A 72,089-nucleotide genomic window follows, 5' to 3' on the forward strand; every position below is an offset into this window, starting at 1 on the left:
CCTTGTTAAGTTTTAGTTAGGATTAGTTTAACAACTAATTAAACCCTGTTTAGCTAATTGGGTCACTGATGCATGGGCCCAACCCCATTAACTAAACCAGTTTAGGTTTATTTTAAATCAGGATTAGCCACAGACACTAACGTGTGGACCCCACACGTCAGGTTTGACCTGGTCAGCCGCCTTTGACCTGCTGACGTAAGCATGACGCTGTGCTGACGCAATATATCATTTTCTGGTATTAAATTAAATTAGGAAATTCCAGAAAATGATATAAACTTCAAAAATTCATGGAAATTCAACCGTAGCTCAGATTGGAATAATTTATATATGAAAAATGATCAGAAAAATTCAATCTATCCATCTATACCATTTTCATGCATGGCAAACCAACTTATACATACTGTTTATGAGGAAACATATAAATGGCATATTCGAGAGCTTAATTTGGAGTTGCATTTGAACCCTTGGTTCAAATTGACTTCAACCAAATAAATGCTAGTTGCATTAGCTCAAACAACATCACTTACTCATGCCATGTTCATGCATCATATTGTTGCATATGCTTGTGTTTGATTTTCAACGCCGTTCCTTCTCGATAGGTCCTGCTCCGGAGAGTGTTCGAGAGTACCTATCCGAGGAGCAGTGCCCCCCTGTTGATCTACCAGGCAAGCAAAACCCCTTGTTCATTCCGATACAATCCTACTCTCTCTCTCATGCTCACATTTATTCCATTAGGACAACAACGATTCAACTGCTACTTTATGCTGCGGTAGTTGAACCCATTCCTCTCCATGACCTGTCATTGCCACAGTAAATAGTTAAAACCCACTAGCATGTGTAGGAGTTGATTGAGCCATGTTGTGTTCCTACCATGCTTTGCCTGCTATTGCTTAGGGTATGTCAGGTCTGATTCATCGGGAATGAATTGGAGTGTTACGATATGTTCCGGTGCTGAGAGTTAAGCGTGTGAACATGATTTGGTAAAGGTAGCGGTGAGAGGCCATGTAGGAGTACATGGTGGGTTGTCTCATTGGGACCGTCCTTAAGAACTGAGTTCTATGTAAGTTGTCCAATGACTAGCTACTACCACACATTGGGCTTCGGGCGCTCCAAGCTCTCTCGACTTATTAACCGCCTTCATCTCTGTCCAGGAGTTGCAAATAGTTTCTAGTGTTTGTAGGTAGTGCTATTTTTCTACCGAGTGGCATCCGGCAGGGTGGACTTGGGACAGACTAGGCACACGTGGCCCGATGTACCGAGTGGCACCCGGATGGTGGGCTCGGGAACCCTATACACATCGTTTGGGGCCGTGAGCGAAACCCTGGCCGGATCTCCTTATGGATGGAACCTGAATAGGCGATAGACCTGGACTAAAGTCTTGTGTGGTTAGTTAGGTCGTGGCCGACACCCTCGCCAGGCTTCCGCTTGAAGGTTGCCGAGATACATGACGTCTATATGGTGATAAGTGGTGAGAGCGTGTGTGAAGAAGTACACCCGTGCAGGGTTATCATGATCTATTCGAATAGCCGTGTCCTCGGTTATGGACTTCTTGGATGCTTATGTGGTACATAGACAACTTAAAGTGGATACTCTAAATTGCTCAAGACAAGTGTGAGTGCTATGGATGGCTTCTCGTAAGGAGACGGGGATGAATCCATAGTAGTGTATTGATGTGGTGATTAGTGGAGTCATGTGCGCTGCCTCATCTCAAAGAAGTTTCTCGTTATCGTAGAACAGGATAGCCACTGAGTCAAAGCTGGCTTGCTGCAACTAAACCCCACATTACCTTCTTGATACAAATGCATGTATGATAGGATCTGATGTAAGTCTTGCTGAGTACCTTTCTACTCACGTTTGCTTTATTTATGTTTTGCAGGTGAGACATCTGTCTCACTAGTAGTACCGCTTGTACTTCGACGAGTAGCTTGTTACCTCAGCTACGATCTTGTGCCCTTGGGAGGGACTTGTAGATAGTCAGGCTTCTGAGCCTTTTTTCCTTTTGTAGTTGTCTCTACTCAGACATGTAATGCTTCCGTTGCTTGTATGCTCTGAATGATGGGTCATGTGACCCCTGTTTGTATTTAATGCTATGTGGCTCTTCTAAGCTTTTATCTATATGAGTTTGTGTTATGTTGTGATGCCATGTTGTACAGCACATACTTGCATGTTATGTGTACGTGTGACGTGTACTGCTATGTGTGGGATCCGACAATCTAGTTGTTTATCCTTGGCAGCCTCTCTTATGGGGAAATGTAGTCTAGTGCTTCCTTGAGCCATAGTAGTCCGCTACAGCCCAGTTCATCGGAGTCCTGCTAGCCCAGCACTACTGCTCAGAACACTTGACTGGCCGACATGTGTTCCACTTCGTTCCTATGTCTGTCCCTTCGGGGAAATGTCACGCGGTGACTTCCGGAGTCCTGCTAGCCTGCTACAGCCCAGGTTCCCCGAAGTCCTGTTAGCCCAATGCTACAGCCCGGATTCATACGCTGTTGACCGACATGCTCGATGTGATTCATGCATGCCTGTCTCCATAGGTCTGTGCCGCTTTGGGTTCACGACTAGCCATGTCGGCCCGGGTTCTCTGTCATATGGATGCTAGCGACACTATCATATACGTGAGCCAAAAGGCGCAAACGGTCCTGGGCCATGGTAAGGCGACACCCGTGGGGATACCGTGCGTGAGGCTGCAAAGTGATATGAGGTGTTACCGGCTAGATCGGTGTGACTTGGAATCGGGGTCCCGACACCATCCTAGCATTCTCAGCATTAAACTCCTCCTTGGCTTGAGCTATCTCATCTCGCGGTCTTGCAACATCCACCTTATGTTGTGTCTGATTTTCGGGTGTCACCTCTCCAGCCAATAAGGTCGCTAATGCCTCCAAAAGCTTGGATAACACTTGAGCCAGTGGGTGCGCAGAGCCGCTCGCCCCGGCCGTCGTCGTAACCGTTGAACCGGAGGTCATAGCCACGGCAATCGTCGAACCGAGCATGGGTTGTCTGCCAGCCATGAAGATCGCAACCCTGTTCGGCGGCTCATAGGGGTCCGGAATACCGTCACCATCAGGACAGCCCCCAAGCCTACCATCTTGCAATTTATATATGGAATTGGTCTCGCCGGTTGAGGATTCATCACCAGAATAGACGGCCATCTCTCCACCGGAAATAGACCCTTCCTCAAGATCCACTCCATGAGTAAAACCCACAAAAGCGTGCTTCACGGCGGCTTGAACCTTGGCAGGTCGTGCACGCTGAGCCGACTCGACGATATCGGTGCAGGTGTCCGGCTCAGGCTCTGACTCACCGGTCTTGCCAATGAAGACATGGATTCCGCCGAAGGGGACCCGGTACCCATACTCTATTGAGCCGGCCTCGGGGCCCCAGCCAGCATCGTCGATGTAGAGCTTGTCGGGGCGGCTTTTAGTCATCCGAACGACGGCGTATCCCTTGATCCCTGCGAAGCTGCCCTTCAAGAACTCGAAACCACCATATGATGGCCCCACGATGGTCGCCAACTCTTGTGGACTTAACACAACAGATGCCCTAGCAAAAGGACTTAGGTGTGGAGCCATTGCATCTAGGTTAGCTTAAAGGGGTTAAACGGGACAAAGGACACAGAGAGTTTACCCAGGTTCGGACCCTCTCAACGAGGTAAAAGCCTACCACTATAAAAAATACACTTCCGTGATGAAACGTGTTTGTCACAGTAGCTCGCATTTTTGTCATGCATGTACATCCATGACGATTTTATGACAGAATCAAGATAGTCATACATGTGTTGTCGTAGAAGTGTTCCATGACATTACCAAAATTATCATCACGGAAGTGTGCACTTCCATGACGATAAATCGCGCATCACAGAAGTGCTTTCATCAAGGGTGACCGACACGTGGCATCCACCGTAACGGAACGCCGTTAAGCTATCGGGTCGGGTTTTGGATCTGATAACCCATTAACAGCCCCAACCAATAGGGATTTTCCACGTGTAAAATCATCATTGGCTGGAGGAAACACGTGTCGGCTCATCGTTGGGACAGATGTCATCCACTCATTGGACAGAAGGCACCTATGATACGTCAACACATGGCATGGCCCAACAGAGGCCCATTCCTGTGATAAGGTCGGCCCATTTGACTTGGTCAAAAGGTGGCAGGCCGGCCCATGGAAAGCCTGTTAACAGCCTGTTCGCATATAGCCCATTTACAGCCCGCTAACCCAAGGCCCATTACGCCCTATCCGAATTAGGCCCGGTAGCGTCATCTGGGCCATCCAATATGATTCCAGCCCGTTTTCACTTCTGGCTCATGTATGGCCCATGACGTCTTTCGGCCCATATGAGGCCCTATGTAACTCTTGGCCTATTAACGGCCCGTGGTGAAACTGGCCCGTAATGAACAGTGTATCATTTTACACCCATTAACAGCCCGTGGTGAAACTGGCCCGTAATGAACAGTGTATCACTTTATACCCATTAACGGCCTGTTATTCCGTTGGGCCGTTTCCAGTCCATTTTATCTTTTGGCCTTCTCAGAGCCCATTTATTCTTGGGCTCATTTCCAGCATTTGTTTACTTATGGCCTGTTACTGTCATTTTCTACTTGTGGGCCAAATTCAGCCCGTGGTTACAGTCGGCCCGTTTGTGGTCCGTTGATACGTTGGGACATTTTCATAGCGTCATCAAATATGGCCTATTAACGATGGCCCGTTATGCTCGGCCCATGAACGGACGATTCCAACTCTAGCCCGTTTACAGCCATAATGCGGCCTGTTATTGGCCCATGTTTGGCCAATCGATCATACGGCCCGTATAAGGCCCATTGATGATACGGACCATAGAAGGCCCATTGTTTCTACGGCCCGTAGAAGGCCCATTGTTTCTATGGCCCGTAGAAGGCCTACTGTTTCTACGACCCGTAGAAGGCCCACTGCTTCTACAGCCCGTAGGAGGCCCAGTGTCACTACAGTAAATATTAGCCCATGGTTATTGTGGCCTAGTTTTAAAAAATAGGTTATTGCGGACACTAGCAAACCGCGGAAAAAGAACTGCACTGACTACAAGCAAACAAATAAACAAGACAACAAGGAAATAAATAAGCAAGCAACTTATGCTAGGCTATCACGGCTATTACACATATTATATCCACTGGGCATCAAAGTTCGCCACTAGTGCAAATATAGGGAACAAAGCAGCATATAAACGCCGCGGCAAAACAAGTCCAGAACTGAAACCACTTCAGAAGAGTTCAAGAAACAATATCCTGGGTACCCATAATGCTGGCAAGATGCTTAGCAAGCTTATTAACTTTCTCTTGTTTGGCGCTTAAATCCTCCAGCGCTTGTTGTTGCACAAGAAAGTACGCATCTGAATTCCGCAGGGACTTCCTCAGTCCTTCGGCTTCTTGCCGCAGCACAGCTGACTGATGCCTTTCAGCTTGTAGCTGAGACTGAAGAAGCCGAAGTGATTCGGGCAGCGAGTTCGAAGAGCTTGTGCCAGCGGTACCGGCCAGTAACTCGAACACTACATCAACGCAGGACTGTGGGGTTTACTCACTGTCTACAAGATCGTTTTTATCACCTTTCTTGGAAACCAACAGGGTTGTCTCACTATCTTGAACCTTATCTGCATTAATTTCTCTATCATTGCATAGTGGGGTGCTCTTCTCCAATATTCTGTTTGCATACTACAAGAGAAACAAGAAGACACATCACAGGTTTAGCTTGTAGTATACGAAACTCATTTTGATAAACCGGTTCAGTAGTAAGGTGGACAAGATAACAGCATGAAACAAGCATATATCTATGTACTATGGTCACTGTATTGTCCGTATCATTCTAGTTTATGTTCCCTAATCAAGATAGAGACACAGTTCAACTCATATATTTTTAAGACACAACAACATAGACAGAATATAAGTGTGAGAAACTACACAGCATTGGCAGCACTTGTAATGTGCATCACATGAGAACATAACTTTTATACAACTTAAATTGAAATCAACATAGAGCAAGAAGTTAGAACGGCAATCCAGTTAAAGAAATAGGTTTAAAACATATCTGTTGCGCCATTGGAGTTTCAATTGGATCCTTCAAATTTGAAAGTAGTTGGTATGAGTAAATACAGTGATGCAACAGCAAAGGGGTATGGACCATAGCTACGGAATCTAACCTGAGAACAGTTGCTCTTCTGCTTTAAACGTGGAGTTTGGGTTAGCTGTGGTGGTCTTCGTGCTCTGGGCACTGTAGTAGCTTTACAAACTGCTCGTGTGGGGGTACTCTGTGGTGGACATGGTGCTTTGTCAACTATAAGTGGGTTACTATCCGCTGGGGTTGCGGTTAGATGGGTTGTAGTTGGTTCTCTGCCCAACAGTGTAAGTGTGCAATTTGGAAGAGTCTCGATTATGTGTGGTGGGGCTAGTTTCTGGGCCAGTACAACCATGGTTCTATCTGCATCGACGGGTAGCACTGTCTTTTGTGAAGAACGGGTTTTTGCTCCCTTAGATACTGCCATCACCCCCTCCAATTCAAATGGCTGATAAACAAGAAAAGAAATTGAACGTATAGACATTGTATGATAGACAGATGTGGTAATTCACATATATGTTGTCTAACCAAACAGGACAGCATGACACAATTTCACATATATGATGCCTAACTAAACAGGATAGCATGACACAGTTTCAGATATATGATGGATAACTTAACATGATATAATGGCATAATTCAACATATGATGAGTATCTAAATAGGATGACATGACAAAACTATATGATGTCTTTCTAAAATAGGTTGGGATGAAATAATTCACATACATGTTGTCTAAGTATATAGGATGGCATGGTATAATTGACATAATTGATTCATATATACTAAGCAGTTGGCACTCGCATGTATGATCTCTAAACTAAGCAGATAGAATTCAATATTGTGCATATGATGTCTAAACTAAGCAACGCAAGACACCATATGCATCATATGAGAAATATAAACATTGCAACTTAGAGCATACACCTCAGGTGGGATATAGGACTGGTCATCTGTCTCTAAATCCTCCTCTGAGGAGCTCCCTGTAACCATCAAGATATATGCTTCAACAGGTACCATTGCCTGCTCTGAAGACCTTGTTTTCACTCCAGATTTTTCCATAACCGGCTCAAATGGCTGATACACATGAAGAGTAGTTCAATATACACAGATTGTCGACAAATGGAATACGTAATGAAAAAAATATGGCATGAGATAATTCACATATATGATGCCTGGCTCCATGGCAGTGCATAATTCACATATATGATAACTGGCTGAAAAACATGGCATTGCATAATTCACATATCTGATATAGAAAGCAAACGGGAGGCATTCACACAAAGCATGTCTAATCTAAGCAGATGGCATGGAAATGCAAGACACCATATGCATGATATGAGCAATATAACCCAGCCAAGTTAGAACATGCACCTCGAGGGGGGGAATACGACTGGTCATCTCTCTTTGAATCCTCCTCTGAGGAGCTATCTGTAACCAGCAAGAAATCTGCATCGACAGGTAGCATTGACTGCTCAGAAGACCTTGTTTTCACTCCAGATTTTCCCATGACCGACTCAAATGGCTGATGCACAGGAAGAGTATGATATAGAAACCAAACAGGTGGCATTCACACAATGCAAATCTAAACTAACATGATGACATATATGATGTATAATGTAAGCAATGCAAGGCGCCATATGCATGATATGACCAACATCAGCATGCCAGGTTAGAGCAAACACCTCAGGTGGTAAACAGGCGTGGTCGGCTCCTTCTAAATCTCCATCTGAACAGGTATCTTCCTCTAGAATACAATCTAGAAATGCAGGAGGGGGGGCACTTCACCCACCATGGAGCAGCGTCTGCATGACATTATATTCGCACGCAACGGTCTTCTCTTTTTCTCTACATGTTCAGTACGATTGTGTACAATATCTGACATGCATAATAAAAAATAGTTAGATTTTGTAAGGCCTAAGGGGTGCATGCAAAAATCAAGACTTATGGTAGAAAACGAGTGGATGGATCCAAAACTAATGATAGCAGGTAGATTATAGCTTCAGTTTAAAAAGATAGACAATGGATCATCTATTGTTTGTTGCCCACCCAACATGAACCACATAGAAGACCCCAGATGAACCAGATAGTAGACAGATACTATTCGTTGTTGGCTCGATATGAGACCCATGGGAAATTCAAAACTCAAGATTGAATGATAAAGTAGCAGGTAATAATAACCTATGTATGAAGTAAGCAAACACGAAAGACCATGACCTCTCTTCCGGAACTGTGTAGTCCTCAGGTTCATCTGCTCAGTCGATGATGGTAATGCAGTTGGCGTGGCTGCCGGCAACGGCGAAGATGATCTGAGGCGGTGAAAGGAAGTCTACAAGGGGGATCTCTGCTGCAGTGAACGCTTCTGTCGATGGTGCACCTCAGGAGGGGTGGATGACGGCACGGCAGGAGCAGGACATAACACACAGAGTTTTCTTTGACGCCTATCTTAAAATGAAGTAAATCTGTAAGGGCTCCTTAGAATTGGAGGATTCTATAAATGTAGGGACAGGAAAAACACAGGAATAGGATAGGGAATGCACGTGCAAAACAGGGCATTTGGAAACATAGGATTTCAGTCAACCTAGGTGTTTGGCTCACATGAATTGGAAGAACAGAGGAATGGAGAAACAAAGTGATGCAACGAGTGTACAACCTCTTTGGCATATCCTTGGGGACCTCAGCATCATTGGGTTGGACGTGGAGGATGGTGATGATGCTGGTGTGACTGTCGGAGGCGGGGAAGAAGATCCGAGGCCTCTGGAAACGGCGCCGAGGGTACTGCTCTGCTGTGATGGACGGTTCCGTCGTTGGAGCAGCTCCGCTAAGGTGTACGACGATGAGGATGGAGCATGACAAGACAGACAACGTTAACCTGAAGTGGGACCCTAATATCATCTACAATAGATGATGTAAAATACATCACCAAAAAGTGCTAGATGTAAAACGCATCAGCCGCGCCACGGCCGCTCCGACAGATGCTGTAAGTACTGTTCACTCTGAACTTAACTGAAGAAAATGAACTTCACAGTCGAAACTGAATTTTACTATCGAAACTGATTGAACTAGTAACAGAGCATTGCAATAGATGTTTAGGGCGTTCGAGCACTAGTAGCAGAGAAGCAGTGATCTAAATCAGCAGATGCTCGAGCAGGGAACGCACTAGCAGAGAGCAAGTTGTGCAGTAGCACCGCGAGCGAGTGTTAAAGCAGCAACTCCTGTAGCTGCCGGAGGTCGTGCAGCAGTAGCAGCAGCGCAAGCGAGAGCAAGAGCAGAGCAGTAGCACGAACGAAAGCAGGAGCAGTGCAGCAGCGCGACCAACAGCAAGAACAGAGCCGCAGCGCGAGCGAGAGCCGAAGCAGCTGCAGCTAGTGCGGTTGTGGACGTCGCCGCCGGAGAAGCAACGACATGGGGAGAGACGTCGTGGATGATGTGGCCGGCGACGGCGCCGTCGATGGAGACACGCCATGTCTGCTCGGTATCAAGCACCAGTAGCCCCGTGAGATTGAATAAAAGATAAAATGTAGCGGTGAGTGCAGAACCTCCTTGGTGGCGCCGAGTTGTCCTCGGCTTCATCGGAGGAATTGGTGAGGGTGCTGCAGTTCCGGTGGGGCAGGTCGAGACGGTGTTGTGGGGATTGAGGTGGCGCGATGGACGAGGCGAACATGGGGGCAGATCCTTGGAGGTGGAGGACGGGGCGGCCAATCCGGCGGGACGATGAGATAGACAACGGATCCTCATCCGGTGCGGTGGATGTGGGACGGCGAGCTGTTGCGGTGGACGACGTAGTCGGGGAAGAGTCTCCGGCTGGGCGGCGGTCGGGAGGCCGATGGAGGAGCATGGGGTTTCGCGGGTTTTGGCGGCCTCGGTGTATGAATGGGGGCGAAGGGGGAGGGGGGAGCCAAGCTTAGGGACACGCTTGTCCGAAATGTAGGGTAAGTTACCAGCGTACCCCCACCGGTTTTGACACCGCGACGTGGAGCTTCATTTCTGGCTGAGGGGTAGAAGGGGGATTTCGCGTGTCTGGGCTGCGGGAACGATTTCGGATGAGGAGGGAGTTCTCGCGCGCGTCCAAATTTCGGGATAACAAGGCGCGGTGCGGGTTGAAGAAGCGGGAGTTTCAAAGCAGGTGAGACAAAAGATACTCGAGCTTGAAAATTTCGGGATAACAAGGTGCGGATTCCTTGTTCGGCAGAACAAACTTAACGTGTAAAAAAACAATTCATACAAGACACAAGAGAGTCATGTCCCCTTTTACTATATTGCTATAGATGCCATTGAAAAAACTACAAGAAAAATGTAAAAATAAATCGGGAGAACAAGATTACCCTGCACAGTACCAAATCGATTCGCACTTCCCTCAGCAACAACAAAAAACAAATCAATTCCCACCAAAGAAAGACTAATGTCCCTTTTTATATGATTACAGATGCCATGATCTTGAATTTCAATTTTTGAATCCACGTTATGTTGAATTCGAATATATCGTTAGGTGACCTTGCGGTTTATAATTAATGTAGTCGTACATTTTGATCTTCCATCATATATGAACATTTTACTCCACCATGTGAACATATATATTGTCGTCTACCATATGGACTAAATTTGAATCAATTTTCCTTATTTGAATACGATTGTTGTCAAGTTATACAATAATTTAAATATTATCTTGATAACAAAAAACATACATATAGCAGTAATCATATTTCACTATGAACTACATGTACCATACGCTCTCCAATTCAAATATTTGTATCCATTTTATGTTGAATTCAAATCATAGTACATTATTGGTCTAGGTAGCAAGATGTTTGAGATAATCTAAACCCTGTTTTCATATGTATAATTTTTGGCTGAATTGGGACAAGTTTTGGTAGCCTCTTGCAAAACCGGAGATTCTCTCAACAAGCCTCATGGTTCCGAGAGGGAACGTGTCACCTTTGTGTGTGAAACGATATACGCTGCCTCCCCCCTGATTTTATTTACAGAGGCAACATAGAACTATATGAGTGCCCTGTTAAATTTTGGAATTATTCCGGGTTCATTTGGCCTTTTTATACATTAATTGAGTTTCTGGACTTTAATGTGCATAATCTAAATATGAATTGCATGCACATGCTCCGGTGCACCAAAGTGGGTTGAAAAATCACATGTGTGTCCTTGGTCGAATTTCTAGGTCCCATGGAAGAAATGAGAATGAAATTCAAACATCTGGGCGTCATGAATCGGTCGAGAACATCGAGAAACTTTGATTTTAAATTCATGTAAATCCAAAACTCGCCTGGAAATCATGAAACTTGGCATGGTGTCATGTCATGGCACTAACATGTTGTGGTAAAAAATTGGGCCGATTTGGAAGCTCGTGGTTCTAAGAGGGAACGTGCCACATTTGAGTGTGAAACGATATACGCTGCCCCCCCTTGAGTTTCTTAACAAAGGCAACATAGAACTACATTAGTGCCCTGTTAAATTTTGGAATTATTCTGGGTTCATTTGTCGTTTTTTATACATTAATTGAGTTTCTGGTCATTTAATGTGCATAAGTCAAATTTGAACTACAAGCACATGCTCTCGTGCACCAAAGTTGGTTGAAAAATCACATTTGTGTCCTCGGGTGAATTTCTAGGTCCCATGCAAGAAATGAGAATAAAATTAAAACATCTGGGCATCGTGGCTCGACCGAGAACATTGAGAAACTTGGTTTTTAAATTCTTGTAAATCCAAAACATGTCTGAAAATCATGAAACTTGGCATGGATGTCATGTCATGTCATGGTACTACCATGTTGGGGTAAAAAAAATTGGTCGAATAGGAGCAGATTTTGGTATAAGCTTCTTGCAAACCAAAGCTTCTCTCAAGAAGGCTCGTGGTTCTGAGAGGGAACGTGCCACCTTTGAGTGCGAAACAATATACGTTGTCCCCCTTGAGTTTATTTACAAAGGCAACATAGAACTACATGAGTGCACTGTTAAATTTTGGAATTATTCCGGCTTCGTTTGGCCTTATTTACACATTAATTGAGTTTTTGGTCATTTAATGTGCATAATTCAAATTTGAACTACAAGCACATGCTCCCGTGCACCAAAGTTGGTTGAAAAATCACATTTGTGTCCTTGGGTCAATTTCTACTCCCTCCTTCCATCTATATAGGTCCTACTGCATTTTTCGAGGCTAACTTTGACCAAACGTTAGAGCAATAATATATGGCATGCAACTTACACAAAGCATACCTTCAAATTTGTATGTCAAAGGAGCTTCCAATAATATAATTTTCATAGTATACATCTCATGTGCTATTAATCTTGTCAATTGTCAAAGGCTGTCTTGAAAAACACATTAGGCCCTATATAGATGGAAGGAGGGAGTAGGTCCCATGCAAAAAATGAGAATAAAATTCAAACATCTAGGCATCGTGGCTCGGTCGAGAACATTGAGAAACTTGGTTTTAAAATCATGAAACTTGGCATGGTGTCATGTCATGGTAGTACCATGCCGTGGTAAAAAAAATTGGCCGAATAGGAACAAATTTTGGTATAAGCTTCTTGCAAATCGGAGCTTCTCTCAAGAAGGCTCGTGGTTCTGGGAGGGAACGTGTCACCTTTGTGTGCATAGTTCAAATTTGAAATACAAGCACATGTTCCAGTGCACCAAAGTTGGTTGAATAATCACATGTGTGTCCTTGGGTAAATTTCTAGGTTCCATGCAAGAAATGGGAATGAAATTCAAAATTCTGGGCGTCGTGGCTGGGTTGGAAACATTGAGAAACTGAGTTTTTTAATTCCTGTAAATCCAAAACACGCATGAAAATAATGAAACTTGGCTTGGTGCCATGACATGGCACCAACATGCTGTGGTAAATTTGCAGTCCGGTTTGCGAAGGCGCGCACATTAACAATCAACAAAGTCATTTTGGAACAAGTGTTGTCACGTTACAATCGGAAACACAAGTATTATTGAAACCGTGGGGGTTCTACTTACTAGTACCATTTACGTGCCGCCACGCGTCCCCATTTTTAATTAGCTAGGAGGCGCCATGCAGGGTAGCTATTTGAGTACGAGAGGCATGCGATCAGACCCCGGCGCGTGCTTATCGGGAGGAGAGCCCTTTGACCTCCATCTGTCGTCCACCTCTCTCCCAAGGTCTCCATTAATGGCGCCTGAGCCTCTGTTTAATGGCGTGGCTATGTCTCACTCGACTGAGATTCAAGAGAGAAAAAAAGAAAATCTGAAAGCATGGATCTTGATGTAAGATCCGACGGACCTATATAGCATCTACTGCGACTTATAGCAAGACTGATGTATATATAAGGACGATTAATTTTTTATCAAAGAAGGGCTTGCCCCTTCCGATTTTCATTACTGAAAACCACCACAATTCACAAGAAGTTCAGCACAACTCCAGCCTAACACGAAGGATTAAAAGCTACCAGATTGAAATCGCAACATCCCAAGAGGCCAACAAGGCCAAACATCTGCTCTAGAACCCAACATTTCACAACCGACGACACAATCCACATCCTAAACCGATTATTACATCAAAAGAAACCAGGAAACTAGTCTCCACGGCGAGCGGCGATGAGCTCTTTCGTGTCCTTAAGACGCTGCTTGAGAACATCCACGGATTCCTCCACCAGCCTTTGGCGCTCATTGCGGAGCATGTCATGCTCGTCCATAAGTTTCTTGACGATGACGCCGGTCCTCTCCAACAAGGCACTGGTCTTCTCTTGCTAGTCTGCACTTCGGACGATCTTCTCCCTCAGCAGGTCGTGCTCGGCCCGAAGCCTCTCATTGCCCTCCCTTAGTTGCCGGATGACGTCAGTAGCCTGTTCAAACGAGGCTATCATGTCATCCTGCAACCTCGCCGAGCCGGAGATCTGATCCATCTGGCTATGGAATATCGCATGCATGCGCCTGTAACAGTCGTTTCCTACCCGCGAGAAATTTTCCCAGGCTGCCGCGGCGCGGCGGGACATCTTTGCTGGATTCGTGGCGCGGCGGGACATCTATGCTGCTTCCATGACGCGGCCGGACCAGTCTGCTACATCGACGGCGCGGCGAGACCTTTGTGTTGCTTCAGCGACGCGACGGGACCTCTGTGCTTCTACTTCCGTGCGGCTGGACATGTCGGCTGCTCTCGCAGCGAGGCGGGACATCTCTCGTGCTTCCACTTCCATGCTCGCCTCTCCCTGGTGGCAATCTCTCGACCCAGAACTCACGCTGGCCATGGCAGACGCAAGGGAAGGATGTTGAATGACTTGTTTGTTTTTGTGGATGAGGAGTTGAGGAGGAATGTGCAGTCATCTTGGCATACTAGTATTTACAACCGAGTACTAATACGCTCCTAAGTGGGAAACCGTTTAGGTTGTGATCGGTGTGAACGGGTTTGCAATTTAATATACTCCCCTTTTGTAAGGCCCCGCTTTGCAAAGGTGCATGCATGCAACCATTTCATTGGTTGCATTGAAAGCCATTGTTGTTGGTGCCATGGCTGAAAAATTAATATACTTCATGCGTGCTTTTTCATTGGCTGCATGCATGTGAGAGAGTGCATTGGGAGTGAAATGAAAGAATTAATGTGAGCAAATTACTATGTGTCTTGGTCTAAGAGAAATTTTCTTTAGGCCTAATAAACCCGAAAGAAGGGAGTAGCGTGGTACTAATACGCTCCTAAGTGGGAAACCGTTTAAGTTGTGATCGGTGTGAACAGGTTTGCAATTCAATATAGCGTGGTACTAATACGCTCCTAAGTGGGAAACCGTTTAGGTTGTGATCGGTGTGAACAGGTTTGCAATTCAATATAGCGTGGAGTAATTTGCAACTTAAATTTTAGTTTTTCCATTTTATAAGGCTCAATTTGGTTGTTCCCCAACACATGTTCATATTCCAAGGTGCATTAAATCATTGCATGCAAGTATTAAGAGAAAATTGACCAATGCATGTACATTATGCATGCATGCATTGCAATTAATGCATTAATAAACATAACTTTTTGAGAAAAACAAGAGCATTAATTAGGTGCTTTGCAAACTACAAAAAATATTCCACCACTCACCATCTTGGTTGGTGAGATTTTTGAATTAAGCCCTATAAACCGGAAAGGAGGGAGTACTGCTGTGTACGTGCAATAACTGACACCGTTGTATACATATATTACGGTTAATGGGGCGTTTGACAGGAATAGCCGCGTGGCAAGCTCTAGGCTAGTCTTTTTTCAGACGCATTAAACCTATCTCTCGGGACTTCTCGCACGCACCATCGTGCCACCCACAAAAACTTGTACTCCGAGTTTAGTAGTACGTTATACAGTAAGAGAAGAGGTGCACGCACGCACTCATCCTCTCACACACGCATCTGTTTTTTCTCGAAAAGGAGGATGATGACCCCTGGCCTCTGCATCTGGGAGTCACACACGCATCTGTAGCTACGAATTGTAGTGTTCTCAACCATCTAATTGGCTCTATCATGGATGTACCTATATACTAAAACATGCTAGATACATCTATATTTTCACAAATGGAAGGCATGTATTGTGGAACGGAGGGAGTGCTTGTCATCAAAATGGATAAAAAGGGACGTATCTAGAACTAAAATACGTCTACATACATCTCCTTTTATCCATTTTGATGACAAGTAGTACTTCTTACCCAAAGGAACTTTATATCCAACAGACACAAAAATATCCGTTCGACTGTTGGAAATTACTGATCTGATGTCGAAGTAATTGCTACATCACCACCAAAACCCACCATTTCTTAAGCTAAAGTAGACCAAGGTAATCCCTATATTAGCATATTGCTAAGATAAACAGAAGGCACTGTAGAAACATTTAGGACGTGAGCTTGTCAATCTGAATGTGGAGGGACACAAGCTTAGCCCCGGCCAGCAGCTTGGGCGGAACTGTCAAGAAGGTCAGCTCCTGCACGTCGACGTCGCCGGGATCCTTGCTGCTTGTCACCTCCATTTCCACCATGACGGCGTCGGTCGTGCCTTTGGGCTCCCCCGGCGGGCCGTTCGCCCACAGCTTGGCCACGTAGTGCGGCAGTGGGGATGCCCCCGCTCTGATGCAGACGACCGACACGGCGATAGGCACGCCGATGTCGAGCATGCCGCCGACCAAGAAAAACATGCGGCGGTCCTCCTCCACGAACAGCAAGAGCCATGGCTCCGACAGTGGCACTTGCAGCTGGAGCACCTTGCCGTATTGGATCCTGTGCACGGGCATGGGATGCGCGGTGTTGATGTGGTGGTAGAGCGCCGGCGGCGGGCCTTCGTAGCCGCAGACGGGCACGGGGCATTTGCAGGGCGCGAGCGGACACACGCTCTGGTGATCGGCGAGCTTGTGGTAAGTGACGTAGAGCCCACAGCCTTCGTGTGGGCACTCCACCCTCACCGACGAAAGGACGGAGTCCACCGCCGTGTTCCGCACGTTGAAGCCACTGCCGCGCTCACACTTCTGGCACTGCCGCTGGTTCCCGGGGCGCTCGACGCGGCAGTCCGCGCAGGCCAGGTGCCCTCCCTTGCGCTGCAGAAATCAATCGAACAGCACATCAATCAAGAAACCTGCACCTTGCTCAATCAGCCGAACGGACGAGGTGTATTTGAACCTCATACACTAGAGGCGTCAAGGGGCAGAGGCACAAGGGGCAGTGGAGCACGGTGAGGTCCATTGAGACCTTAGAGAGCTCCATTATCGGGTCCTGTTCGGTCTGCATGATCTCGCCCTCCTCGTGCACAGCCACCTCTCGACTTGGGCCGGGGTATTACAAAGCTTTACCGTCACATATTTTATACTACTTCAAGGTGCATTAAATCAACACATGCAAGTACTCCCTCCGGTCCTTTTTACTCCACACATTAGCTTTGTCTGAAATCAAAGTTTGCTAAGTTTGACCAAATTTATATTAAAAAATATTAACATCTATAACATCTAATAAATATAATATGAAAATATATTTCGAGATGGATCTAATAATAAATATGTTGTTATGTGAATGTTAATAATTTTTTGTATAGATTTGGTCAAAGTTGGATGAGATTGACTTCAGGCAAACCTAATATGCAGAGTAAAAAGGACCGGAGGGAGTATCAAAAGGAGAGCCACGGCATGCATGCATGCGTTGTAATTAATGCATCGGTAAACGCAAATTATTGAAATATATCGAGTGCAGTGCTTTGATGTGTCGCGTCAACTCGTACATCAACGAGAAGTTTGATTATCCTCTCCCTTATGGACTTAACTACACCTGCCTTTGGCTGTATGACAGGTTGGCCACACACCTATCGGGCCCACCTGTCATACACGCAAAGGCAGGAGCGTCCCTCCCTCGCCCATGAGCATGGTGGCTGGCAAGACTAGGAGAAGCTTTCGCTACACGCTCTCCCTCCCGCACGCGGTGGACATGCAGCAGTTCAATCGGTGTCAGATGGCCAGAAGCGTACTGTAGTACTCCTCCAGTGCAGTAGTACTCCATCATTGTTCGACTTCCCGAAGAGGCGAAGAGCCAAGCGCAGCCCGGACGCTCGTGTGGCAGTTTCATGTGTAGAGTAGTCTAGGATAGCGTGTACCATGAATGTAAGCTTAAAATCGTTGGGGTCGGCTCCATGCTATGTGGTCGTCTCGAAGTTTTTAAAAAAAAATTAAAATAGTCTTCTGGCCCCACCTGACACCCTGGTGATTGTAGTTTGCACGCTCATCTGGTCAAGACAGAAATATATTTTTTAATTTTTTTTTGAAAAGGGGGGACTCCCCGGCCTCTGCATCAGAACGATGCATATGGCCACATATATTTTAATTTGTGGTGGGTAAATGTTAGAGGTTGCAGCAAATATATTGTACATTGCGGGTCTTTCAACCAAGTTTAGAGGCAAGCATGTGGGGCCAGTGCTATGATGTGTCGCATCAACTCGTACAACGAGGAGAAGCTTGATTTTACTACACGCCTTCTCCCTCACCAATGCGCGCGGTTGCTCGCAAACGAGGACATGCTTTTGCTTAGTAGTACTTCTACAACAAGCTATCCGTCCCGCTCACGGTGGACGGACATGCAGCAGTGGATTCGACACTGTAGAAGCAGTAGTAGTAACATCATTGTTCGTCTTCTCGAAGAGGCGAAGAGCCAAGCGCAAACCGAATGTTGCAGTTGCGAACATTGGAGCACGCATATAGCCAGGCTCTTGCATGAGACAAAATTGCTATGTGAGCCCACTATTGTACTAGTACGTACAACTGCTTGCTAGTATAGCCCCACCACTCCAATCCATCTACTCCCAAGTCTCTGCGCAACACTGCTCACTCCAATCCAAGACCAAGTGACCAGAAGCCACAAGCACCTATGGAGGCGATGGACGCGAGCGGCAGTCGGTTGTGCCAAATCATCCAAGGCGCCGGCCTGTGGCCCCGCACCGTGCAGTGTTTCTAGACGGTGCTGGCGACCGCAGGCATCATTCACGCGGTCATCACCGCCGAGGGAGGAAACCCACAGCTGCCGGAGGGGCCCGATCCTCTGCCCGTGTCATTCTATCCGACACAGCACCGGCTCGGGAGGTCCTCCGACCCTTCTTCCTCCCTGTCGTATTGTCCGCAGATCCGACCTGCTGTCGCCGACATCCCGGCGACCCTCAGGTATAAGTTCTTCGAAAGCGGCCTTGCTCTACTGCCCCAGCTCCCCCACGTGTCTGCATGTGCATCTTTTTCTACTCCCATTAGCTCTTCCAAAGCCACCTAAATTTTTAGTATTATTAGAGGTAAAACTACTTCATGAATTTGAATCTAGGGCTTTGTTCAAACAACGAAGAAAGGGGGGAAAGTTGTAGCATGAATCTAGGACTTGATTCAAAGAGGAAATAATATGGTGAAAGTAGTAGAGACCAGATACCCAACCGGTCTCTTGGTTGAAAAGGGAAATAATGGGAAAATGCAGTACAAACTGGATAAGGAACAGATCTATTATTGGTTGAAAAAAGGATAGAAAGTGGCAGCTGGTGGACAAGTCAACAGAGTATGTCCAGGATTAGATTTGCTGCCATCACATAGTAAAAGGTCTCCAGGATTAGATTTGCTGCCCTCACATAGTAAAAGGTCTCAGGATTACATTTGCTGCCCTCACATAGTAAAAGGTCTCAGGATTAGATTTGCTGCCCTCACATAGTAAAAGGTCTCCAGGATTAGATTTGCTGCCCTCACATAGTAAAAGGTCTCCAGGATTAGATTTGCTGCCCTCACATAGTAAAAGGTCTCCAGGATTAGATTTGCTGCCCTCACATAGTACAAGGTCTCCAGGATTAGGTTTGCTGCCCTCACATAGCATGAACAAACTCGGCATCACCACTTTATGCCTCCTTGTAGGTACATTGTGTTGATGCGTCCACTGTCGCATGTCCTTATACAAACCTTTTGTTGTTGTTAATGTAAGGGCGCATGTAAAATGAAGCGATCACGTTGTTACCTTAGGGACATGTCTAACTAGTGTTATTGTTAATCTAATGCCTCCAGTGATAAGATGCAATTAAACTGTGTTACAAATGGCACTCCTGCTGTTTTCCCCAGTATGAAAAGTAAGTTGCTCCTTTACGCTGCTGAGTGTCCTGGTGTCCCCACGGTCCCATGCCCTTAAACCAACTCTTTAGCTGTTGTTGATTTACTGTGTCTGGTAAACAAGCAATGCCACCATTAAAGTAATCCCATATTTGAGGAATCTCATTGTTGATTGTAATGCTTCTAGTAACATGAAGCATTGCTCACGTTTTAAAATTTCTACTGTCCTTGCGTGATTGTCATGAACATAATTAAGATGCTTCTTTTCATTTTGTATATGTTTCATATATTCTTATTGACCAGCAACTGTTTACTTTCTATCTTTTTGTGCAGATAGGGATATCCATTTCATCTTGTTGCTATTGTGACCTTTTGGTGAACTGCACAAAACACTTTTTTTTGGAATGAGTGTCTTGTGCAGTTCAACTAAAATGTCACGTGGGCAACATCTCTCAATTTTGGTGGAACTGCACAAAATGGTGATTGGAGTTTCCAAAATCTTCGTCAAGTTCTGCTGGTAATCTCGTGCAACATTTTATTAGCCTTTGCAAGATGGAGTCATCACTGTCACCACAATGGCACTTTATTTTAGTGGAACTGCACAAAAGGATAAGAAAATTATAGTTGCACCTTACATGAGCCGGACAGCCAACCTTAATGTTCCTCAATTTTAGTGCAACTACTAAAGAAGAACCTACCAGCTCACAAGAGCAAGTACTTCTTGCTAACTGAATGATGCAATCTTTGCTTCATTTCAGGTGAACTGCAGAAAAAGGTGCATGAATTGAATCATGGAACTCCAGGCAGACCTCATCCAAGTAGAGCTGGAGGTTGAGTTCAAGAAGGCCGCTATTAAAGAGAAATCATGCTCTCCTGTCTCCTTGTTTGTGCTGTGCAAACATGTTGTGCAAACAGGAATACTCAACTACAGATGTTGTGACGGTCAAGAGCATTCGCCAAGTTCTTCAATTGTATGACATGGCTAGCCAAGATGGATTTAAACCCGATATTCACTTTATCAAAAGGCTCTAATGGGTTGGTTCTGAATCTTGCAAGCTGGGAATCAGTGAGATGTGTAGGCATCTTTGTTGTACTTATTATTTGAATCTTATTTGTTGGTTCTGAATCTTGCAAGCTGGGAATCAATGAGATATGTAGGCATGTTTGTTGTACTTATTATTTGGATCTTATTTATTGGTTCTGAATCTTGCAAGCTGGGAATCAATGAGATGTGTAGGCATATTTGTTGTACTTATTATTTGGATCTTATTTGTTGGTTCTGAATCTTGCAAGCTGGGAAACACGGCATGATGATGCAGAGGACAACAACCATAACAAACAGTTCAAACTTGGTAGTATTATCTTTGTGAAAGTGCGACAAATGTGCAGATCGTGTGCGTCCTGAGAATAATAATTCTAATTGTTGTGCATGTTGATCCTGTGGCACTGATAAAACGAGCGAATGCATTGCTTGTTTTAAGTATAAATTTCTATTAAAGCTAATTAAATTTAAGTAAAGTGACCACTAACTCCTGTTATTACAGTACCAATACAGACCCGCTCGTGAACCGACGTATGGCCTTGGGTGCATCTTCTGCCGGGCGTGCAGTGGATGAGGGAGGGGTAGTAACTGTTGTCGCCTGTACACACTCAGCTTACTGTTCAATCCAGTTCCCCAAGAGTTGAAAAACGAACTGCTGCCGCCTACACACTCGTTCACTCGAAGAGACTCCAATGGTGATCCGAGGGGTGAGCCTGCTGGATATGGACTTCAGCAAGGAGTTCCCCTTTGAGTTCGCCGTTCAGTCCTATGGCTGCACCAAGTTGAATGTGATGTACACCAACGATACGGACTTGGTGAAGCTCTACCTCGCCTCAGTCCTATGGCTGCACCAGGTTCTGGAGCATTCGCCCGTTTCATCGGCAACGCCGACTGCACCTTCGCTACGGTGGAGAGAAGGAAGAACGCGACGATGCGGCCATCTGGTGCAACAAGCTTGTCGACATCCAGAAGCAATACAAGATCATCAGCAACGGGCAGGAGAAGGACTCCGTGGTTGACCTCGCTGAGACCATCATCGACCCCTGACACGCCAACATGAAAGAAGACGACCTGAACACGTGGGAGGTACCTCTGAATCTAGCCTACATAACCTACACGGCCAAGGACGCATACGCATGCTATGACATGTACAGGCAGATCTTGGACATGAGGGCGTGTCTGCTTCCCGTAACCGACGAGTACATGGACAGCCGCAGCATCATGATCAAGCGTGCCAGGAAGGTCTAGATGTTGTACTTTATCTGTTTATAAGCACCTTTATCATCTGAGTGTTTCATGCATTAGCCTATGTGTCGTAATTATCTGTTTTGTCCAAAATATTTCTTTTAAGAACGCATTAACCTGATTGCTTTTTTAGTGGCTATTTGCTTATGTATGTAAACTAGTTCACTTGTCCGTAAAAAAAACTAGTTCACTCGGCTGTCGTGCTTTGAATCTCCTTCCTCCCAACATATTCCCCTCCTCAGGTGGACCCATCAGGTCTCTGAATTTTCTCCCACTTTCTTTTTCGATGTAAACTGATTTTTCTCCCAGTACTTTCCCCTAGAACCAACTCAACTGTCCCACGTCTAGCCTAAAAATAATAATACCCCACGTACTATTAACTCATCAAATTAAAATGATACTTTATTTCGTAAGTTTAAAGTTCTTACAAAATAATAATTATTATTATTTATATATAACTTGGCAAGTTAACTCCTAGTGATTGCGTACATAAGCTTGCAAAGATTTTACTGACGTGCAATCATGTGTTTATGTTTTTATAACATTTCTCCGTCTAGCCCAACATGATATTTTCACCCAGCCCAGCAAGTCCGCGGATTTAAACGGGCTACATAGATGCTACATCATTGTTTCACCCAGCCCACCAAATGGACTAAAAAGAAATAGACTGGTTGACATGTGGGCCAGTAGGTCGAAGCCTAAGAAGGTGTTGGATTTACATCCAACGCCGGCATTCTTGTTCAATCTCTCGTCTTCTTGCTCCAGCCGCCCAAAGCAGCGCCAGTCGTGCCGCATGCTCCTGCCTCTCGTGGCCGGCTGTGATGTCGCGGAGGCCTCACCGCCCCCTACTACTCCCACCGCTAGCCCAGGGTATCCCTCTACTCACCCACACCCCCTGTTATTCTGCGGCGACGGCAGCCTCACGCCGCAGCCGAACCAGTGAACCCTCGTACTCCTCTCCGCGTGGGCATCCACTGACGCGTCTTCCCCGGCTCCGCGTCGTCCCCTTCCTAGGCCTCGCCGTCGTCCACCGCCTTGGTGCTCTCGGTGCGGCGTGGTCAATGTGGTCAACGACCGACTTCCATCGGAAGAGTACTGTACGTGGAGAGGCTGACAGCTGGGTCCACGACCACAGCCCAGTTTTTTGTGATTTGCCAAGTAAGTCGCTTTGTCAGGCCTGTTGGGCTCCAAATCTTTCAAGATGAGGAGAGCTTCATTCGGCTGGCCGAGAAAATGGCCTATCAGTAATGAGAAATGGGTTGTACATTTTTAAAACACATCAAACCGGCAATTAGTTTCAAATATCTTTTTTTCATTTCGAGATTTTAAATTACATTAATTTTTATGCATGGAGAATTTGTTGGATTTTATATTGATATACATTTATTTTTAAAATCAGTTTGAATGTGAGTCAAAATTTCGGGATTAAAAACAGTTCGGACCGCACCGAAATATGCAAAATTTCGTATAATTTTTTAACCGTGGCCACAATATGGGCTGTAATGCTAACAAAAAAATATGGGCTCTAAAAAAACCTTAAGAATTAGCAAATGGGCTGTAAATTATTAGAAATAATGGCAGATGGGTTGTATGTTGTTTTCCACAGATTTGAGGCTTTCCTAAAAAAGGTTGACACCCAAGCAGTGACTGTTGGATGTCCATCGAACGGCCGTCGTCCTTCTTCAATCTCTGCTCTTCCTGCTCCAGCCGGTCAAACAAGCACCGGCGGGACTGCCTGCTCCCTCCTTCCCGCGGCCGGCTGTGCTGCCGCGCAGGCCTCACTGCCCCACCGTACTCCCATCACTGGCCTAGCCATCCCTCTACTCACCCACACCTGCTGTTATTCTCCGGCAATGACAGACGAACAAGCAAACCCTCGTACAATCGTACTCCCCTCCGTGTGGGAAACAACTGCTGAGTCTTCCCTGCCTCCGTGTCGTTCCCTTCCTAGGCCTCGCCGTCGTCCACCATCCTGGTGCTCTCGGCGCGGCCTTGTCAACATGGTCAACGACCGACATGCATCTGAAGTGGACTGTACGTGAAGAGGCCGACAGCTGGGTCCACGGCCGCACGCAAGGAAATGCCTCCTTATTATGCACAAAATAATGATTCCTCCACCTGACATCAGGGACCCACCAAAAGGGCCTCTGTATTTTGCAAAAAAAATGTTACCGCCGCTGACAGCTCGGACCCACCAGCTATATCTTTGCACGCAAGGAAGTGCCTCCTTATTACGCACAAAAAAATGAATACTCCCCATGTTAGCTGGGACCCAGTATAGTGGCAGGCTGACTTGTGGGCCTACTAAGTTGACGGGGACGGAGGGCTTTGTCAACTTAGTCAATATGCACGATTCTAGCTCCAGTGACCGTACAATGTCCATCCAACGGCCGTAGTGCTTCTTCAACCTCTGGTCTTCTTGCTCCAGCCGCCCAAACCAGCGCCGTTCGTGCCTCGTGCTCCTGCCTCCCGTGGCCGGCTGCAATGCGGCGGAGGCCTCACCGCCCCCTACTACTCCCACCACTGGCCAGGCCATCCCTCTACTCACCCACACCCCCTGTTATTCTACGGCGACGGCAGCCTCACACCGCAGCGAACCAGTGAACCCTCGTACTCCTCTACGCGTGGGCATCCACTGACGCGTCTTCCCCAGCTCCGCGTTGTCCCCTTCCTAGGCCTCACCGTTGTCCACCGCCCTGGTGCTCTCGGCGCGGCGTGGTCAACGTGGTCAAGGAACAGCTTCCATCGGACGTGGACTGTACGTGGAGAGGCTGACAGCTGGGTCCACGGCCGCACCAAGGAAGTGCCTCAGTATTACGTGCAAAATAATTATTCCTCCACCTGACAGCGGGGACCCACCGGACGGGCCACCGTATTTCACAAAAAAACGCTTTCCCCTGACTGCTGGGACCCACCAGCTACATCTTCGCACGCAAGGAAGTGCGTCCGGGCAAAAAAACAATTCGCCCCCCTGACTGTTGGGACCCACCAGCTACATCTTCGCAGGCAAGGAAGTGCCTGACAGGCGGGACCCACCTGGTCGAAGCATATGTAGCGTTGTCGTTCTGGTCGTGGACGTGTACGTACATATATACTGGTGGATGTAGAGGCGCGCACGTGTCGTAGTAGAGGCGCGTACGTGTCGTAGTAGAGGCGCGTACGTGTCGTAGTAGAGGCGCGTACGTGTCGTAGTAGAGGCGCGCACGTAGCATGTACACGTAAGTACAGCGGCCAGGGTGCAAGAAAGAAAATACGGACACGGGATACTATACGGCCAGGGCTCGTATACATGGCTGGGCCGGAACGGAGAAATAGCGTCGTCGTCGTGTTCATGGGGAGGCAACGGAATGTGTCGTGTTCATGGGGAGGCAACGGAATGCGTCGTGTTCATCGGGAGGCAACGGAACGCATGGGAGCCAACCGGCTGGGTCGGAACGGAATGCATGGTCGTGTTCATCAGGAGGGCTTGGACGGAACAGGCGATGGAAACGAGACCTGGCGTACCGCACAACAGAGGAAATGGACCTCCTACGTTCGGAACGGGGTCCTGTTGATCGGGAGGGGTCTGGCGTACCGCAAAACAGAGGAAACGGACCTCCTACGATCGAAATGGGGGTCCTGTTGATCGGGAGGGGTGTGGCGTACCGCAAAACGGAGGAAACGGACCTCCTACGGTCGAAACGGGGGTCCTGTTGATCGGGAGGGGTGTGGCGTACCGCAAAACGGACGAAACGGACTTTTGTTGGAGCGCTACGGTCGAAACGGGGGTCCTGTTCATCGGGAGGGGTGTGGCGTACCGCAAAACGGGACTCCACGGGATACTGTTCATCTCCACCGTCGACCTCCTCCAGCCTCCACGGGCTACCGTCGACCTCCTCCAGCCTCCACGGGCTCCTGTTCATCCAGCCTCCACCGCGCGCTACTCCACCAGCTACTGTTCAACCACCCCTCCACCATCTACTGTTCATCCAGCCCTCCACACCACGGGGTCCTGTTCAACCACCCCTCCACGGGCACCCCTCCACCATCTACTGTTCATCCAGCCCTCCACCACACCACGGGGTCCTGTTCATCTAGAGGCAACGCCACCGCTCACTGTTCATCCAAACCCCCCGGCAACGCTCACTGTTCATCCCAGAGGCAGCATCGATCGGCTTCAGTTAGCAGCAGTAGCGAAGGAATCGCTCGATCGGGTTCAGTTAACAGCCATCGATCGATCACTCAGGTTCAGTAACGCGTAGCCTGTAGTGTAATCGCTCGGGTTCAGTTAGAGCCCAACGCCTCGCTCGGGTTTAGTTAGAGCCAACGCCTCGCACACACGCGGGTACGTGTACGAGAGAAACGCGCATCGCTCGGCCCCCGACCTCCCACCGTAACCGGGAACTCCCTAAATTTTCCTCCCCCTCGCTTCTACCACGGTTTTTTCCGTCATGGACGGACCAAAGAATGTCATGCAACTGCGTCTCCGGCCCGCCCAGGATGAAAAGCCCATTTTCTGTCATGATTTTTTGTCATAGAAGTAGGATCCCACCACATCTATGATGATACTGGGTTTTGTCACAATTATCGTCATAGAAGTGTCATATGTATGACAGAAAAAAAATTCGTTCGGCCCAGAATGTCATGGATGTGTCTTTTTTTGTAGTGTACTCCTGCTTTAGGTTGTATTTCTTGGGTTTCGATTACCAGGGAGTGAATATGCTTGGCCTAGTTCTCAATGAGTTGTCTCTTGTGTTAACCCGCCGCCGGGTCACCCCTTTATATACAGGTTGATGCCCGGCGACTTACAAAGTACCTGTTGGATTACACAAAACGTAACTGGCTCGGTTTCTACTAAGCTTGCCTTATAGTACAATTTAAACATATGGCGGCTCATCCCTTTGGGCCTTAAGTCGCCTCTGGGTCTTGGGTCATTAATAAGCCTGCTTCATGAACCGCCATCTTCATATCTTCTTGGGCCTCGTCGGGCTTCTTCATCTTTAAGCTGCCAGCGGCGTGACCCGGCCCCTCCTGGGCGGGTTATATCCAATAGTTATATCCCCAACAGGTCCGTAGGCAGTAGCTAGATGGTGTCTCTCTCTTTTTGATCTTCAATACAATGTTTTCCTTGATGTTCTTGGAGGTCTATTTGATGTAATGACTCTCGGTGGTGTGTTTGTTGGGATCTGATGAATTGTGAGTTTATGATCAGTTCTATCCGTGAATATTGTTTGAGTTGTTGTTGAACTCTCTTATGCATGATTGTTATAGCCTCATATTTCTTCTCCGAAAGTTTGGTTTGGATTGGCCAACTAGATTGATTTTTCTTGCCATGGGAAGAGGTGCTTTGTGATGGGTCGATCTTGCGGTGCTCAATCTCAGTGACAGAAAGCGACATGACACGCATGTATCATTGCTATTAAGGATAAAAATATGGGGTCTATTCCTACATGAATAGATCTTGTCTACATCATGACATCGTTCTTATTGCATTACTCCGTTTTTCCATGAACTTAATACACTAGATCCATGCTGGATAGCAGTCGATGTGTGGAGTAATAGTAGTAGATGCAGGCAGGAGTCGGTCTACTAATTTTGGACGTGATGCCTATATACATGATCATTGCCTTAGATATCGTCATAATTATTTGCTCTTCTATCAATTGCCCAACAGTAATTTGTTTACCCACCGTATGCTATTTTCTCGAGAGAAGCCTCTAGTGAAATGTATGGCCCCCAGGTCTATTTCCTATCATGTTATTTTCAGATCTATTAATCCAAAAATACCTTATTACACTTTTTCTTTACTTATTTTATTTTGTGTTTTTTCTAGATCTATTTATCCAATCTCATACAATTTAATCTATCTCAATACCGAGGGGGGATTGACAACACCTCTTACGCGTTGGATTGCAAGTTTTTGTGGTTTGTGTGTAGGTGATGTTTTCATAGTGTTGCTTGGTTCTCCTACTAGATTGATAACCTTGGTTTCATAACTAAGGGAAATACTTACCGTTGTTGTGCTGCATCATCCTCTCTTCTTCGTGGAAATACCAATGCAGATACAAGCAATCAGGAAGAATTTATAGTGCCGTTGCCGGGGAGACATCATCAACAACTATCAGCTTCCTACGCACAAACTCTCATCTCCTTGCAATTACTTTATTTGCCATCCACCTCTCGTTTTCATCTCCCCCACTTCTAAAACATTTTTGCAAAAATACAAAAATATTTTTTGTTTGCCTTTTTCTCGTTCGATCTCTTTTTTGCTTGAGTTCTTATTTGTGTAGTTATGATGTCTCAAGAAAATACCAAGTTGTGTGACTTTTCCAATACTTAAAATAATGATTTTATTAGTTCTCTGATTGCTCCTCCTGCCGCTAGTGCGGAGTTTTTGATATTAATGCCGCTTTGTTGAATCTTGATATGAAAGAGCAATTTCCTGGTACTCCTAATGAGGATGTCGCGTCCCATCTAAACACTTCCTTATAATTGTGTGATATGCAAAATAAAAAAGATGTGGACAATGATATTGTGAAATTAAAATTATTTCCTTTTTATTTGTGAGATCGTGCAAAAATTTGGTATTCATCTTTGCCTCGTAATAGTATTGATTCATGGATAAGTGCAAGGATGCTTTTATTACTAAGTATTTTCCGCCCGCAAAAATTATTTCCCTTCGAAATCAAATCATGAATTTTAAACAACGTGAGCATGAACATGTTGTGCAATCTTGGGAAAGAATGAAATTAATGCTAATGGATGAATCCTCACGGTTGCTTTGCAACTTCTTTTCCCCTATACCCAATTACTGCGACCAAATGACGGATCCCAAGAGCCAGATGCCACCACCGATGACTACTACTACCTCGAGGATGCCTACTACTATGTGGAGGCTGCCGCCAACCAGGAGTAGTTTAGGAGGCTCCTACGAAGGAGGCCTTGCCTTTTCGATCCATGTTGATGTTTGTGTTAGCCTTCTTAAGGTAGACTTGTTTACTTACATCTGTACACAGATAATGTTGCTTCCACTGACTCTTGTGAACTTGAGCTTATATATTCAAGCCCTCGAGGCCCTGGCTTGTAATATAAAGCATGTATTGTTTCATTCGTGTCTAGAGTTGTGCTATGATATCTTCCTGTGAGTCTCTGACCTTGATCGTGCGCATTTGCGTGTATGATTAGTGCATGATTTGAAGGAAATATGCCCTAGAGGCAATAGTAAAGTTGTTATTTATATTTCCTTATATCATGATAAATGTTTATTATTTATGCTAGAATTGTATTAACCGGAAACTTAGTACATGAGTGAATACATAGACAAACAGAGTGTCACCAGTATGCCTCTACTTGACTAGCTCGTTGATCAAAGATGGTTAAGTTTCCCAGCCATAGACAAAGAGTTGTCATTTGATAAATGGGATCACATCATTAGAGAATGATGTGATTGACTTGACCCATCCGTTAGCTTAGCACGATGATCATTTAGTTTACTGCTATTGCTTTCTCCATAACTTATACATGTTCCTATGACTATGAGATCATGCAACTCCCGAATACCAGAGGAACACTTAGTGTGCTATCAAACGTCACAACGTAAGTGGGTGACTATAAAGATGCTCTACAGGTGTCTCTGATGGTGTTTGTTGATTTGGCATAGATCGAGATTAGGATTTGTCACTCCGAGTATCGAAGAGGTATCTCTGGGCCCTCTCGGTAATGTACATCACTATAAGCCTTGCAAGAAATGTAACTAATGAGTTAGTTATGCGATGTAGCATTACGGAATGAGTAAAGAGACTTGCCGGAAACGAGATTGAACTAGGTATGATGATACCAATGATCGAATCTTGGGCAAATAACATACAGATGACAAAGGGAACAACGTATGTTGTTATGCGGTTCGACCAATAAAGATCTTCATAGAATATGTAGGAACCAATATGAGCATCAAGGTTCCGCTATTGGTTATTGACCGGAGATGAGTCTCGGTCATGTCTACATAGTTCTCGAACCCGTAGGATCCGCACGCTTAACGTTCGGTGACAATCGGTATTATGAGTTTATGTGTTTTGATGTACCGAAGGTAGTACGGAGTCCCAGACATGATCACGGACATGACGAGGAGTCTCGAAATGGTCGAGACATAAAGATTGATATATTTGATGACTATGTTTGGACATCGGAATGGTTCCGGGAGAGTTCAGGCATTTACCGGAGTACTAGGAGGTTACCGGAACCACCCGGGGAGTGTATGGGCCTTATTGGGCCTTAGTGGGAGAGAGGAGGAGGCGGCCTAGGATGGGGGCGCCCCCCCCCCCAAGCCCATGGGAAGGGGGGCCGGCCCCCGTTTCCTTCCTCCCTCTCCCCTCCTTCCTTCCTCTCCTACTCCTACTTGGAAGGGGGTAATCCTACTCCCGGTGGGAGTAGGACTCCCCTAGGGCGCGCCATAGAGGGCCGGCCCTCCCCCCTCCTCCACTCCTTTATATACGGGGGTGTGGGCACCCCATAGACACACAAGTTGATCATTGTCTTAGCCGTGTGCGGTGCCCCCTCCACCATAATCTACCTCGGTCATATCGTAGAGGTGCTTAGGCGAAGCCATGTTCCGATAGCTTCATCATCACCATCATCACGCCATCGTGCTGACGAAACTCTCCCTCGACACTCAGCTGGATATAGAGTTCGCGGGACGTCACCGAGCTGAACGTGTGCAGATCGCGGAGGGATCGTATCTTCGGTGCTAGGATCGGTCGAATCGTGAAGACGTTCGACTACATCAATCGTGTTGTCATAATGCTTCCGCTTACGGTCTACGAAGGTACGTGGACAACACTCTTCCCCTCTTGTTGCTATGCATCACCTAGATAGATCTTGCGTGTACGTAGGAATTTTTTTGAAATTACTGCATTCCCCAACAGTGGCATCCGAGCCAGGTCTATGCGTAGATGTTATATGCACGAGTAGAACACAAAGGAGTTGTGGGTGTGGGTATATACATATTGTTTGCCGTCACTAGTTGATTCTTGATTCAGCGGTATTGTTGGATGAAGCGACTCAGACCGACATTACGCGTACGCTTACGCGAGACTGGTTCTACCGACGTGCTTCGCACACAGGTGGCTAGTGGGTGTCAGTTTCTCCAACTTTAGTTGAATCGGATTCAATGAACAGGGTTCTTTCTAAAGATCAAAAAGCAATCAATATACCGCGTTGTGGTTTTTGATGCGTAGGTAAGAACGGTTCTTGCTCAGCCCGTAGCAGCCACGTAAAACTTGCAACAACAAAGTAGAGGACGTCTAACTTTTTTTGCAGGGCATTTTGTGATGTGATATGGTCAAGACATGATGCTAAATTTTATTGTATGAAATGATCATGTTTTGTAACAGAGTTATCGGCAACTGGCAGGAGCCATATGGTTGTCGCTTTATTGTATGAAATGCAATCGCCATGTAATTTATTTACTTTATCACTAAGCGGTAGCGATAGTCATAGAAGCAATAGTTGGCGAGACGACAACGATACTTCGATGGAGATCAAGGTGTCAAGCCGGCGATGATGGTAATCATGACGGTGCTTTGGAGATGGAGATCAAAGGCACAAGATGATGATGGCCATATCATATCACTTATATTGATTGCATGTGATGTTTATCCTTTATGCATCTTATTTTGCTTAGTTCGGCAGTAGCATTATAAGATGATCTCTCACTAAATTTCAAGGTACAAGTATTCTCCCTGAGTATGCACCGTTGCTATAGTTCGTCGTGCCGAGACACCACGTGATGATCGGGTGTGATAAGTTCTACGTTCACATAAAACGGGTGCAAGCCAGTTTTGCACACGCGGAATACACGGGTTAAACTTGACGAGCCTAGCATATGCAGATATGGCCTCGGAACACTGAGACCGAAAGGTCGAGCGTGAATCATATAGTAGATATGATCAACATAGTGATGTTCACCATTGAAAACTACTCCATCTCACGTGATGATCGGACATGGTTTAGTTGATATGGATCACGTGATCACTTAGATGATTAGAGGGATGTCTATCTAAGTGGGAGTTCTTAAGTAATTTGATTAATTGAACTTTAATTTATCATGGACTTAGTACCCGATAGTATTTTGCATGTCTATGTTGTTGTAGATAGATGGCCCGTGTTGTTGTTCCGTTGAATTTTAATGCGCTCCTAGAGAAAGCTAAGTTGAAAGATGATGGTAGCAATTACACGGACTGGGTCCATAACTTGAGGATTATCCTCATTGCTGCATAGAAGAATTACGTCCTGGAAGCACCGCTGGGTGAAAAACCCGTTGCAGGAGCAACGCCAGATGTTGTGAACACCTGGCAGAGCAAAGTTGATGACTACTCGATAGTTCAGTGTGCCATGCTTTACGGCTTAGAACCGGGACTTCAACGATGTTTTGAACGTCATGGAGCATATGAGATGTTCCAGGAGTTGAAGTTAATATTTCAAGCAAATGTCCGGATTGAGAGATATGAAGTCTCCAATAAGTTCTATAGATGCAAAATGGAGGATAATAGTTATGTTAGTGAACATATACTTAGAATGTCTGGGTACCACAACCACTTGACTCAACTGGGAGTAAATCTTCCTGATGATAGTGTCATTGACAGAGTTCTTCAAATCACTGCCGCCAAGCTACAAGAGCTTCGTGATGAACTATAATATGCAAGGGATGGATAAGACGATTCCCGAGCTCTTTGCAATGCTAAAGGCTGCGGAGGTAGAAATCAAGAAGGGGCATCAAGTGTTGATGGTCAACAAGACCACCAGTTTCAAGAAAAAGGGTAAAGGGAAGAAGGGGAACTTCAAGAAGAACAGCAAGCAAGTTGCTGCTCAAGTGAAGAAGCCAAGTCTGGACCTAAGCTTGAGACTGAGTGCTTCTACTACAAGGGACTAGTCACTGGAAGCGGAACTACCCCAGGTATTTGGCGGAGAAGAAGGATGGCAAAGTGAAAGGTATATTTGATATACATGTTATTGATGTGTACCTTACTAATGCTCGCAGTAGCGCCTGGGTATTTGATACTGGTTCTGTTGCTAATATTTGCAACTCGAAACAAGGGCTACGGATTAAGCGAAGATTGGCTAAGGACAAGGTGACGATGTGTGTGGGAAATGGTTCCAAAGTCGATGTGATCACTGTCGGCACGCTACCTCTACATCTACCTTCGGGATTAGTTTTAGACCTAAATAATTGTTATTTGGTGCCAGCGTTGAGCATGAACATTATATCTGGATCTTGTTTGATGCGAGATGGTTATTCATTTAAATCAGAGAATAATGGTTGTTCTATTTATATGAATAATATCTTTTATGGTCTTGCACCCTTGACGAGTGGTCTGTTTTTACTAAATCTTGGTAGTAGTGATACACATGTTCATAGTAAGGCAAAAGATATAAGTTTAATAATGATAGTGCAACTTATTTGTGGCACTGCCGTTTAGGTCATATTGGTGTAAAGCGCATGAAGAAACTCCATGCTGATGGGTTTTTGGAATCACTTGATTATGAATCACTTGATGCTTGCGAACCATGCCTCATGGGCAAGATGACAAAAACTCCGTTCTCCGAAACAATGGAGCGAGCAACAGATTTGTTGGAAATTATGCATACTGATGTATGCGGTCCGATGAGTGTTGATGCTCGCGGCGGGTATCGTTATTTTCTTACCTTCACTGATAATTTGAGCAGATATGGGTATATCTACTTAATGAAACATAAGTCTGAAACATTTGAAAAGTTCAATGAATTTCAGAGTGAAGTGGAAAATCATCGTAACAAGAAAATTAAGTTTCTATGATCTGATCGTGGAGGTGAATATTTGAGTTATGAGTTTGGTCTTCATTTGAAACAATGCGGAATAGTTTCGCAACTCACGCCACCTGGAACACCATAGTGTAATGGTGTGTCCGGACGTCGTAACCACACTTTATTAGATATGATGCAATCTATGATGTTTCTCACTGATTTACCACTATCATTTTGGGGTTATGCTTTAGAGACAGTTGCATTCACGTTAAATAGGGCACCATCAAAATCCGTTGAGACGACACCTTATAAACTGTGGTTTGGCAAGAAACCCAAGTTGTCATTTCTTAAAGTTTGGGGCTGTAATGCTTATGTGAAAAAGCTTCAACCTAATAAGCTTGAACCCAAATCGGAGAAATGTGTCTTCATAGGATACCCAAAGGAAACTGTTGGGTACACCTTCTATCACAGATCTGAAGGCAAGATATTCGTTGCTAAGAATGGATCCTTTCTAGAGAAGGAGTTTCTCTCGAAAGAAGTGAGTGGGAGGAAAGTAGAACTTGACAAGGTAATTGTGCCTACTCCCTTATTGGAAAGTAGTTCATCACTGAAATCAGTTCAAGTGATTCCTACACCAGTAAGTGAGGAAGCTAATGATGATGATCATGAAACTTCTGATCAAGTTACTACCTAACCTCGTAGGTCAACCAAAGCAAGATCTGCACCAGAGTGACATGGTAATCCTATTCTAGAGGTCATGTTACTTGACCATGATGAACCTACGAACTATGAGGAAGCGATGATGAGCCCAGATTCCGCAAAATGGCTTGAGGCCATGAAATCTGAGATGGGATCCATGTATGAGAACAAAGTGTGTAGTTTGGTTGACCTCCCTCATGATCGGTAGGCCATAGAGAATAAATGGATCTTCAAGAAGAAGACTGACACTGACGGTAATGTTATTGTCTACAAAGCTTGACTTGTTGCGAAAGGTTTTTGACAAGTTCAAGGAGTTGACTACGATGAGACCTTCTCACCCGTAGTGATGCTTAAGTCTGTCTGAATCATGTTAGCAATTGCCGTATTTTATGATTATGAAATTTGGCAAATGGATGTCAAAACTGCATTCCTTAATGGATATCTTAAAGAAGAGTTGTATATGATGCAACCAGAAGGTTTTGTAGATCCAAAAGGTGCTAACAAAGTGTGCAAGCTCCACCAATCCATTTATGGACTGGTGCAAGCCTCTCGGAGTTGGAATATACGCTTTGATAGTGTGATCAAAGCATATGGTTTTATACAGACTTTTGGAGAAGACTGTATTTACAAGAAAGTGAGTGGGAGCTCTGTAGCATTTCTGCTATTATATGTGGATGACATATTATTGATCAGAAATGATATTGAATTTTTGAATAGCATAAAAGGATACTTGAATAAGAATTTTTCTATGAAAGACCTCGGTGAAGCTGCTTATATATTAGGCATCAAGATCTATAGAGATAGATCAAGACGCTTAATTGGACTTTCACAAAGCACATACCTTGATAAAGTTTTGAAGAAGTTCAAAATGGATCAAGCAAAGGAAGGGTTCTTGCCTGTGTTACAAGGTGTGAAGTTGAGTCAGACTCAATGCCCGACCACTGCAGAAGATAGAGAGAAAATGAAAGTCATTCCCTATGCTTCATCAATAGGTTCTATCATGTATGAAATGTTGTGTACCAGACCTGATGTGTGCCTTGCTATTAGTTTAGCAGGGAGGTACCAAAGTAATCCAGGAGTGGATCACTGGACAGCGGTCAAGAACATCCTGAAATACCTGAAAAGGACTAAGGATATGTTTCTCGTTTATGAAAGTGACAAAGAGCTTGTCGTAAATAGTTACGTCGATGCAAGCTTTGACACTAATCCGGATGACTCTAACTCACAAAACGGATACGTATTTTTATTAAATGGTGGAGCTGTCAGTTGGTGCAGTTCCAAGCAGAGCGTCGTGGCGGGATCTACATGTGAAGCGGAGTACATAGCTGCTTCAGAAGCAGCAAATGCAGGAGTCTGGATGAAGGAGTTCATATCTGATCTAGGTGTCATACCTAGTGCATCGGGTCCAATGAAAATCTTTTGTGACAATACTGGTGCAATTGCCTTGGCAAAGGAATCCAGATTTTACAAGAGAACCAAGCACATCAAGAGATGCTTCAATTCCATCCTTGGGCAAGTCTAGGAGGGAGACATAGAGATTTGCAAGATACATACTGATCTGAATGTTGCAGACCCGTTGACTAAGCCTCTCTCACGAGCAAAACATGATCAGCACCAAGACTCCATGGATGTTAGAATCATTACAATGTAATCTAGATTATTGACTCTAGTGCAAGTGGGAGACTGAAGGAAATATGCCCTAGAGGCAATAATAAAGTTGTTATTTATATTTCCTTATATCGTGATAAATGTTTATTATTCATGCTAGAATTGTATTAACCGGAAACTTAGTACATGTGTGAATACATAGACAAACAGAGTGTCACTAGTATGCCTCTACTTGACTAGCTCGTTGATCAAAGATGGTTAAGTTTCCTAGCCATAGACAAAGAGTTTTCATTTGATAAACGGGATCACATCATTAGAGAATGATGTGATTGACTTGACCCATCCGTTAGCTTAGCATGATGATCGTTTAGTTTACTGCTATTGCTTTCTCCATAACTTATACATGTTCCTATGACTATGAGATCATGCAACTCCCGAATACCGGAGGAACACTTAGTGTGCTATCAAACTTCACAACGTAACTGTGTGACTAAAAAGATGCTCTACAGGTGTCTCCGATGGTGTTTGTTGAGTTGGCATAGATCGAGATTAGGATTTTCCACTCCGAGTATCGGAGAGGTATCTCTAGGCCCTCTCGGTAATGTACATCACTATAAGCCTTGCAAGAAATGTAACTAATGATTTAGTTACGGGATGTAGCATTACGGAACGAGTAAAGAGACTTGCCGGAAACGAGATTGAACTAGGTATGATGATACCGATGATCGAATCTCGGGCAAGTAACATACCGATGACAAAGGGAACAACGTATTTTGTTATGCGGTTTGACCGATAAAGATCTTCGTAGAATATGTAGGAACCAATATGAGCATCTAGGTTCCACTATTGGTTATTGACCGGAGATTATTCTCGGTCATGTCTACATAGTTCTCGAACCCATAGGGTCCGCACGCTTAACGTTTGGTGACAATCGATATTATAAGTTTATGTGTTTTGATGTACCGAAGGTAGTCCAGAGTCCCGGATATGATCACGGACATGACGAGGAGTCTCAAAATGGTCGAGACATAAAGATCGATATATTGGATGGCTATGTTTGGACATCAGAATGGTTCCAGGTGAGTTTGGGCATTTACCAGAGTACCGGGAGGTTACCGGAACCCCCCGGGGAGTGTATGGGCCTTATTGGGCCTTAGTGGGAGAGAGGAGGAGGCGGCCTAGGATGCCCCCCATGCCTAATCTGAATTGGGAAGGGGGGTCGGGCCCCCTTTCCTTCCTCCCTCTCTCCTCCTTCCTTCCTCTCCTACTCCTACTTGGAAGGGGGAATCACCGGGAGTAGGACTCCCCTAGTGCGCGCCATAGAGGGCCGGCCCTCCCCCTCCTCCACTCCTTTATATACGGGGGAGGGGGAACCCCATAGACACATAAGTTGATCATTGTCTTAGCCGTGTGCGGTGCCCCCCTCCACCATAATCTACCTCGGTCATATCGTACCGGTGCTTAGGCGAAGCCCTGTTCTGGTAGCTTCATCATCACCGTCATCATGTCGTCGTGCTGACGAAACTATCCCTCGACACTCAGTTGGATCTAGAGTTCGCGGGATGTCACCGAGCTGAACGTGAGCAGATCGCGGAGGTGCCGTATCTTCGGTGCTTGGATCGGTCGGATCGTGAAGACGTTCGACTACATCAACCGCGTTGTCATAACGCTTCCGCTTACGGTCTACGAGGGTACGTGGACAACACTCTTCCCCTCTCGTTGCTATGCATCACCTAGATAGATCTTGCGTGTACGTAGGAATTGTTTTGAAATTATTGCATTCCCCAACATGATTAAGTCGGGGGCGTCATAGATGGCCGGAGCTGTCGCCAGTCACATTGGATGTTGCGCCCTCCTCACTGGCATCCGGATCTGAAGGCGGCCTTCCTCGCCCATGCAACACTTCATCCCGCCGGATCTAGTCGTCGGTGGCCTTTGGTCGCCAGATCCGTTGCTAGGTGTCTGCCTGGAGTTGTGGTATGAATCGGGGGGAAATACTTGGCTGGTGTTCTGTAGCCATGATGGCAGCAGCACCAGCCGGTGTGACTCCCCTCCTTGGAGGGGCCGTCGAGGTTCGTGCCCTCTCCCTTCCGCTCCATTCCCAGGAGAAATCCCTTCTCTTGCTAAGACTGGACGGCAATGGCACGTCGTGTGTCACCTCCTTCTTGAAGTTGTCGGCTTGGGCAAGGTGGGAGAGTGCAGGGGGGTTGAGCACTCAAGGATTGTTGCGTCATCGGCTGGGGATTTGGATCATGGTTCTTTGTCTCTGAATTAGTGTAGCTCCACTTGTTGGGGAACGCTGTATTTCAAAAAAATTCCTACGATCACGCAAGATCTATCTAGGGATGCATAGCAATGAGAGGGGAGAGTATGTCTATGTACCCTCGTAGACCAAAAGCGGAAGCGTTAAGAAACGCGGTTGATGTAGTCGAACGTCTTCGCGATCCAACCGATCAAGTACCGAACGCACGGCACCTCTGTGATCTGCACACGTTCAGCTCGGTGACGTCCCTCGTACTCTTGATCCAGTTGAGGCTGGGGGAGAGTTTCATTAGCATGACGGCGTGTTGATGGTGATGATGAAGTTACTGGTGCAGGGCTTCGCCTAAGCACTACGACGATATGACCAAGGTGTGTATCTGTGGAGGGGGGCGCCGCACACGGCTAAAACAATTGTCAACTTGTGTGTCCATGGGGTGCCCCCTCCCTCGTATATAAAGGACGGGAGGAGGGGGACGGCCGGCCCTCATGGTGCGCCCCAAGGGGGGATACCTACTCCTACTAGGAGTAGATTTCCCCCCTTTCCTAGTCCTAATAAGAGGGGGAAGGAAAGGGGAGAGGAGAAGAAGGAAAGGGGGCCGGGCCCCCTCCCAATTCGGATTGGGCTTGGCGGGCGCACCCCACCTCTTGGCCGCCTCCTCTCTCTTCCACTAAAGCCCATGTAGGCCCATTAAGCCCCCCGGGGGTTCCAGTAACCCCTCGGTACTCCGGTATATGCCCGAACTTATCCGAAACCATTCCGGTGTCCAAACATAACCTTCCAATATATTTATCTTCATGTCTCCACCATTTCGAGACTCCTTGTCATGTCCTTGATCACATCTGGGACTGCGAACTACCTTCGGTACATCAAAACACACAAACTCACAATACTGATCGTCATCGAATGTTAAGCGTGTGGACCCTACGGGTTCGAGAACTATGTAGACATGACCGAGACTCATCTCGGGTCAATAACCAATAGCGAAACCTGGATGCTCATATTGGTTCCTACATATTCTATGAAGATCTTTATCGGTCAAACCGCATAACAACATACGTTGTTCCCTTTGTCATCGGTATGTTACTTGCCCGAGATTCAACCGTCGGTATCATCATACCTAGTTCAATCTCATTACCGTCAAGTCTCTTTACTCGTTCGGTAATGCAACATCCCGTAACTAACTCATTAGTCACATGGCTTGCAAGGCTTATAGTGATGTGCATTACCGAGAGGGCCCAGAGATACCTCTTCGACAATCAGAGTGACAAATCCTAATCTCGATCTATGCCAACTCAACAAACACCATCGGAGACACCTGTAGAGCATCGTTATAATCACCCAGTTACGTTGTGACGTTTGATAGCATACTAAGTGTTCCTCCGGTATTCGGGTGTTGCATAATCTCATAGTCATAGGAACATGTATAAGTTATGGAGAAAACAATAGCAATAAACTAAACGATCATAATGCTAAGCTAACCGATGGGTCAAGTCAATCACATCATTTTCTAATGATGTGATCCCGTTTATCAAATGACAACTCATGTCTACGGTTAGGAAACTTAACCATCTTTGATTAACGAGCTAGTCAAGTAGAGGCATACTAGTGACACTCTGTTTGTTTATGTATTCACACATGTACTAAGTTTCCGGTTAATACAATTCTAGCATGAATAATAAACATTTATCATGATATAAGAAAATATAAATAACAACTTTATTATTGCCTTTAGGGCATATTTCCTTCACCACTTTCCTTAGGATATCTTCGTTGGTCGATATGTGCTTGCTTGGTGGGCGTCTTTGCCTTTGGAGAGGATGGGAGAGGGATCCTCTCTTCTGTTGGCAGAAGCAAGATGTGGTAGCAAACACATGGAGCTGATTCCTACAGGTCTAATCTGATACCAATTATGAATGCTCCATATTTTCTCTCTGTTTGTTTGTTCCGTGAAAGCTCCCTTGTGCAGTTTTTCCTCTTTGTTCTTTTTACAGCGAGTCACGGTGTGGACTTTCGTCTGGTATCATTCATGCATCGGCGTGTCGAGCTGAGTATCTGCCTTGATGCCTGGAACCATGTTCATTCGTCGCGCTAGGGAGAGCAATTCCATCTACTGGCAGTCAGGTGCCTTTCGAGCCAAGGCGAAGAGCGGGGGTCCCCTCCGAATTTGGAGAGGAGCGACATGATTATGATGTTGACCTTCTAGGGTAGATAAGGGCAAGGTCCATCGATGTTGGGCATTGGCTCCGACTATAGTTCTTCTCTGATTGCTCTACTATGTTAAGTTCACTCGGAGGACTCCGTCAACTACAAGGTAGTGCTTATTCTGATTACTTCTATAGCGTATGTAGTCTTGGGTGCTTGTAACTTGTAAGTTGCTTCGGCAACTCCGTTTATCTATTGTTTCTTTTTGTTCCAAATCGGTTGTGCCGGCGGCCTTGTGCAATCCTTGTGTAATCCATTGTCAATTCAGAACCGGGCTCTTCTTGAGCCTTCCTTCTAAAAAATAATCGGGCAGACTTCTCATGGCGACTACTGCCACATCATTGGACGATGGACTAGCCATACGGTGGTCCACGGAAGGCAATACTTTTTCAACACACACGGATGCCGGTTAATTTCCCTCCCTGTAGGCACATTTTGGAAGCATGTGGTTTCATGCAAAAATAGCACCATCACTTTGTGCCATCACATTTTGATCTTCCGTGCTGATGAAACAATAGGAGCTATGTCACATAACTACATAAGTAACACACGCACAATCACTGCAGGTAGCAGATTACAACGCTAATGGCAAACCTAAAATTTTCTCAAAGACCTAAGACCTGAATTTTTATTTTTATTTTCTTTTGCCAAGAAAACGGCTCAAGCAACACATCTAAATCTGCATGGGAAATAATTCTTTTGGTGGTCACCTAAATTTTGCTATCCAGGTCCAATATTTAGGTCTTTCCTACCACACTACCGGAAATCCCAAAAACGTGGCGCCAACCGCAGCCATCGCTCGGTGAAGTTCTAATGTCGCCCTGCCAGTCGATTCCAGCCACCGATCACTGCCGCCGCCACCCTGCCACCCAATCCCGCCGCTTGAGGTTGCCTGCCACGAGCCCCACGGCCGTTGCCACCGAATCCCGCCAGGTCCTCCCCGCCGCCTCCCGATTTCGGCAGTCCGTCATAGATTTGCTCTTCGCTCTGCCCTTGCCACATGTCTCAAGCTCCTCGCCATCATTACTCAAGCTCAGTGGTGGCGCCCATCCAAGCTCCACCACAGTCCTACGCAGTTTCGACATTGTCCCGATCGGATTCCACCATCTCGTCGTCTGATCTGCCTCCGAACCGCCCAACATCACCGTTCCCGAGCTTCGTGCGCCAGTTCGCAACGCTCGAGCTCCACTATCGCGCCTCCCACTCCAGTCGTCGCGCATCAATTTTGTTGTTGTCCTACCCGGTCCGGGCGTCTCCTGCATCGGATCTTTACTGTTGATGAGTGGCGGACCTAGAACTACAGGCTTGGGGGTGCCATAGTTTAAAGTTTACACTAAACATCATCATAGCCTCACAAATCTATACCAATATAAAAAGACCCAAAGGAGCAGATCTAATTAATCTCGGCCATCAAATCATGGCAAACGAACGACCTAGACTGCTTCAATGTCGAGCGTTCAACACGTTTAGCGTACAATTAATTTCATGCCAAAAATAATGCTAATCACATAATAATACGTAAATAATATCATACTTAATATCGGCATGCACTTAATATATTTCCAAATTAATGCACGTACACACATTGACTAGTAATCTTAAAATAGCAACCCCCCCCCCTCCCCTCCCCTCTCACTAGATCCGCCCCTGTGTTTGATGTCATTCCGAAAATATGGGTATCAAAACCCTTTTCCGGTAAATATGGGTATCAAGTTTTAGGTATGCTGTAAAAGGAGAAATAAAATTGTCTACCAAAAATGGATTTAGAGAGACATATTTTAGCTCTGTTGTCGGAGACGCTCTTGCTTGACTAACACCAATATTGCAAAGCAACCCTTCGCTCTATGCTGCTCGGTTCTCTGAAGGACCGAAGCCGTTTCATATGCTCTCCACAACGACTCATGCGGAAGAATACAAGATACGCCTTTGTGAGCGGCGAGATCTACACGTACAGTGCATGTTAGGTGAAAGGAGCCACGCTCAACTTGGAGACGTCATACCACGTCACTCTGGACTTGGACGAATGCCAATCTCAGCTGGCCTTCTGCTCAACTTTATACTGTGCAAACAGCTCCGGCCGAAGAGGAATATTCTCAGACAACGGTAAGCATGCAGCAGTCACTTTGCTCCATCTCCAGTCTTGTTTCCACTCGAGTGGCTTCACTGGCAGCATACCGTTCTTCTCTTGTTAGTTCCCTACTTCACTGCACCACCTTGTCTTGCTTCTTTCCCTGTTCTCTCTTGCTCGGCGAGCATTGGAGCCTTGGGTCGGAAAGAGCTCGTCGTAGGGTTGGTGGGTGGACGGTGGTGGCGTCGGTAGTGGGCTGAGGCGAGGCGAGGTTTCAGGGCTGCAATCCATTGCTAACTGACTCTTCGAATCGCCCAAGGTGTGTGATGAATCGGAGGAAAGGCTGGGGCCTGCGATCTGAACACAAATTAAAAATTCGACAGCAGGCCAGCTGAAAAGGGAACATGCAAGCAGCATAACATGTTGCCTGCTTTAGTTAACTGAGGATAAGGCATCTCTTGCCTGACAGGTAGGTTGGAATAACTTGGAGGTTGAAATTCTGTATGTTTGGCTATGCATGGTTGAAATAAAAGGGAGCTTTAAACCGAGAAATCCAATTCAGCTCTTGGGAGCATGTGCTTCTGCCCATGAAAAATGTTTTTTTTCCAAATATCAAAAAAAAATTATATGTGATCATTGTCACACCAAAACGCTACCTGCAAATTTTTAGGAGGAAAGTTTAAGTATTTTGATCTGTGCAAAAAAAAAAACAAGTCAAACGACAAATGTTACCTCCAAATGTTACACTTATTTTTTTTTTTCACCGATGAATCACCGTCATCCCGTTTCGCATGAAAGTTGGCAAGCACTCTTGTTACACTAACAAGAACATCTATGAAAAAAATCAGAATTTTCAAATTTTATTTACTATTTATTTTCAATTTACTGTTCATTAGGGAGTATATGCTCCCAAGAGCCAAAACAGCCCCGGCCGCTACAAAATATGATGCACACAACTATTTTTTATTTTTGTTCATTTTTGACAAAAGGCATCCAAGGGGCATCATAAATCAGACAATTATCAAGTAAAGTAATAACCAGTACAATGAAAAGACAACTGGACGTAGAATGACCATTAAAAAATAAAATTACATTGAAATACATACTAGCCCTTTTCTTCCTTCGATTGTACGACGTCCGCTGGAGATTGAAAAAAAGCACTAAACCAACAGTAAAGAAAAGATACACCTCAAACGCACGCGCTATAGCAAGCTTTAAAGGCTGCAGTAGTCACCCATTGCTTGAAACGAGATCTACGAATAGCTAAAGGAACATCAGTTCAAGCATCACCTCACGCGGTACAGACATGGGATCCACCACCCCCAGTTCAGAGAGATGAAGAAACCTAACCATGCCGCAGGATAACACGGAAGGAGATGTTGAAGTCGCCGCACCAATAGCCAGCAAAATTATCTCCTTGATAGACACACCAACTATCAAGATCCAAAGGTAGTCAACATATTATGTGCTACCAGCTCTCAACGGTTGCACATAGCGGCCATACACACCCGCCACATGTCGCAGTGAGTAGCATGTACGAATCCATCGTGTATCTCATAGACAACCTAATTTGATTGGAAGTTTTCTTCTGTTAAAGATGGAGTCATTGGGGCAATTGCAAACTTCCCACAATAAGTCACATATTTCCATATGGATCTGAGTATATTTTATCACGGTTTGCAATAATTAGAGTCATACTATCTCCTTTTCGGTTTACAGGTCCTGCACGTATCTCTAGGTCCGTAATTTTCTAATGTAATATGAAATATACATCACAAAAGTTATACCATTAAAAACTAAAACATTTGAAGTTTCTAATGGTATAATTTTGCAACATATAATTCATATTATGTCGATCTAGGGAAATATATTTTCATACACGGCTACACAAAAACAAATATGTTATATTAGGATGGGCTTGTTTTTCGGTCGATCAGAGTTTTTTTCTTTGTGCAGCTTACAAATAACCATATTATTTAATACAGAATGCAAAACATAGTGACCATGTATAAGCTTTCACAGAAAAGAACTTGATTTTTCTAAAATATTTTTTCTATTTCTTTTAAATACCAGGCTCCAAGGAGCCCGTGAGCAGAAAAATATGCACTCGTTTGTAGTATGCCCATTTCCAATAAGAGAACTAACACGGTGGCCTTCCCAGTGCGTGCAAATCGTCAAATATTTAAATATATTTCATGTAAACATTTTTTACTCATACTATTTACCAATTTTCTTATTAATTCCGAAGGTGTTGAGTTGTGCAGGCATCAACCAAACTAACCTACAATGTGTGCACAACTAGATCAATTGTCATATAATATTTTCTAGAATAGATTTGGAACTCTAGGCACCTTTTTCATTTGTGCATGGCTATACAAAGTAATCTGGTTTTGTTCCTATCCAACTTTTTTCATGGTTTTTATAAACATACACAATTGGATCCATCTTTTATAAAATAAATAAAACATCAGCAAGTAAATTACTACCACGTCATGATGCCTTTGGTTCGGTAATTAATACCCATCGATCATGTAGTCATCCATCGATGCTTATGTTGGTGCATCGGTCTTTTTTTTGTATTGCTCCTAAGGAATTGTGTACGTGTATGTATGTGCATGCGTTTATAGAAATGAGTGTATGTGTGTGCATGAGAGTGTCTATTTCTACTGAGTTTCTAAAAGAAATCATATTCAGGTTTCAAGGTGGTCTGTTGGGTGGTCTTTCACGGCGCTAGCCGTGCATAGTTCTCCTTCGAAGCTCTCTATGAAGAGTTGCGCTGCCTTCGGGATGTGGGTGGCTGGGCATGTGATGGGTCTTATTGGGTATCCACACAGCGTTTATGCTGAGGGTTGAGTCGAGGTTCGTCTTCGATGGAGTCGGAGTTGCTTGCTCGGAGATTAGGGAGCGCGACGACGCTTGTTGGGGAGAAGTGATGATAATGACGCCACAGTGTATCTTGATGAGGTCCTCTTTGTTGAGGTGTGTGTGGTGTCATGTGTGTGTCGCTCGGCGGTTTGTGACGGTTTTAGCCTAGTTTTATATTTAATTAATCGGACAACTATGTTCTGCTTAATTAACAGATGAGGCAAATGTTTTGCCTGGGTTTCGAGAAAAACAAGTGTGGCCTGAGACTATGAGAATTTGCACTGTCCGCTAGTGCAAATAGTATTAACCACACAGAATAAACATGAACTGCTGATACTTGTATTAAAACTAAAATTAGGCCTTGCAGCAACTCATTAGGAAGAAAGGAATCACACCCCGACACGTGGCTAGGCAAAAGAGTCGACAGTGGAGTATAAGCTTAAAATTTTGTCCCACCAGACGCAGCATTCCTCAGATAGCCTTTCTTCATACCAATAATATCCTGGGACCCCAAACATTCTAGAACAAAATAAAAAGGCAGATTTAGAATTTGGATACCAAAACTTCTAGTGGGAAAACAGGAATTGCGCATGACACCTGTCAGCGTAAGAGCATTTGGTCAACACTCAAAATGGCAGAATGATTGTTTTTAATCTGTCTAGACACAAAAATAACACTTACTGCAACTCTTTGATTTCCTCATCGACCACTAGATAGGGAAGAGTGGTGGGCGCTCGCAAAGAATTACGGCGACGTCCACTCCAGTTATTAAATTCTTACAAAACCCTTAAACTGATCACCGCCCCTATAGTTTATCAGTAAACTAGTTGTCTGGAGGGGTCAGCCGGTTGTCTCATCAATCCAAAGGAATGTTTGAGAGGGACAGCAGGCTGTTGTTTAGTGAGGGATAAACAACTTCTCGGATTGCATCGCGAAAAGAAAATCGTTTCCGATGCCGCCACCCTATCCCCATCCGTGGTGCAGGACACCCATTCTGCACTCCAGATAGTTAACTGAGAAAGCATGGAGAAGAAAACTTTTCCTTTGCAGGCTCAGAATTCAGTGTCAATGGTCACTGGGGTGAGATGTCAACCAAGGTGGGGTGGCAAAGTTTTCAACTTGAGCTTCGACAAGAGACAGGAAGAATCACCACCCCATCCCCCCATCCCCTTTCCTATCCTGTCCACATTTTACAACATGGTTAAGAAGAGTACAAAGATCATAATCAAGCGATTCAGGGCCATCACGCCTACTGATAAAGGCCCTTTTGTAGGCGAACTAATAAAGCTCCTGAATTGGTTATATAATATCTACGTGAATGACAAGAAAAGGACCCTCCACCTTTAGAGAAGGGAGAGAGACAAAACAAGGATAGGCAGCATTAAGCACGCGCGTCATATATTCTAACCGAAGAGGCAAATCAAATCGGCAGGGAGGCCCAGCGTACGGTGAACCTAATGGCATGCGAGCAAAGGAGCTTCTTTGCTGAGTGCAGGTTGACCCTCTCTGTTAAATGTGTCAACCACTAGAATAATGTAAGAGTAGAAGCCCCAAGGCAAGGACAGACAACTCTCTCCGCCTGATTTGAAAGATGTCAAGCGTGAAGGTTCCCCACTAACGGCCTTGATAGGTTGGTGGGTGTCGACAATGACGGTTGAAAACAACACGTCCCAATCAGAACACTGGCTTGGGTCCATAGGTAAGTGTGTTCATTCGTCTGTGGCAAACTATAAGATGGATGGATGTGTAGAAGTGTTGGACTCTTGCTGCGCCTCTCCTCTGGCGTGACATGGAGCATGAGTAGTTGATCACTCTGGTTAGGTCAAAGGCTTTGAGCACTCCGATGGTGTAGATGTGTAGAAGATGGTCAAAAGGTCAGTCATGTCTCTTGGAGGACCCATGGTGGATATTATGTACTCCTATGGTCACTGTACATATAGGAGCAAGAGCTAGTGGCTCCATCACCAACTGTAGCTAGATGTGAATGTGTACTGAAGGACAAAACAATAATGCATGTCATATTCAACAATGCACATCCTATTCAAATTGTCACTTCACGTGCTTATTCGATGAAAATAATCTGCGTTGACTCACGAAATGCTTTAGTAAGATCAACGATATGATCATCCACAAATTAGCTGATCTAAGAAGCATGCCGAGTATGATGAAGCGGATATTCACCGGCGTGGACGAGCTCGCCTGCTTGCGGTATCGTGAGGCGTCGAGCTGTTCAGGGATATGGGACGGACGCCGTATTTCAAGGCGCGTACGCCGAGTTATTTAATGGATATGCCGGACGGAGTTACCGACGTTTGGAAGGTGCGTGCAGACAGACGTCAAAACAAAAAGAAACAAAACGTATAGTCGGGATATATACCTGGTCAATATATACCTGGTCGGCTATACATTGGCCTGGAGTTGAATGCATGATTTGTGTGGGTATTCGAGTATGTATACCGGCCAACGCAGGGTATTCGGGTATGTATTGACACGTGCCAGTCCTCGTGGCCGCCGCGTATAGTCGGGATATACGTAGCACTAGTGTATGCATTCTTGCTGCCGAATCCATCGGCCAGGGAACTACATGCACTACCTAGCCTTTGATGCATGCATGTTAGTACGTAGGCAATTGTTTTCGTGCACCACTGCACCAGCACCACATACAAATCCAATCAAGAAATCGGCTAACGCATGCATACACTAGTTCGTGTGTGTACATATATTTTTCCATGTGTATCTTACACTAGAGAAACATATGCACCGTGTGCGGCATCGTCATGTCAAACGGCGGAGTCATGTATGCCACTGTTCGACGCTAAGGGTTTGTTTGGGACTGCTCTGCTTCGTCAAAATCAGTTTTGTTCCACTAAATTTACTTTGGAGCAGTTTCAAGCTGAAGTTGTAGCACTATCAAAGAGAATGTTTAGCTTCCATCTAGCTCCAGCTTCAAGAATGGAAAATTTGATGGAAAAGATCTATTTGATTGGTTGAGGGCAAAGAAACGAAGGGGTATCTACTTACCGGCGGCAGTGGTGGGTAATTTTCACCCAACTCCAGCTTCTAGAGTTTTTTGGAGCACCCCCCGATTAGCTTCATAAAAAACTAGGAGTTGCACCCCAGATTCTAGTTTTTTACGGAGCGGCATATCGTGGAGCTATCCCTATTTGGCTTATGTTTTCCGGAGCATAGTTGAATTTTAAGAAGCAGAGCAGTCCCAAACAGACCCTAAGTACCCCCACCTGCTCCATACAATCGCATTCAATACATGGCATGGCGCGTCCTCGTTCCATTGGTATGTGTAGCGGGAGCAGGCATGCTCGTACGCTACATCGCCGCTCTCTATGATGAAGTTGCTAGCATCACTAAGACTGATGAAATAGAATGTGATATACAAAAAGAAAGTTACCTGGATAAAGTAGGGTGTGGCAACATGTAAAAAGGGGTGATGATAGATGTGCAATGAATTATACAGGGAGGGGGTGGTAGTCTTACGAAAAGTTGAACCTAAATTTTATGCCCACCCCTCTTACCCTGCCTGAATGATGTTCACACAGCGGTGTCGACGACATCAGGAAGGAATCCTCCATGTGGTCGTCGACCAGGCTTGGCGGCGCAAGCCCTGATCTGCTAGCACACTTACACGCACGCCTCTTACCCTTTCCCGAATGTTGCCATGGCGGTGACACTCCCACACGAGTCTCTAGCCAAGCCTTTGCCCTCAGTAGATTTGTTGTCACGTCTTCCTGGCAGGCGGATCTGCCGCCACGTCTTCGAGTAGTAGTGGAGAAAGAAAATGGTGGCGGGTGGAATAACGGGGTGCGGGGATACATTTTGTAGACAGGTGGTGTAATTATATCATGTTGTTTGAATTCTAAAACTGTCTCCAATGTTTAGCAATTGCAGGTGGTTCCAAATTTCCAACCGCCTTCATTATATAGACCACAAAAATATCCATCACCGGTGGAAATATTACAAACAGCTTAGATATCTTGGATCACAACCGCTTCGAGGGGCGCTTCTAATGCCCTTTTTGTACTAGTACGGGCCAGTTTCAGAACCTTCCATGTAGTTTCTTTTTTGCCTTTTTTTTTTACCTTTTTGTTTACTTGTTTTCTTCTGATCTTATTTTTCTGTGTGTTTCTCTATAGGTTTTCATCGGTTTTCTTTCAAGTTTTTCAGTTAATTTTTTTCATTTTTACAAATACACGTTGACTTCTATTTTAATACACGTCAATAATTTTGTATATACAAGTTTAACATTTTTCTGATACATATTGAACATTTTTCACATACACATTGAACATGTTTTCAATACACTTTAAACTTTTTCTGATACACATTCAATATTTTTTAACACATGTTGGATATTTTTAATACATGGTGAATGCTTTTTAGCACGCATTGACCATTTTCCATAAATTTCATGAACATATTTTATTTTTCTAAACATGTAAAACATTTGTTAAGCATTAGAGAAAAATTAAGTTTCCTGCACATTTTTCTAAATGGTACAGAATACTTTTTATAAACAATGTTAATGTTTTAAAATATTTTCTTAAAATGGCACTAACATATTTTTAAACCCATAAACATTTTTTGAATGGTATGAAACATTTTTTAAACATTACATGGATATTTTTTACAATTTATAAATACGTTTGGAAAATTTCACAACATACTTGTAAAACACATGAACGTTTGTCAATATCAAGAACATTTTTTAATGCTCTCAATATTTTTAAGAAGTTGGACGAGCATTTTTTTTACCCTACATGAAGATTTTTTTCTAATGCGCGATGAACGCTTCTACAAATTAAGAAAAGTTAATTTTACTTAATAAAAGTAAGAAAAGGAATGAAACAAATAAGGAATGGAGGTAATTAAAATAGAAAAGGTAACATACCAATACCGGGTTGGCCCACTAAAGTGTTCAATTGAGGTGTGGCGGGCTACCATCCCGCTATAAGCGAGATGTAGCCATGCCCCTATATGTTCGGCTAGGGCTCGTGGATGTGTGCACCATGCAATGCAGAGGTCAGGGTCTTCCTCCTTTTCGAAAAAAATATGTTCGGCTAGGTCTCAAGAAGGCCTCAAGCTGAATTCTAGTTGAATATGCTACACCCAGCAGCAAGCAGAAGCACTTTAAGCCCACTGCTCATCACATGAAATAATAGTAACACAAACATGTACTAGCATCATTTTTTTTCTGCACTATATGAAAACATTGTCCCGTTAAACCTTTTGCGTGTCAAGAGAATATCTAATTTTATTTACGAGGAAAACTTTCAAATAAATTTTAAAAATACAAATATAGAATCAACAAAGCTAGAGAGTGAAAGAAAATTAATTATGCATGTCCACTTCCGTCACATGCAGATGTGGCCCACAAAACATTGAAGAGTGAATTTCAGAGAACCCTAATGTTAAGAAAACGTATGCAAGAAAACATAGCTCGTTAATTGTAAAACCACAACGGTTACGCTAATAATTTCCGTAACAGCTAGAAACCAAACAGAAACCAGGTAAACACCCTCGTAAGAATGAAGAAAAGAAAACACACCAGAAGAATCTAGAAGGTCCACGAAACCATGACTGGTTGTAAAATAGTAGGCCCATAAAAAGCTTATGCATGGCAACCGTTGCGGACGCTGCGTACCAAATACATATAGTAACGTGCCGAATAAGATATTCCAATGAACCACCAATTGGTGTTGTATTTTGTGGGGGACCTGTGTCTTGATTAGTGCGAGATCTAGCTCCATCTCGCCTGAAGCGCTGACACTCGCCATAGCGGATCATCCAGTATATTGATGTTGGGAATGTTCTACAAACCGGTACATACGGTATTAGAACCTTCCATGCAGTTTTTTTTTTGCCATGTTCTTCTTTGTTTGTTTTCTTCAGATTTGTGTTCCTTTATGTGTGTTTCTCTACTGGTTTTCATCGTTTTTTGGGCTGGGGGGGGGGGGGGGGGGGGCGTTGTTCAAGTACATTTCGAATTTTATATACATGCACATTCAACATTTTTCTGACACACACTGAACATTTTTTAGTACACATTGAACGTGTTCAGATACATATTCTATTTTTTTAACACATGTTGAATGTTTTTTCAATACACGGTGAACATTACACATTTTTTTCATAAATGTCATGAATATTTTCTAAATGTGTAAAACATTTTGTTAACTCTTAGAATATTTTTAACAATTCATGTACGTTTTCCTAAATGGTATGGAAGACTTTAAAAAATAGCGCAAAAAATATTGTATTAAATTTTCTTTAAAATGTCGCAAACATATTAAACACTTAAACATTTTTCGAATGGCTCAAATCATTTTTTAAAAGTTAAATGAATATTATTTTAAATTCTATAAATATTTCTCGAAAATTTAACGATTATTAATATGGTTCAATGTTTTTTAAATGTTAAGAAAATATTTTTTTAATGCTATCAGTATCTTTAAGAAGTTGCGCGAACATTGTTTTAACATGTATGAACATTTTTTCCAAATGCGCGATGAACACTTTTATAAAATTAAGTAAATTAATTTTTATAATATACATATTTCGGATATTTCGTAAAAAAGAAAAAAAGAAAAATAATAATGAATGAAGGTAACGAAAATAGAGGAGGTAATGGCGCACTAAAGGATTCCCCTTTAGGCGAGCGAGCTACCATACTGCTATAGGCGAGGCGTAGCCATGCCCTAGATGTTTGGCTAGACCTCAAGAAGGCCTTAGGCTGAATTCTAGTAGCAAGCAGAAGCACTTTAAGCGCACTTTCCATCACTTGGAAAAATAGTAGCGCAAATATGTACTAGCATCCTTTGTTTAGTGTTGCACTATGCATTTTCCTATTAAACTTATTGTGTGCACGGGAATATACTATTTTATTTACGAGAAGAACTTTGAAATAAATTTTACAAAATCCAAAATATAGAATCAACAAAGCTAATAGATTGCAAAACCACAAGGTTTGTGCTAATAATTTCTGCAACACATACAAGTTCCATTCTATGTCACCGACCAATCCCACTTTTGTCACAACTGTGGTGATTATGGTTTTAGTTGTGTTTGATCTCTGTTATCAGGAACTGGCGGTGCCATGTATCGAGGGCGTCCTAGCAGGCTTGGAGCAGGTGCAATAGGCCACGTTGCATTCAGTGGCCTCGCGAGACACGTAGCAGCTTGGCGATGAAGGCAAGTTCCCCGGGGATCCTAGAGGATCCCCATACGGCCTCAACCGACCTGGATACCTGTAAACCCTAAACCTTCTCCCACATATAAGGAAAGGCTAGGGCTAGATTACAGATAATCCAATATAATCCAAGCGATCCTTCATTGTACACCATACCCAAGCTCTCATACAAGGCTGTCCACCTTCAATATAATCCAAGCAGGAGTAGGCTTTTTAATTTACCTCGATCATGAGGGCATAAGCCTAGTTAATTGCCTCGTGTGAATCCCCTTTGGTACTTCTAACTATGTGTGACACTTCATTGAGATTACTGCCAACATGATGAACTGGCACAAACTGAACAATGTTTCCAAAAAAATAAATCAAAGTTGTGTCCATGTTTTGATCGAGTATCTATGGGAAGATGAAATTTCTGGAAAGGTTTACAAATTTAGAAAATCATAATAATTCAATGGCTATTCAGAGAAAGTTTCGGCTCGTTTGGAAGAGCATTTTAAGAGAATCATCACTTTGAAGTTTGCTGTCAAAATGTGTCCAAATTTCAGCCTGAAATGCTAAGTTTGTAGAATTTCATTTTTAAAACATAAATAGTTCAATTACTATTCCAAAAAAAACATTAAATCATTTGAAAGAGCTTTTCTAGGGAACCATCATTTTGAAGTTTGTTGTCCAAATTTGTCTGAATTTTAGCTGGATATGCTAAGTTTCTAGCAATATAAATTAATTACAAAAACATTAATAGTTTAATTACTATTCCAGAAAAGTTTAAGCTCATTTAGAAGAGCATTTTAAGAGTGTCGTAATTTTGAAATTGTTGTACAAAGTTGTCTGAATTTCTGATGGAGATGCTAAGTTGATAGAATTTTCATTAAAGAAATATAAATAGTTTAATTGCTATTCCGGGAAATCTTCAACTCATTTGGATGAGCAGTTTGATTTAAATTGTTTACATCCAAACTTTACGTAATTTTGACAAAAAAAATCGATGTTTTTCAACAGAGTATTCTAACTACAAGGGAAGTTATGTCAAGAAATTCAAACTAAAAACGTATTCACCACATGGCATAACAAGTCGATTCAGCCTGGCAATTATTGACATGAAATGAGAGTTTTGGGTCTTATGAAAAACATTAGCACAAAAATATGTTTTGGGACATAAACTCAATGAATGCAATAAGTTCTCCTATGTTTGAAGTTGGGGCTCTCTGAAATTCATCTAGTAACATAAACAAACAAGTTCATGATTATTGTTTCTAGGGCTAAACACGCTTGCCTTTAAATGATAGCTCGTGACTAGTTTTTCCTTTAATGATAGCTCGTGATTAGCTGCCAGGCGATCCCCAAAGCATAGTGATGCGTGCAGCGAACGTCCCGGCACGGGTCTGCCTCAGAAGTCAGAACGAATGTCTCGCCCCGACAGGAGATGGGACTGGACTTGTCTGTCCGTAGCTCCGCCCGTGGGCTGAACGTCCTGGACCCCCATGGCTTCGCTGGCCCTGGTCCTGCCTCTGCTCTCGCCAGGTGCTTCACGTTCATGGCACTGCTCTCTCGTATCTGCTGTGGACTGTGTTGCCCCAATCGCTTCTCGGCCCAGCCGCCGCAACGGGACACCAGGAAGATGGCCATCTTTCCCGGAGTCATATGCTCCCATGTGAACGGGAAATGGCTGGCTCTAAGAAGAAGGTGAGAGATGGCTAAAATGGCTAAGGCATGTCGAGCGGACTGATACACGGAGCTATCATCGCCTGTCGACTTAATCAACGAGCAGCATGCGATGATGCGCAGCTAGCAACCAGAATGACAGCGGATAGCGGTTAGTCTAGCACGTCAACACGACGTGCCTCCTTGCCGGCGAGCGAACAAAAGGCCGGCGCGGCGAGAGAGGAGACGGGCCGCGCATGTGCATGTGCCATGCATGCCATGCATGGATTCACGTCCCGGTCCACGAGAGAAAAGGCGTTGCATGCTGCGTTTTTAGTCCGACAGCCACGTACATTTATGCTACCGTAGTCCTCGCTGGAGCCATGCTTGCAGCTTTGCATTTGCATATATCTCGCCATTTTCCCATCTCTATCTACCATGTCGCGTCCACGTGCCTCTGCTGCTACCCATCTATATATGATGAGTATCATTGAGGCTACGTACCTGAAATGCTGGTGGATACGTACGTTGTACACGGACATAATACGCCGCATCGACGATGATATACATAGGAAGGAATCTTTCGATCCAGTTCGGTGATGATTAGTGGGGTCGACGGCGTTGGAGCCGCCCGTGATCCGGTCCTCCGCCAGCGTCCAGGTCAGGCTCCAGGCCTCTGCGATCAGTCTGGTGTGTTTCATTTCTCTATTTGTGTTCTACCTCGCGTACGTGCGTGCCTTACAAGTAAAATTAATCTCTCACGAACTGTGTGGGTTTCTTTCTTAACTATCCATCCAACCTTTCGGGTCTTCACTACCCCGTAGTTGATGCGTCCCTTGTGGTAAATACCGGCCGGTCGATTACCTTACACTGCGGACATGCATGCATCCTCAAACACGGGAGCGCGCGCGCACGAGGCCCCTCTCGTCCTCGTCATGAGAATCCTCCAAAAACATCGCACATGCGTCACGAGTCTACACTTGCCAGGCCCGGTGGTCGTGGTTGAGTGGTGTGATGTCTACATCCGTGACTTGCACAGTGAAAAGAAGTCTGCTACTATATGGAGTGCAGCAGAGACATGCGCAGCTGTGCGCCTGTACGCATAATGCAATACCGAGCGCTCGTCTTCCTCATCAATGTACGGATGTACCGTTGTTGCTCACGAAAAATACATACAAGGCACTCGTTCACATGGCACGTACTCATTCATCACGATCCTGCATGCAGCATTGCCTCTCGCTGAACCTGCAACAAAGACACACGGACAGCATAATACCCTCATCGTTTGGCATTCTACACGTCGGATTCCACCTCCTCTCCGTCTCAATCCCGCCGCTCAAACTCGGTGAGCTATCCATTTCAACCCAAGATTCCGCATGCGGACGCGTGCATGCACCGGTGTGGACATCTGCTCTGCCGCGTCATGCATGCATGCATGCCGATGAATGCTGAAAGAGTGACCGAGATCGATCGATGGATCCAGCCGGGTAAAATAAAAGGACGCACGTCACGTGTCCATAGCGTCTTGTCGCGCGCGTATCTGCGCGCAGTGACGGTCGGACGCTTTATGCATGGCGTGTAATTATTCGCGTGGACGAGCGTGCATGTGTCCCTCTCTTCTCTCGTTACTCGTTAGGACCGGGCAGGCTTATGATTTGCGAGGCTTTGGATTCATATGTTTCTCGACTCCCCCGTGAGTGGTAGAGATCGCGTTTCACAGGGGAGGTTATCTTCTGCTTGCATTCAGACTTGAGACGCTGGCACGTAATTAAGATCGTGTGGTCCGTCCTGCTGGGTTAATTGTCGGGTTTATATATGGACCATTCCATGGATGTGATTCCAGATCTACTTCCCCCGTTCTAAATTACTCGTCGCAAAAATAGATGTATCTAGATCATTTTTGCGACAAGTAATTTAGAACGAACGTACATCCGCAGATGTCTGCTGAAATATCTTTTTGAATTGGAGGTAGAAGTATCAAGTAACCATCGAGGTTTGTCCCTCGTCTGTTCTAATCTCTGTTGCAGCCAGCACTAACACTTGACCCATGCAATTATAAGCGAAAACCCCCTGGCTGGTACATTTGCTAGCTGTCGAAACCAGAGGGATCAAGTACTGCATGGTAGTACGAACTTACTCCCAAAAGCGCTCCGCACGAACATATCTTGCTTGTTATTGAGGTGCAACTTTAATCCACGACAGTGTCATGCACGAGCCCACCCGCTTCCCCCTGTACACACGGGCGTGTAGAGGACGGCCGTGTCAGTGCAGTGCCATGGGTAACAGCTTTAAACCTATGCATCATGGATGCATGCTGCCCCCGACGGTCGACCGGTCCCCGGCCGCGGGGCGTACCGCGAGCCAGCGCGTCCGTGTCGATCTCGCCTGTGCGCTCTCCGACGACGCTCCATCAGTTAACTGCCACACGTACGCCGCGCCTAGCGAAACAAACAGTGGGCAACCCTGGCGCCCACCACGCGCCAAGGCTGGCGCGCGCGGCCGCGGGCGGGCTGCATGCCCGGCGCCCGAAAGACGGGAGCAGCACAGTGGCGCCGGCGACGCGACGTGCTTGTTGCGACGGCGCTTTTGGCATCGTACGCCCACCTGGGCCCGCATGCATGCGAGGCGGACTCCGCAACGGCGAAGGGGATGACAAAGCCAGCGGGTGTGGCGTGACGTTGTTGTCGCGCGTGCCGGCCGGTGTCGCCGCCCGGGGCCTCTCGGGGCACGACGGACTGGTCGGTCTGCTCCAGCGACGTGCGCGCGCCTGTGATGCCACTGTAGCGGAAAGGCGGGCAGTGCAGAGGGGAAAGGAAAGGGAAAGCAGGCTGGCTGATCGAGCTCGAGGGTTTATGACCACCCATTGCGTCGCTACGAACTACAGTAGCCATGCATGTGACTTCTCAGCTGAGAAACTAGTACTCTACATGAGCCTCTAGATTCCTGGACAAAGTGCAAGTACGTGGTAAATGTATGAAAAAAGAGGAAAATATATATTGCTAATCAGCATTAATTGAGTATAGACGTATTGACGTGTTGTCCAAGTGTTTTGCAATTCATCGGCAGTCGCCTTTTCTCTCACCAGAACAGATGATTGGAATGCATCTACAACTACTGAAATTGTTGACTAATGCATTACATGCTGAGTAAATAGGCAATTTTTCAATTAACTTAATCCACGAGTAAATCACTAACATGGCATTGACAAAAATAATCGCATACTGATATTCAATCACGCAAGCACATACTACGCTAATTGCAGACAGATCTACGTATAACACTAGCATGGCTAAAACAGAAAACAGAAGGAGCGGGATAAACGAGTTATACCCTCCAGTAGGCCATGTAGAGGCCGCCGCGACGGTGGCGGCAGCAGCGGTGTCCTCAACGGCCTTCTTGTCGGCTTCGAGCTTCTCGGTGGTAACACGTTCGACGTCGGTGGACATGGTGATGATGAGGACGACACGGACATAGATGAAGTAGACAAACAACGAGCAGTCGCGTAGTCACTTCCCAAAAACCTATTCGTCCCTCTCCCGCACAGGAACCGGAGGGACGGGGTTTCGGAGACTAGCTATCCCGTCGACCATGTACACGGCGGACGGGATGGAGTCATCGGCGACAGCAGTAAAGGAACGACGGTGGGCAGTGCACGTGAGCAGATGTGTTCTGTTCGTGGCGGTTAGGGTTGGGAGACACCACACACTTATATAGGCGCAGCCGCGTGGGAAGATGTGGGCTCGACCCATGTCCGAGTCCTTGATAGCCCACGATCCGACGTCTCAGATCGTGGCCCAGCTATTAGAAACTTTCCATTAGTGACTGGCAAAAATAAGCGCGTAGGTGTGAGCTCGGCTCGGCTCAATCCCGCAACCCGCGTCGCATCGCGTCGCGTCGTGACGAGGCGAGCGGCGGAGGAGGAGCGTGCGAGGGCCTCTTCTATTCTCAAGCTCCGATAGCATGTGGAAGACAATCCCTTATAAAGAGGTCAAACTCATTCTCCACTAGCGGGGTGTGACTAAACTTCCCACTACACCTAGTGCCAATAAACCCACATGGGCCCTTAGAGATTTTTCAGAAATTGCTATATGGGCCTAAAGCCCATCTCAAATTTTAGCAACCCCCCACCAGATCTCGAGGGCCCATTGTGTCCTCTGTTCCAATTGTTGTTTTTGATATACCAGTGTTTCAGTGAAGACCTGTTAAGGTTGAGCTTCACTTAGAGCAAGTAGCTACACCCCTTCACAATTGAACAATGGATTATGCCTTGAATTGTCAGTTTGGCGTAAAGAAGCTTCACCACATGTCTTACTAGTACTGGGCTGCCGAAGGCTGACCCCTCGGGTGGAGAATATAAGTCACACTCCTGGCCTATCACTACAAAAAATACACTTCCGTGATGATACGTGTTTGCCACAGTAGGTCGCTTTTTTTGTCATGCATGTATATCCATGACAAATTTATGACAGAATTAAGATAGTCATACCTATGCTGTCGTATAAGTGTTCCATGACATTATCAAAATTATCATCACGGAAGTGTCCACTTCCATGACGATAAATCGCGTGTCACAGAAGTGCTTTCGTCAAGGGTAACCGACACGTGGCATCCACCGTAACGGAACGTTGTTAAGCTATCGGGTCGGGTTTTGGATCCGATAACCCGTTAACAGCCCCGACCAATGGGGATTTTTCATGTGTAAAATCATCATTGGCTAGAGGAAACACGTGTCGGCTCATCGTCGGGACAGATGTCATCCACTCACTAGACAGAAGGCGCCTATGATACGTCGACACGTGGCACGGCCCAACAAGTTTAAATGGGCCGGCCCAACTAAAGGCCCATAAGATATTGCGGACCATAATGGGCCGGCCCAGCTAAAGGCCCACGAGATTTTGCGGACCATAATGTGCTGGCCCAGCTAAAGGCCCACAAGATTTCGCGGGCCATAATAGGCCGGCCTAGGTAAAGGCCCACAAGATTTTTGTGTGCCATAATAGGCCGGCCCAGGTAAAGGCCCACAAAATTCTTGCGGATCATAATGGGCCGGCCCAGCTAAAGGCCCACGTGATTTAGCCGACATTAATGGGCCGGTCCAGCTGTAGGCCCACAAGATTTTGAGGACCCTAGTAGGCCGGCCCGTTAACTGTCTGCCATGTTTTGGGCCAAATGCCGGCCCATATTTGATACGGTCTATTAATGGCCTGCCACGCTCCGGGTCTAATAGTGGCCCATATGAGATCCGGCCCGTTAAAAGCCTACCACGTTCTGGGCCAAATTACGGCCCATATCAGGTCTGTCCCTTTAAGAGGTTTTGGGCCTAATTATGGCCCATATCAGATTCGGCCCGTCAACTGGACACTATGCTTTTGGGCCCACTTGCTAAAGGCCCACTTAGTAATTCGGCCTGATATTAGTTTTGGCCTGTTAAGGGCCCGTTTAACATTTCGGCCCTATATTAATTTCAGCCTGTTAAAAGCCCGCCATATAGTTGGGCCTAACTACGGCCCGGTTTGCATCCGGCCTGCTTGCAGCCAATATCTGATTGGGCCAAACAAGGATCGAGACAATTTTTCGGCCTGTTAAAAGCCCGTGATTTGATTCGCACAATCATGGGCCGGGGTTCATTTCGCGCTGCTGCCGGCCCGTGAGCTGATCGGCACGTTTCAGGCCCAACCTACATCGTGATTGCATGACGGCCCGATTATGTACCGTAATTTTACGGTTTGACCGGTTTACTGCGAAGACGGGATATATATACAGTAAAATAACTACAGCATCATGAATAAGAAAAAACCTATACTATACAATAAAGAAATTACGGCATATTACATCCACTGGGCATCAAAATTCGCCACTATGATAATAAAGCACAAGCAGACAGCAGATTACATACACTGGGCATCAAAGATCGCCACCAGTGCAAATAAACACGCCGACAAAATAATATACAAAACCGACAGCACTTCAATAGAGTTCAAGAAAGGTTAGCCCTACTGGGGAGCTGCAGCGCAAGCAGCTGAGCAAGATGATGAGACTGCGCTTGTTCAACACTTATATCTTCCTCACTCTAAAAGATAAACAAGCAGACAGATGACAGGTTTTGCACATAAAAGTATCAGTGCTGACAATTCATCACATTTCTTACTGACGAATAAAGTGACACAGTTTAAATTTGCATTAACACAATATGGTATTGTTCAGGTCAAGACATGGCAGGAAATGACATTGTGAAGGAGTTGGCAGCTTCACGATACCACTGGATTACAGATTAAGAACTCATAAGTATCAATGGTTAGTGTGCTGTCAATTTATACCATTTCAGATTGGCAAATAAAGAGACGGTTTAAATAATAGTAGAATGATATGACATTTTCATAGTTAAGACATTGCAGAATATGACATTGTGCTGTAGTGGGTAGGTTCACCACACCACTGGATTACAGATGAAGAACAGAAGCATACATGCAGTGCAAAAGAAGATCACTCGCTCTGTATAGTTTAATTTACATGGTATGAAGAAGGAACTTGGTTGTACAACTAAAAACTTAAATTGAGAAAGGACGAACTTTTGTTTATGAACTACATATAATAAACTTTAAACAAGCAATTTGATGCAAACACCAAAAATAAACAGCTGTTGCAGTCATGCCTAACCAAATATATACAACAAAGTTTGAAGGCTTGAGATGGATAAACTAACATTATTGGTGAAGACAGGCTCTATAAAGGCATTTTCCATGCTGATGGGGGGGGGCAATTCAAGAAGTTTACCACAGAATCTTCTTCAAAAGCATTGCCTTTATTCTACATTTTGTTAAGAGTAAATATAGATGTGATAATATACGAAAAATGGAGAATATTTAAGATAAGATGAAGAGTGATGCTACATAACCAAGTAGCTATAACTGTAAGTGCAGCGATACAGGCAAAAGGTACAGCCAAGAGCAATGCACAACTAAACTTCTTTAGTACCAACCTTATGGTAAGAGTAAATATAGATCTGATATGTAGAAAATGGAGGGCAAAGGAAAATAAGCTACAGAGTGATGGTACATGAACAACTACCTGTCATTATGAGTACACTGATAAATGACAGCATGTACTTACAAGAACAATGCAGAGCTAAAAAAACATTGGCATTGGATATATTCTACACTAATGTAACCATTCATACAGATCAGATAATTTGGAGCGAACAATTGATAAGCAAGATATCATGCATACTGCTGTCACATAATGAACCAGGTATGTATGCAAGTACAGTGGTACAGGACAACAGGTACTAACAAGAGCAAAGCAGCGGGCAGCATATTTGCGATATCCTGTCATTCTTGTCAAACCGGAATTCTTCTTCGAGCAGATTTCCTGCAAAAAAGATCCGTAAGGCACATGCGGAAAAGTAGAAGTTCAAATTGTCATGTGATTTCATAGACAGTACCTCATCCTGGGAACGATACCAGTGCATAACAGGGTTTTTCCATTCAATGTCTTCTAAATTTAGCACAGGAGACTTCACCAGAAATTCATTTATAGACTTGCCATCAAAGTGTGATTTCCTCAGGTAACACCAATACTGCTGCAATGCTTCCTTGAAAAGCACAAGCAAGCGTTACTCGTCATGACTATCCAGATTGACCCTCGCCTAGTGACAACAATGTAATGTAAATCATTGATGTGTTCAATCAGCAGAAAACAGGAAAATAATAGCCATGAATAATAGCACTTACACGTAAGTTGGACAGGAAGATGTGAAAATGGTGTTTGTCTTCACAATAATCTTCCCATGATGGGAATATATGCACGTAGTGCCTAACAACATTGAAAGCATTGTCTTTTAAACTGGGAATAAATGGAATGGGGTTTTAATCTGCAGGAATTGGCCGTCTCTGCAGTTGGGATAGGTCTTCGGCCGGTGGACTTGCTGTACTTTTTGCTGGAGTGGGATTTTTCTGTGGTACAGCTGGTGCTATGGCAAATGAAATCGGTATACCTTTTGCTGGAGTGCAGGTCCTGTGTGGTGGGGCTAGTGGTGTGGCCAGTGAAGTATGGGTACAGTCTGCTGGAGTCGGTCCTACGTTTTGTGTCACTGGTTGTACAGCCAATATAAGTGGGGTGCTGTCTGATTTCTCCGGCACCACCACGTTTTTCAAGGACTTTGCTGGTGCTCCTTCAGGTTCAGCAATCACCCTCTTCCTTTTTGATATCTGATGCACAAGAATAGCATTTGAGTGGAAAAACATGGTATGATGACAGATGGAATATGTATTGATAATGGATGGGCATGGCATCTCGACATATATGATGAGTAAACTAAGCAGATGGCGGTGCAACAAAGTAGAAGAAATGCAAGACAACATATGCAAGATACCCGCAATCAATAAAACATTGCCAAATTAGAACATGCACCTTGATGGGTGAACATGACAGGCCATCTGCCTTTGACTCCTCGAGGTTAGAATAGTCATTAGGATGATATTCTGAACAAGAATCAACAGGTGGGGAGCGTATGAGTTTCATTGCATCCAGAATGGCACTCAATGCCTTGGTGCCAATTTTGTAAGTCAGTGCAGTGTTTAGCTTCAAGAGTGGACTGCTGCTAGTGAGACACAAAGCAGCTACATAGATCATAGTGTAGATATAATGGGAAAACCTTAAGCATCAGAGTAAACTCGGCAAAGTGGAACTTGCTGGAATATATGTGCTAGTATTGCCGGTACGGCTAGAAAGGCTTCAGATACCAGCTCTCTTCAAGTGAAGGTGCGGTACTGTTAATATCAATGTAACTCTCAAAGGCGACACAGCTCCCCGCATTTCCTTGCTATTCTTATAGGATTCAAGTGGGCAGGCCACTACAAATCCCATTCCTATGTTTACAAGATCCTACGAATCAAAGAGGCTCAAAGTGTCCATCACAACCGACCGTATAGACCTCTACACTGCAAATGTCCCTACTCATCTTCAGTACAAGGAACATACTGTACTACTATCATACTCCCTCCATTCCAAAATATAAGTCTTGGCAGAGATTTCCACTATGGATCACATATAGATGTATACAGGTACATTTTAGAGTGTAGATTCAGTCATTTTGCTCCATATGTAGTCCATGGTGGAATCTATACAAAGACTTGTATTTAGGAATGGAGAGAGTACATATTAAAGAAGAACGGAAGAGGAACATGGTAAAGAAGAGCCAGCAGATTTTGGATAATAAAATGTTGGTTGCGCAGTGCCCACACATGATGAACCAGAGCACATTAAGAATGCAACTCCTAGCTGTCTCTCGACCATTTCAGGCGGTTGGATGAAGATCCTACATCTCCTAACCCTTCTTCTTCCTCGTCTCTGATTCTTCCCATACAGAACACCGCACGGGCCGCCGGCCGGACCACTGGCCCCCACCGCCCGTGTTCCTACGCCACCCCCACCCCCCACCCCAACTCCCACCCGCGTCGAGTTTTCTTTGTTCGGTGAGGCCCCACAACCACCCGAGCCCCTTCGATCGCACCGGCGAACTCCGGCGAGCTCTGAAAAATCGACCGACCCAATTTTAAAATTTAGTCTACTGTGATTTAACTAGTGTGGAATATAAAAGGGGGAAACCATAAGCATTGCAAGTATGGTGTTGAGCGTGCCATGGCGGATCTGAAGGTGCAAACCGGACAAAGGCAACTTCGCAACCAAGACAAGAAATCAAAGTAAAGCAGTGGCGATCTATTTTCTTGCTGCGATAAATAAGTTGAGTAGATACGAAAGAGTACCGCCTCTGGTGTGGCGCCGTGTACGCATCTGCTGAGAATTTGACGGTGCTGTGGTAGCGATGGCTATCGGCGGCGTGGAAGCAGATCTAGGAGGGTAGACAGTGGCGGCGGGGCGCGGTGGACGAGACTGTCGTAGGAGCGGCGCCGGCAAGGTGGACGACGGCGGGGATGAAGCGAGAGGACGGGATGCAAGGATCCCGGTCCGAAGCCGTGGATGAGAGAGGTCGATCTCTTGTAATGGACGACGGCGTCGGGGTATCAGCTCCGGCATGGTGGAGGAGGACGTTGGTGGATGGGGTGGCGGACGACGGCGAACGGAGGAGGGTGGGCTGGAGAGGGTGTTTTGGCGCCCACAGAGTACGAATGGGGAAAAGGGAGGTAGAGAGGAAGGGGGGAACCATGCATTCAGGGCGCACTTGTCTCAAATGTGAGGAAATTTACAAACATAGCCCCCGTTTCAAATTTCTACTACATCACAACAACACTAGTCGGTTGGGGATAGGACGGTAATCTCGCATACACTGTATATTTGCCGACGAGAGTTTGTTTTTGGCACCCATCGTGTATGAATATGAAACGGGGAGGGAGTCGATTTCGGCCGAGGACACACTGTGTTTTGGCGCCCACCGTGTATGAATCCGGGTGAGAGGCGGTTACGTCACGTTTGGGTGAAATTACAAACCTACCCCTATCAAAACCTATAGAAATCCAACATATAGGCTTTGCGTGGCAGGGATAGGCAGTAGTGATTTCCATCTCGCAGATTTTGGTTTCGGGCGGTTACTGCGACTTTCCCCGCTTCATTCAAATTTTGCAGAGTGCACGTTTACCATGCCAACTCAATTCGAATCCCGTTTGTATTCTATTTTTTTCGGGCGGGATCCATTTTTAATTGGAATTACATTCTATATACATAATTTTTTATATATATACTTTCGAAAGCACAACAAAGAATTCTGCTCCTTTACATGTATAATATGATTTACAAATACAACGATCTCGAAATCTTAAGGTTGAATTCGAAAAATTTTAACCAAATTATGTTCTACTAAAATGTATGGATCAGTAATATCTACATATTAAATAACATAGATGTGCGTAAATTCATATGAGTATGCATGTTTGATAGATCAATTTTGGTTCGAGTATGGATTATATGTATCATCATCTCGAATTCAAATATTTGAATCCCTTTTTTGTTTACTCCTTTCACGCCCATCTCTCTCGCATGCATGCTCCTTCAGGTAGCTATCACTCTCTTTTCTCCAACTCACTCGCACACTCACTTCATGTTGCTCCTATCCTCGCAAACATGGTCTCTCAACGTCTCCCTTGAGAAGTGTCACACTCTCCCTATCATTATAAATTACACGGTTTTCATTATCTCTCACGTCTCTACTGTTCTCTGGTATCACTCGATACCTAAGCTTTCTTTTTCACCGCCAAACACACAGTCTCCACTCATCTTTCACTTTGTCTTTCTCTCTATGGGATTCTCTCACACACCCTATATGTCTCTACATATGACTCATACCACTAAAATTACTCTCTCTATCTCTCCTGTAGACACAACATTTGTTGCGGTCTCCTTTTCGTCTCCATCCCAGACTGACATTATTCATTTGCTTACCGATCAGACAACCCCGACTACTGTCTCCTCTCTCTCTCACACAGACACACACACACAACTCCTACCACTAAAATGTGAATGGAAAACGAGATTTTGTTATACCCAAACTAAAAAGGACTGGAGGGAGTGATTGCTCTGACACGGACGCGACCTCTCATAGCGCAGGCATTGAACCGGCGCGCCGGCCAAGAGGGCCGCACTCTCTGCAGGCCCGACTGAGCACGCCTCCTCGCCGCGTGCAACCAGCTTAAGACTGCCCCGCCTGCCTTCATTGAATCCGCATGTGTGCCGGCAACACATCCTTCCGTGAGCCGGCAGGCATTTTAGAACACAAAAAATGACTAAAATATAATTAATTTACGCATGGTCTTGACTTGTTGTGCTCGCACTGGTAGCAGGAACTAGTATAGGATTTTCTTTATTTATAACTCTCCTCACATTTTTTTGGCTTTGAAGTGAATCATGGTTGTGGACATTATGTATGAATGTGCAGATATCTATGAACATGAGTTTGATGTGGAAGTTGAACTTGGAATGTCGGGCTTGCGCGTGAACTATACCATGTCCAATGCTTCGTCTGTTATTGTTTGGAAAGTAATTGCTGTTATTACATGACCCAAAAAAACATTTTGTGCCACATCAGTAGATGCACGGACATCACAACAGGCATGCTGACTGGATAAACATTTGAATCTAGCTATTATGAAGGAAATTTTGTATTGACAACAGTTTTAGATAGCAGGAGACGCCTAGCCTGCTCTGCCCCTGCTAGCTTATTTCTGGCTTCTTCCATCTCTTCTTTGGCTTGGGTGAAGAGAGCATCTGATTGCTCTTTTCACTTCTTCAGGAACTCAGCTACATTCTCAAGGGCTGCTGCACGCTTTCTTTCAGCCTTTACTAATGCCACGAGGACACGAACAGCTGACGACTCCACCTGGCTTGTGTGTAATCCAGCATCATCTGGGAATTTGCACCTTGTGTCTAATCCAGCATCATTAGGGAACTGACACCTTGTGTGTAATCCAGCCTCATTTTGGAAACATGATCTCGAGGTTGACCATCCTTCCCTCCTCACAGGAACTGCATCCTAACATGAAGTTACTTCTTTTTTAGATCAATACTCAGAGCAACCTAGATCCATTTAGTAGAAGCCAGATAAACAGAGCTCGGAGAAGTGAATTCAAAAGGAAAAAATAAATAAAAACAAACTACAAGGTGAGAACACCCACTTCCTACATCAAGCTAAAAACGAAAGCAATAGGACGATTAAGACTCTTCTTATTACACATCGAAGAACACCACGCTTAAGAGAAATAGAAACTACAACATATACACATCAAAGAACACGAGGCTACACGAAAGTAATTGAAAGGGTGTTACTTACCAAAGCTCGTTTTATAGGTTCGGTGCAGCTCCTCTTTAACTTGCCACGCTCCTTGAAGATGTCCCGAATATCCTGTGTTTGATCTTCATTGCTCCTCTGCATGTTCGCACTCATGGTTTTAAAATCTCAACATGGCAAGAAAAATATACTACTAGTAATACTCGCGCATCTTGTGGGCAACATTAAAGCACTCGTCTGCCATGTTAGAGCATCTCCAACAAGATAAACTACTCATACAAATGCATCTTGATGCGTGCAACGCATGGGCATTTTGCTAGTTCTAAAAACCTTTCCATCATTTGTGACACTACTGGTTGCAGATGAAAAACCTACCCAAGCACAGCGCGATACAGGAGCGACGCACAATTACAAGCTGATATTCTGTTGGACAATGGGGGCTATAACCAATTACTTTTACGGGAACAATAGCACCCATGAAATTTGAAGGGTCGGTATGAACAAAATTGGAACTGCACATGTACTGCTAAGTGATTCAATACACACATTACCAATCGAGGAGGAGAACGATGGTCGCGGCGGCCTCTGTGAGTCATGGTCGGCAACGGGAGTCAGTTCATTGTCCATGACGGTGGTACTTCTGCGCTTGGCGTCGGCTTCTGGGAAGCAGATACGAGACTGTGGAAGACGATAACGGGGAAGAGGCTCCGTGTACGACGACGATGGTGGACCGGCTCCAGTGCGGCGTACGAGGTCGTCGATGAGGCAGATGCGCTGTGGTGGACGAGTGCGCCGATGTAAAGGGGAGGAGCACGAAGGCTGCGGTGCCGTGGAGAAGTCTATTTTGCGGTGGGGATAGAAATTGGGGAGTATTCAGGTGTACTACTCTGGGTGCCGGGGTGGGGTTCGCTGGGTAGGGTGAACCTGAAGTTACGAAAACAGCCCCCTACCAAGCGTCATCCGTAGGCCTGTTCCGAAGGCTATGATGGTAACTTCCCACTGCTCGAATCAGGGTCGCGGGAGATTTTCCCGCCGACCTCAAAATTTTGTGACACTGGACTCCCCGTGTGGCGTGTTGAGTGATTCGGCTAAGCAACTAGTGAGTAGTAGTAGTAAACTCTGCATATTAGGTTTGACCGAAGTCAAACTTCCTAAAGTTTGACCAAGTTTATAGAAAAATATAAACATTTACCATAACAAATATGTATGATGTGAAAGTACATTCAATAATGAAACTAATGGTATTTATTTGTTATTGTATATGTTAATATTTTTTGTTATAAGCTTTCTGAGAGTTTACAAAACTTGACTTTGACCAATGCTAATACGCGGACTTAAATAAAAACGGAGGGAGTACACATTTGTTTTCTTAGTTTGTAGTGAACTAATCATTTGTTGAAATTGTGAAATAAATATATTAGGCTATTGACTTCGAATGTAATGGTCTATACAATTCAATAGTTACAATCATTGTCGAATCCCAAGATGTATACAAGGTCTATAGTACTTCACAACATGCTCAAACTCACATAATCCCAGTCAAATGAGAATCTAAATGCATTTCATAGTTATTACTTTGTAGGATGCAACAAGAACAACCATAACTCTACATCAGCCATTATAGAAGCAACATTTTGACATATCCCAATGTGTGAATGAAACGTGCAGAGAGAGCTTTTGAAGATGGAGCAGATAGGGCGGGAAAGATTGTATGTATGTGGACGAGAGAGTAGGAGACAAACCTAACGAGACAGAGAGAGAGAGATAGAGAGAGAAAGAGAGAGGAAGAAGTTAGGTTTGTGAGAAAGATGCATACATGTAATATACATGAGATGCGTGTGCATCAGGATTCTGTATACGTGGAAGGAGAAGAGACAACATGTTTGATGAGAGAGCAGGAAAAACATGGACGAGAGGGGAAGGATCTCATGGGTTGAGGGATTGACAATTTTCTGCGGGGGAGAGAGGGATTGGTAATTTTGTGCAAGAGAGAGAGAGAGAGAGGGAGAGGGTGGGGGGAGGAGTCAGTTAGCCGTCGTCACATCACCCTGCTTCCATATGACCCTGCATTCTCTAGCGCGGTGTGGTCGCCGTCTTCGATCTGCTCGTTGCCCTCTTTGAAGATTGAGATGTTGTGCATGTTGGGGTGCAAAGAAGCACAAGCGAGAGTGGTTGCCGTATAACCTTGGATGGGGATGAATTGTGTGCTCGGGGGAGTGTGTGTGTGTTGTGCTGCGTGTGTCTCTCTGTGTGTGTGTGTGTGTGTGCGTGCGTGTGTGTGTGTCAGATATTGAGAGAAAACAAACCTAAGGAGAGAAATGGGTATTCACGAAGAGATTGTGCGGGCCTTGAGGTGGGCAGGGGCCGGGTGAGGGTGTCAAAATGTGCGCGTTGATGCATGTGTTGCATGCGACCGTGCGAGGGACGGACGAATTGAGAGAGATGGTTGTTCTGTTACAGATGCTCCTCTCTCTGTCTCTCTCTCCCTCTCTCTCTCTCTCTCACACACACAAGTAAACTAGACGACCGTTCTCTCATGTATACACAATGTATCGGCATCTGTCTATGTCTCACTCATGCACGATCATTTGCACATTCACACCTCTCTATGTGTGTATCATACGCACACCGTCTCCACATTGCCCTTCCGCCACAACACACATATGGAAACATACACACGTTCTCTCTCAGTCACACACACAAAATCAGTATTAAAAAAACTAGGGCGCACCTAAAACGTCCAAATCCAAATAAACATGAACTGGAGCTAAATTCAAATATATGGAAATATTGCAGCGTCAAGAACTTTCACAGGAAAAAAAGTTGAGTAATATTCGAGGATTGTTTTCACACACACAAAAAGGTTCGGTGGATGTCCTTTGAGCGCGACACGGTGATGCACCGTTCGATCGACCGCGCGGCCGCGGTTCACGCGCTTGCACAGGATTCCGTATCGTGGCCGTGGTACTAAGGCTGGTCACAATGGGTAAGAACATAAGCTAGTAACTAATAAAAGCGCTGCCTAAGTCTAATGTTTACGTGTACTAGTACAGTTTTATTTTAAGTTTGACCAACCTTATATATAAAACTAAAGTAAGCTCCCACACGCGCACTCATCAATATGCCGCCGCCGCCGTTGCCCATGCCGGCGCCCGCCTGCTCCGGCCAACAATTTCTCGCCCATCACCGTCGTGTCACCGCCATCCCTGTGCCATGAAGCCGAAGGCTCTCCCGCTCACGTTGTCTGCAGTCCCTCCTCGCGATGCCGCCGCGTTGCCAAGCACGCGAGCAGCTGGTGGAGCCGCGTCTATGCACGCAGCGTACGAAGAGGAGGACGAGCGCGTGCTCCAGCACGCCGACGAGGAGGAACTAGCGTGTCATTGTCGTCTCCGCCCGCGCGGAGGAGGCGCGCATGGTGGCTGTCGCGGCGGAAGCCGGTCGCGCGCGCGTCGAGCCCGCAAACCGGGTGCGGACGCGGAATCTACCTTCGAGACCTTGAATGCCACGTGGATCCTGCAATCTGAAGGAGAAATTTGGGTCAGTCGACTCATGTGATCCGTTTGATGCAACATGGATGGCTAGAAGGGCTTCTTCCACCTCTTCTGCCGTCTTCTTCCTTCGCTCCATCGAACTTCTTTCACAAATCGACTGACCCAAATTATACTACTAGTATGAACGTATTAAGTACAGTAGGAACATGAAGATACGAGCAGTAGTACCAACTGCAAGAAGAACAGTAGTAAGACATAGTACTAGTACTACTGTACGTACTAAAGAGTTCAAATAACGAGAAAGAACATAAACATAGTTCTGCTGGGGCCTCAGCACAACACACCCTTGAAAATAAACTAATAAGCAACTAGTCCACTTGACACTACAGTAGAACCAGCATGAGCGACGACACTGCCACCTACTTGGAGTCCGAGTCCACGTCCTCGACTTCGTCCTCGTCCATCTTCCTCTTCGCCGATGCTTCTTTGCTTGAACCGGACACCGGGCTCTGCTTGTTCATCCAACCCTTGTAGATATTTAAACAAAGGTAGGCATCCATTGCTGCGTACATGATGTGATCTTCATCTAATGTCTTCGACTCCCATGCATGATGAAACTCGTGATGAGGTTTCTTCAGTTTAGCGTACGAAGGATCAATCATGGCTGTTGCCAGGGTCATCATTGAAGGTTGAGAGGAGGACACCAGGCTTGCCTTCTGGAGATCGAAGGGCTGGCCTACAACGAGACCTATTCGACGCAGGACGTCACTGTCGTTCTTAAAGCCTACAGTAACAAATTTCACTCTTTGTCCTTGAGGAAGTTCTTAAAATCCTAGCACTCAACGTCGGCATGGCATATGTGGTAGACCAAGCAAATGTTATATACGCAAACCTGGATCACGGCGGGCTTCTTCCTCTCTTCATCCTTTAGATCCTTCTCTTGTCCCAGGACTGTGGTGTACTCAACATCTAGCCCAGTGACCCACTCATCCGTTGAACTGTTGAACATGCGTAGGAAGTGAGCAAGCCATGCTTTCACCGTCTCGGATCCACGTGTGTAGATGACGATGAACTGATCGCCGGTGATGGCTCTAACCTGGTACTCAGCAGCGACCATGGAGATTTGGGAGGCCATGGATTTTGGAGGAGGGTTAGGAGAATTTGAACTATTGTACCCCGCAAAAAAACTGGGAGCAAACTAATGTGAAAGGACGGGACGACTGGGAGTGAACTGTTGTAAGGTAGAAGACGGGGACGAGTAGGGCGTGCGAATGACATGGGGTTGCTGGCTTGCCTGGTGGATAAACGGCTGCAAGCCCCCAAAGAGTTCTCGAGAACTATGCGGGACCCACTAGATGTCATGTCTACTAGACCCATATCGTAGGCCTGACGGTATAGCTTCTGCCTGTTCGCATGCCATGCCGGCGCATGGATGTAACTTCACTTAATTCCGTCAAACGTCGTGCCTCCCACGACCTTTGCCTCCCTCGCGCGGTCGCGCCCTTTGAGACTTCGACCGGTTATAAATGAGCAATTTGTTTTGCCTTTTTTTAGACAAGCAATTTTTTTGCCTACTCCGCATGCATGATACTCCCTCTGGTCCTTTTTACTCCCGTCAACCGTTTGTAAAGTGTTTGACCAAATTTATACTTTTTTTGAACA

General features: G+C 45.2%; 1 protein-coding gene across 1 annotated transcript; it reads right to left on the reverse strand.

The window, feature by feature from the left end:
- Positions 1-15,901: 15,901 nt before the first annotated feature.
- Positions 15,902-54,901, reverse strand: LOC125516068 (putative E3 ubiquitin-protein ligase SINA-like 6). Its single transcript, XM_087530567.1, has 3 exons — positions 54,705-54,901; positions 16,680-16,821; positions 15,902-16,597 (listed from the first exon to the last, which is right to left on the reverse strand). The coding sequence occupies exons 1-3, from the start codon at positions 54,899-54,901 to the stop codon at positions 15,902-15,904; spliced, it is 1,035 nt and encodes a 344-aa protein (XP_087386693.1).
- Positions 54,902-72,089: the final 17,188 nt, after the last annotated feature.

Source organism: Triticum urartu, chromosome 6A (assembly GCF_056163025.1).
Source record: "Triticum urartu cultivar PI428250 chromosome 6A, HENAU_Tu73, whole genome shotgun sequence".
Classification (NCBI taxonomy): domain Eukaryota; kingdom Viridiplantae; phylum Streptophyta; class Magnoliopsida; order Poales; family Poaceae; genus Triticum; species Triticum urartu.

Excerpts from the sequence above, each read along its gene's own strand:
- LOC125516068 (XM_087530567.1), bottom strand. The coding sequence starts at position 54,901 with ATGAAACACACCAGACTGATCGCAGAGGCCTGGAGCCTGACCTGGACG. Across the intron at positions 16,822-54,704 it reads CGTATCCACCAGCATTTCAG|TCGAGAGGTGGCTGTGCACG; the intron begins GTACGTAGCCTC and ends CCCCGGCCCAAG. Across the intron at positions 16,598-16,679 it reads TGACGCCTCTAGTGTATGAG|CGCAAGGGAGGGCACCTGGC; the intron begins GTTCAAATACAC and ends TGATTTCTGCAG.